We start from the raw sequence: 71,925 nt of genomic DNA on the forward strand, positions 1-71,925 counted from the left end.
TGCCCCCCCCCCCACAAAACCATGTTGGCACAGTCTTGGTTATATTGAGCTTTCTTAAAAAGTTCAAAGAGATTAAAACAAAAACAAAAACAAAAACTTTGCAAACATCACCACCTCCCCTCAGAAATTACTGTCTACTTCCCTTGGATCGAGTACAAACGGTCCTTAGTCTACGGCCTGGGACTCTATATAACACGGCCTTTTTCTACCTGCTGTGATTCTGTTTCCTCTAACTGCCGCTCAAAATGGAGATTCCAACTGTTTGTGTCTATGTGCCCATTCCCAGGGGGTGCAATGTTCATCCTGACCCCCAAGAATTTGCTGGCACTATTCCCACCCCCTGAATGCTACCCCCCCACACACACATACATGCACCCATTTCAGCATATCCAAGACTCCCAACCATTACAACCATCATCCCCTTTGTGGACCTTTTTGCCAAACACACCATAACGTTGGCACCTTGCCTCTACTCCTTTCTTCTGATACACATACCACAGTTCTGTTTATTTCTATCCTGGCCTCCCACCTGCACTGTGAGCCCTGCCTAGGGAAGATAAACCATTTTGCATCTTTCAGACCTAGAATGTGGCCCCATAAACCCTAGATAAGGAGGCAAAATTCAGACTCTGCCAGTTATTAACTGTGTGACTGGGGGAGATATATATATATATCTGAACTCCTGTGTTTCTATTTGTAATATATTTGTTACCTAATACCTATCACATATAGTTGTCATGATAATTTGAGTGACATAAAAAATACTAAAAATGCTCTAGAAACTATCAAGGGGTATCTACAAGTTGGTCGGGATTACGTGGTTGGCCAGCGATTCCTCTGCCGCTGTTGAAAGCAGGAATGATACAGTGGCATTAAGACCAGCAGCTCCCCAGAGATCGACACTGTGACTATCAGGAAAAGATCAGAAAAATATATATCCTTACATTGAATTTTCTAGAACCCATTCTTGGCCGATGGAATTGGATGATCCTCTCTACTTCACATATTCATTAATTCTACAGAGTTTATTGTTTTGTTATAAGTTGGGTCATTTTTCTCCACTGCTCATAACCCTAAGGTGGCTCCTCTTTTCACTCAAAGTAAAACCCTAAGTCCTTAAAAGGTCCAAAAATCCTTTCACTCTCTGCCAAGCACTCCTGCTCTCCTTCTAACCTTGTCTCCTGCTACCGTTTTCCCCTAGCTGACGCCAGCCACACTGGCCTGCTCCCTCTTCCTCAAAGACACCAGTCATGTGTGATGACAGCTCCCACCTTGTGCCCTTTGTCCTAGCTCTTTCTTCTGCCTGGAAGGCTCCTCTCCCAGAGATGTTTGGCAAACTCCCAAGTCTTCCCCCAAATCTCTCCTCTTCAGTGGGACCTACTCTGACCACTGTATTTTCTACTGCAATCTGTCCCCCCAACCTGGCTTTCCCATTACCCGGCTCTGTTCTTTCCGCGGTAGTACATGTAACATATCCTACAGTGCACTTAGCTCTTGTTTGTTGCTGTTTGATTGCAAGGACTCTTCGTTTTGTTGACTAATACATCCCTAGTGCCTAGGACAGAGTAGCCACTGAATAAATCTAGTTGCTAAATTTGTTGACATAAGTTCTTACTGTGTGCCAGGGAATACGATGACTCTGGTCCCTACACTTAGGAATTTATAGTTGAGCCACAACACTTATTTAGCAAATACTATGCCAAGCAAATACATGCTAGACAATCTTCTAGGCCCTGGGGATGTTACAGAAAATAAGACAATTGCCGGGCTCTCATATGGCAAATTCTTCTGAAATGATACCATGATGTTTGAAAAAACAGATACTAATATATGTAAAGCTCTTGGCCACCAAATTTAAAATTCTCGATTGTTATGTTAGTGTTCCCATCTTGCAGACAGACACCAAGGGCACCCTGCCTTACATATACTAAATCTCAACAAAGACATATCAAGACAAACCCTGGATTGTATAGCTCCCCAAAACTTAACTTCTACTTTCAATGTTGGGAGGTATTTTTGTTCAATAGTTTATATTATTTATTGTCCAAGGAGGTTTTTTGAGGGCTTATTGCTTTGAGTTGCTAAATACTAGATGATTCATTGAAGAAGATATGGCAGAAATTAATCTTGTCCAAAATATAAAAAGAGCAAAGGATTAGTCTTCCCAAACCCTAGTGATGATTCTGGTTTTTTGTCCTTGTCTTGCCACTGAACTAATCATATGACTGAGGCAGGCAGAGAGTGTACTGCTCCCATCTCCCAACAAAAGCAAGCCTGCTGAGAGTGGTAAGAGGCTTGGTTGGCTGAAAGCCTCCAGCTCTCACACCCTCAGGTCCACCATGGTATGCAAACCAAGGGCTACTGCCAGCCAGGCTCAGAGCATGGCCAACGTGCAAGAGCCATACTCCTGCCCAACTGGGATTCTTCCAATGGCACTTTGCTTTGCGGCTGCCCTCCACCCTGGCCGAAACTTTCTCATCCTTTCTCTGATGTCTCTTCCCACCAATCCCTCCTTCCCACGTTGCAGTTGGAGATTCTCCCACTTACCCTGTTCCCACTTTTCTTTATATTCCCTGCATAAATCTCTACGTGTCTAACTCTGCCTTTGCTTTTGCTTCCCAGAAAACTTGCAATAACACAAATGGTACCAGGAGTGACTCCAGAAAGCTGGCAATAAGATGGGGTTTTGAGACGGGATTATTCACCATGGCTGGCAAGGAGGATCATAATCCAAGTGGTTTGTGAGGCACAGCTAGTCCTTGGCATGAGATGATTGCTCAGTTGCTAAAAAAAAAAAAAGAAAAAAAAAAAAGTCACCACTGATGACCGGGGGGACATCTGGTGGAGTGGAATTGCCAATACAGTGGTTCAGGCATTTGAAAGTGAAGGGGGGGTACAATATATTTAAGGATAGTGGAGTTGGAGGATTCCCTGCAGAGTGGTAACGAGAAACTGAAAGCAGTTAGGTAGTTAAAGGCTAGTGGGAGAGCCAGAGGCCTCTTTGGTAACTCACAAAGGTGGTCCACGCCTTCCAATTAAGAGCTAGACATCTCTTGTGCAGGAAGACGCTGCAGACACCTCTCCCTGCAAGACAACACCCGCTCCCCTCTCCATACCCTACCCCCTGGGGCTGCCTCAGCTGCCCCTCTTGGGTGGCAGACCCGTAACTAGAGTTAAATCCCAGCATAACTGACCTGAGGACATGCGGGGCCTGATAACTGAGAAAAAAGAGTATGCCCCCAGAAGACATGCAAGAATTGGCCCGCGTATACTGTCAGGAGCAGAGGAGAAGCCAGGGAGTGGATTCTGAGGGTGCTTGACCAAGGGGTTGAAAGGTAAAAGTGAACAAGCAGGGAAACATTGACTTGGAGTCACTTTCTCAGGACATGGGATTTAACACCCTGGCAAGGACCCCGGGGAATGGGGCAAACACCATTGCCGTGTGGCTTTCCAAAGCCTGGAGAGCAAAGGTGTAATGCCTGAGTTTGCCACAGCAGATGGTGAAATAGGATGGAAAAAAAATAGATGGAAAATAAGATCAGAAGCAGTTCACATTCGTTGGAATGAACAACAATATTCATTTACAGTTCTGTACCAAGGCTATGTTAGCTCGCCCACCTCCTGTCTTAATTTAGTCCGAAGAGATCTGGACCATCTGGACAACCTGCAGAACATCACATTGATCCATCACGTCAATAAAATAAATCCATGGCTAGTATGCTAGAGACCTCGGTAAGGAACACGTGCTCCAGAAGGTAGAAGACAAACCGTATAAAGATTAAGGGTTGAGCCACTTCAGTAAAGCTTTCAGGAATCCTAAAAGCTAGGACTGAAAATGAGTTACACATTTTTAAGGTCAGGGATGTGTCAGGAAGTCCCCTCCACAGCAAAGACATATTGTTGTAACTTGCATTTCCTATTACAAAATAAAAGGTACAGTGCCTGGTGGGCTTCTTCTGGTTCTGGAGGCCACATATTCCACATGTAGGAATCCTGCTCTGGTACGTACCCCAGAGGACATGGAAGGGTGCCAGCTCTAAGTGGCGCCTGGGTCAGGAAAGAGTTGCACAGCATGTCCAGGCTGTAGTGAAAGCAGGTTTCCCACTTAGACCAAATCATCTGGCAGACCCTGTGGTGTGGAGGTGTTGATGATGAGAAAAAATGCCGTGCAGAGTTCATGGTGACCCAATTAGGAAGATCACATCACAGGACCTTGGGGTTCTGGCTCAAGATCATGCCATCTGCAATGGAGAATTACACACATCTCAAAAAAAGAGCTTCTGGCATGTTACTGAGCCCTAATGGAGATAAGAGACTTGACTATAGCATACCAATGAGCCTCCATCCAGATCTACCCATTAAGAGCCAGTTCTGTCTTGTCTGTCAATTCAAAAGCCAGATGGGCCCAGCAACATAAGATAGAAATGATATATCAGGAACTGAGCCCAAGTAAGACCAGAGGGCATGAGTTAGCTGAATGAACAGGGAGCACAGACCTCCATATCCCCCACATGATTGTATCAGCCCCCCTCCCTGAGCTCTCATCCATGGTCTGATAGTAGGGTGCCACATAAACAGCTGAAGGAGGAGGAGAAAGCCCAAGTGTAGTTTACAGATGAGTTGGCTCAGTTTGTGGGTGGAGACTGAAACTGGACAGCCTCATACAGGCTAAAAGACAGCAGAGAGGGCAAATCTTTTTAAAGGGTAGGCAGTGCACATGGTCATCCACTTTATGGGGAAAGAAAAGTGGCCGAAGATGGGAACATATAGAGATTCCTAATCATTGGCCAGTGGCCCAACCAGCTGGTCAGAGCCTGGAAGGAAAAGGACGATGAGAAATAAAAAGGTCCAGAGTAAAAGCATGTAGATGGACGGACATATGGGAATGGACACAGAATGTGTACATTTTACACATTAATACCCATCAAAAGGCATCCACCCTGAACACTGAACAACTAAGTTGACAAAATGACTCAGCCAGTTGACATTAGTTTTCAGCACGGGCTACCCCAGAACCGGCATGATGGGTACATGAATGGAGTGGCCATGATGTCAGAATTGGAGGCTACACATGGCCCCAACAGCATCACTTCCACTCACTAATGCCAACCCAACTACTGCTCCCTCTGAATGTAGAACCTGCCAGCAGCCGAACCAGTGGTAAGCCCCTGATATGACACTATTTCCCAAAGAGACCAACAGGCCACCTGGTGGTAAGTTGATGACATTGGGTTCCTTTCATTCCAGAATGGCCAGCAGATTCACCTCATAGGAACAGAGTCCTATTCCAAGTACGGGCTGGCCTTTCTGCCCATAGAGCTGCCAACATCGCTCTCTAAAAGCTTATGAAGTGCTTGATCCATAGGGACAGAACCCTACTTAACATAGCATGTGAACCGGGGATGCACTTCAAATCAAAAAAGACATGTGATCCACAAGTCATATTACACACTCTACCAGCCAGAGGCAGTCAGCCTGACAGAGTACTGCAACGGCCTTTTGAAGGCACAGCTGAAACACCACCATAAAGGCCATAATCTACAAACATGGGGAGCTGTCCTTCAGAATGCAGAAAAAAGGCAAATCCGAGATCTCTCCATGGTGCTGTAAGAAGAATACATGGGTCTGGGAACTAAAGGGTAGAAGCAAGAATGACCCTACTTACCATTGTTCTCAGTGAAAACTCTGGGGGAAATTGTGTTTTCTGCCCCCAAGACGTTGGGGCTCTGTGGAATTAGAGGCTCTTGTCCCCAGAGAGAATGCATTCTTGCCAGGGGACAGAGCCAGAGTTCCACTGAACCATGGATGCCATCTGGACATACCGAACTCCTTGTGTCCAGGACCAATAGTGAGAAGAGGAGTCACCATCTTGGCAGGGCTATTAATTCTGATCATTATTTGGAGGTAAGGCTGCTTTTACACAATGGGGCTGGAGGGATCAATATAGCCCAGGTGATCCACTTAGGTGCCTCTCAGTACTCCTCAGCCCCCACTATAACCGTAAATAGGCCTGTGTAGCAACCCTCACCTTAGAAAGAGGTCTCTGGGTCTCTGACTCCCTGAGTAAGGGCCAAGGCATGAGCAGGTACGCTACCAAGACCTGCCAAGTTAGTAGCTGAGGGCAAGCTAAAAACAATGGACAGTGTAGAGGAGATGATGAGTATCTGCTGCAGCCCCAAGGAGATTACACGTCATCCCTCGTCTGCCTCTTCTAGCTTTCCCCCCTCGGAGAAGAGAGCCATAGGAGTGATGGAGGAGCTAATCCCCTAACATGGATGGAGAAGCATGTCTGTGCTGTGCAAGGGGTAGACCCTGGCAGCCATGGGAGTGAACTGCTCTGATCTCCTTTCAAGAGAGAACCTGCTTTGAGAGGTGTGGCTAGCTGGCAGCCTACAAAGGCCACAACTTCAGGGTCTACCACAGCATCCACACTGAGGCCGTACTCTCCCTGGGTTGCCTAAACAATGACTGAGCACAGAGGGGTACTAGAGCTGGGCCATGACCACACATTTCCTTTTCCTCTGATGGGCAGTCTTTGCTCTGGAGCCCTTTGATGGCTCAGACTTGCTCAGAGCTCTACTACAGTCTGGCCATCGTCCCGCCACATCCTTGGCCCTTCCGTCTCTCCCTTGACACGCGTCAGATCAGCACTGTGGTCTGAGGCTCTTCTCACTCATTGCAGCTCCCTCTCTCCTCCTCCCTCGTAGGCTTTTCTGCCAATAAATTTCTTGGCCTCCTAATTCTCTCTTGGCATCTGCTTCCTGGAGTATTCAAACGGACACAATGGGTTTAGGCTAGTTGGTTAATTTTTTCTTTATCTCAAAAGGAGGAGGAAATTTGGGTAGGTAGAATTAGATCATCACTGTAATTCCTGACATAAACTTTCTATAGTTTTAAAAAGTTAAATGGCGGGAACAATTAGAAAATGTATAATTATCGAAATGCTTGGTTATCAAGACTTTATTGCTCATAAATCAAGAACTCAGAGGCTAAAACCAGTCACTACTTTCCAAAGAAAATACCTCTTATCAAGTCTATAAACAAAATTTAAACAAAAACTTAAAAACATGTTAATTGTTCTCATGCTAGCTAAAACCCGAAACTGGTACACGTTGCTTGAGGAGTTTTGTTTTATAAAACCATAGTGCATTGTAAGTGCTCTCTATATAAATGATACTTTGTGGGCTTTATGTGACATTAATTAACCTTGGTTTTTATTTCTCCATCACATGTGGACATGATCTTTCATTAAAAGTGGTACTTTATACTGCAATCGGATACACTTTCATTTTGGTCATGTTCTTTTTCTGCTGCCCCTAAGCATGGAACCGAAGAAAGTAAATTAGGGCCAAGATCGATTTTGTGTTTATGAGATAGGAACCAGGACATTATGAATGCACAATTAATGTTTAGACTCTATCAGTATACTTTGTAGCAAATATATGGTATTGAAAAACATAATCCACCCTTACTCAGAAGCAGTTCTTTTTTACTAAAAGAAAATGTGTTGGCAACTGCTCTGTTTCCATGGATTTGTGATTCTAATAGGCCCTGAAAATAAAACTCGATCTTTGCCAAAATCTCACTTATGGTTTATATCAATAACATGCCCTTTATCCCTGCCTATGCATTTGGGAAACAGAGAAACAACCCAATTAGCTAAAAATCCATTAATTAGAACTCTAAAGAACTGATTTTAGGAAAGGGGAGATGTGTGGGAGCTAACACCTAACACTTTATTTTTATGAAAAAGAGAAAAATTGCACAAAATCATGAGGAATTAAAAAAAAAAGCAAACATTTTCCAGAATACATTTGAAAGTGTATATTTCAAATTTAAACCATTTTCAATATATTGTAATATTAAATAACTAGTGGAAACCTCAAGCAGCAAGAAAGATAGTTATGTCCAAGACATTCTACCTACAGAAACAAGTGTATTATACATTTAATTCTTTAATTCTGGTGGCACAAAAAGAGGGACCAGAGGGTTATAGGGCTTAATCCTCCATTAACTAGAAAATCAAGTCAACAACTAGAAATCCATTCTTCAAACAAGTGGCTCTTAATTTTAGCTACATGGTAGCATGGGGAACTTTCCAAATCCTCAAAGCCCAGGTCAGACTAATTAAATCAGCATTACTGTTTTGTTTTGTTTTTTTACTCTACAGGTGATTCTGATGTGTGGCCAAGATTGAGATAGGCCACCTTGACTACTACAGTTATTGTAAGTTTTAAACCAGATTAGTTTAAATTGCAGATTAAATCCCTACTGTGGAATGGAGGCATATTTGCCAAGTGACCTTTAATTTTACTAGAGTACTGGAAAAATAATTAAATCCAAATGCCATGATTAACATTATATTTTATGGCCTTCTGATCCTGAAGGTGGCCATGTAACCCAGTTCCAGGCACTGAAATAGAAGGTAAATCCTGCTGGGTCTTTTCCTTTTGGAATAAAAGGACTGAGTCCTATTGGGTGGAAAAGTGAATTTCACCCCTTTCCCCATTCTCCTAGTCCTAAACTCTGATATAAATCCTGTAACTGAGTACATCTGGCCTCAGAAAGCAACAGTAAAATAAGTCAGAGATAAACAAATACTGTATGCTTTCACTTATATATGGAATCTAAAAAATCGAAACTCCACGAAAGAACAGATTGGTGGTTGCCAGGGTGAGGGGGACATGGGGGGACATAGGGGGATAGGTGAGGGTGATCAACAGGTACAGAGGGGGAGGAAAAGAAAATAAATAAAAGCAAAAAGTGTGAACATTAAAAGTCAACACACTGAGGATGGTGGAGCCCAGAAACTGTGAAAGAGCTTGGGTATTTGATGATATCATTGTGTCATTGAACTAGGCAACTAACTTTAGAATTTTTGTTGTGTGAAGAATTACTGCTTAAGCCACTAATAGCTGAAATTTCCATTACTTGCAGCCAAAAGCATTCCCAATGGATATAGCTTGGTTCTCTCTCTGTGTCTTTCTCTGTAAAGCTATACATCACTCAATATTTACTACTGGTTAATATCTTTACAGTTATTATTTTTGAGTCATGCAGCAACCCCAAAAGATAGGTGCTACTATTCCCATTTTATATATGCAGAAACCATAGTCCTACAGACCTTGGATTTTAAGCCAGATTTGATTCCAATGCCAATCCTCTTAATTACAGTGCTAAAGAACCTCTTAGACGTATAGAAGTCCAGGTGCTCTGATTAAGTTGTGTGCTCTATCATTTAGGAAAAGCATTTTATGCTTCTAGGAATACACATGTTCCTAATGCTCGACATTTAGGCCATTAGATATTTGAAGAATTAATGGGCTTAACCTGGTTAACTGCAAAATTACAAGATAAGCTTTTTTTTAATTGCTATTCTGCAAAACCAGGAGACACTTTCAACTCATTCCAAACAAAAACATTTCCAAGTCAATTCATTTTTTGGCAGCACAAAGGACTTGATAAATAGCATTCTTAATAATAATCTAGGACTTAGGTATGTGATTTTTTTCTCTCCCTCGTAAAAAAACAAATGAACAGTAGGGTTTTGATGTATATGTTTAAGATATTCACATGGATATGTCTGAGAGGATATGGGGTGCTGCTATCTGTGGCCTTAAAAAGAAAAACATACCTCCTTCTCCTTCTGCCCCTACGCCTGTTGTGCTAGCTCTGTCTCTCAAGTAAAGAAAATCTTAAAAAAAAAAAAAAAAAGGAAGGAAGAAAGAAAAAGAAAAGAAAGAAAGAAAAACGTATTCCTTCCAGGTATTGTGTGGTACGGTGTATCTCTGCTCTCGAGCATTTACTGGAGAACTAATGGATTAGGGAAAGCAGTTCAGAGGCAGCCTCGCTGAGTTTGGAGTCAGGCTCACCTGAGCAACTCTACTGTGTTTCCCTTTGTTTCCCTAAACCGGAGGGAGAAGACCTACTTCAACTGTTCCTATGGGACTTAAGTGAGCTGAAATGCAAACATACTTACACTATTAGGGCAAAAAATAAGTACTTAGTAAACGTCTATGTGCTGAATAAAGGGATGGCTGCCTGAGAAGTAATGATGGCCCCCGCTTCAGTCTAGTGAATTACCAGTCTAAAGCCTTAAGGGACGAGAAATGGCGTGGTCAGCAAGACAGCAGAATCTGTCGCTTGACACACTTGAGATCATGTCCCAAATCCTCTTTCCGTGTGGTCAAAAGACATGTTAGTCTTTTGTTAGCCCAGAACCTGTGAAAGTGACTTTATTTGGGAAAAGATCTTTGCCGATGTCCTTAAGTAAGGGCCTTCAGATGAGATCATCCTGTATTATCCCAGTGGGCCTTAGATCCAATGACAAGGATCATAACGAAGTTTGTCGTGTTAGTTTCTTCATCTGTAAAGGGGGGATAATATCCTAACTACTCTCATTAACTGGGGTGGAAAATGGGATAACTGCAGTCCGGAGAAACGAGCAGACATTAAAAATGACATTCACTGAGCGCCTACCATGATCATTCACTGTGGTAAGCGCTTTCTATGAATGGCTTAGCGATCTCTATTTTACTGATCTGGTAACCAACGCTCAGCGAAATACAGCATTTTGCCCAAAGCCACACAGCTAGCAAGAGGTTAAAAAAAAAAAAAAAAGGATTAAAATTCAAACCGACTTCCGAGATTTTATCCTTCACGCTAGACTGCCAGAGAGGATACAAAGGAACGCACTCTAACAAAGTCAGTTATTTTGGTATTAGCTCAGGCGCCAGCCGACATCACTTCAACAACCGACCACAGGGTGAGGAGCTGCCTTCTTTCCCCTAGCGCGGCAGCGACAGGGTTAATGACGTCACTCTCAGGGGCCGGTGATACGCGGTCGCCCGACGGATCCTTTCAAGGACCAAAACCCGCTCGTGGCGCCTATAGATGAGGTCATAGAAGCGGACCAATAGAAATGCCTTATTTCCGTTTTCGGGGCTAATTCCTATCCTTTAACCCCAGGTCCGCCGCGGAAGAAGGAAAAGGCGGGCCTGGGGGCGGAGCAAGTCGAGGAAGCGGAAGCGGCCCGGCGGAGCGTGGACGCGCGCCGGCCTCGGCCCCACGCCTGCCTGGACCGCACGTGTGTGGTAAGTGCGGCTGGCTGGGCGGCCGCCCTGAGGGGGTTAGCTCGCCCTCTCCCCGGCGCTGCAGGGGAAGGGTCTCTGAGCGGTCGGATAGAGTACAGGTGCTCACGCCTGTCACCTGCTGGACGGTCTTCTGTGGCCTCTCTCTTCTGGGAGTTTGGGGGTTGACGGGAGCTTGGAGACTCCTCTCGCTACTGCTTTGCCCTGACAGTGCTGGGTTCACCTGAACTACCTTCACTCTCTTAAAATCCCGGCCCGTGCTGCTTGCAGTTTGCTCTTCTGTGGTGTGTTTGGCAAACATCCATTCCGCCCTGTGCGTGCTGGGTGCCGAGTTGACAACCTGAGTGTACAGTTGCAAGTTATCGGCGCTGGGAAGGAAACGAATTGGGGGCTGGGATGAGGATAGGGGAATCTGAAGTGATCTTTAAGCTGAGCCCTGCAGCAGGATGAGAGGCAACTCTGAAATCCGGAAGCCCAGGGAAACTGCTTTCAGCAGAGGCAGTACCTTTGGCTAAGTCCCTGCGGTGGGAGTTGTAGAAAGCGGACCATTGTGAGCTAGGAGCAGCGATACAAGATGCAGGTAGGGGGGTAGGGCAGTTCCGTAGGACTTTAAGGCCGTGATGAGTGGTTGAGATTTTATTTCTATACAATGGGAAAAGATTTCCGTTTCTATTCTCATTTGTAGGAAACCTTGGAGACTTATTAAGTGAGGAAGGGACATGACAGACACAGGTACTCTTTAGGAATTGTATATAATTTCGATTATTACTGGGTGTACAGTTGGAAAGTGTTGATGGTTGGGATTAGGGTGGTGGTGGTGGAGATGCAAGTTGGAGAGTTAGAGGTATTTTTAAAGGGGATTCAAAGGAACTAATGGAAGGATTGGACATAGCAGACGAGGGAGAGGAAAACGTCAGGGGTAAATCTTGGGTTTCTCCCTGAGCAGTGGAGTGGATGATGTGCCTGCCGCTGGCCGAGAGGGGAAGAATAGGTTGGGGAGTAATAGATGAGGATGTTATTTAAAGGATTTCATTTTGGACTTACTGAGGGTAAAGTGCCTGTGAGACGCGTAAAGGGAGGTGTCAGGTAGGCAGTTAGAGACACAGGTCTGGAACCCAAGGGGAAGTTCCTAATGGGAAACAATTTGCGAGTCCTCAGCATAGAATGCTGTCGGATTGCATGAGATCACTTAGGGAGAAATGTGGACAGAGAGGGGAAGACTTGAGAAATGCCACTATTTAAAGGTTAGGCATTGAATGTTTATCTCTTTCAAAGTGCAGTGCTAAGCCTGCTGAGAGGGTGGGATCAGTCACCTGTCCTACGTCTGGGACATCTTTGCTGTTTCGTTCCACAAGGCAAAATTGGGCTCTCAGCTACGGTTTTGAACACTTTATATACAATTCAGTTATAACACTGAAGTATGTTGTGTTTTAATTTTGCTTGCTTCTATTCCACCGCTTTGAATTTCTTTTTCATATATTTTTTTCAACCTAATAGCTTTCTAGCACATAGTGTGTTTGGATGCAATATATTTCAGGTCCATGGTGTGAAGTTATAAGAAGGCCATCAGAGTGTTCCAAAAAAGATTAAGGAGAACCATTTGGGAAAGAAAGGAGGCATGTAGAGGAGAAATAATAAGAAATTGTCATTTAAGCTGGATTTGAAGAATGGGTAGGATTAATATTAATAGAATGGCTTTTAAGTTTGGATCCTGAAAAAGAACAATGAGGAAGTTTGGCTTCTGTGTGTTGTTTGTGATTACGGTATGTTAGGACTAAACTTTGAAAGGCTTTGAATGCCAGTGTGAGTTTGAAATGTTTCGTGGAGTCAGTGGGAAACTTTCGAAGGTGTTGGAACAGGGAGATGGCACAAAATTGGTGACTTTGTGGAAGATTAATCAGGCAGCAGCATGTGGTCACAGCAGATTAGATCCTCAGCAAAAAACAATCTGAGTAAGAGATACAGCCTGAATCAGGAAGAGACAGAAAGGGAAAAGAGGAGACAATTGTGAGAGCCACAGGAATGTGATGGTCGTATATGATGGTGCAGGGTTCCCAGGCAGATACATTTTGTTAAGTGAAAGAAGCAAGACCCAACAGGCCATATATAGTTTGATTTCATTTATATGACATGTTTGAAAAGAGGCAAAACTAGAGGGATGGAAAACAGATCAGTGATTGCCAAGAGAGCCAGGAGGGGGTAATTGCAAAAGACTCCACTGGGGACTTTTTGGTGTTAGGAAACCATTCTCTAAGGTACTGTGGTGGAGGGGACGTGACTGCATCTGTCAGAATCAACACTGTACACCAAAGAGTGGACTTGACTGCAGATGAAAAAAAAAGTCAGCCAGCATGTCTGGAAATGGAATGCGGACTGCGAAAAATAAATCTAACTTGTACAAACGTATAAAATAACTTCACTCAACAGGGTGGTGGGGGGAATTGACCTAAGTAATTTTGGAAAACAGTATTCTGAATTAATACTGTGAGGGAAAAGAAAAAAAGCTGTAAATAAACTGTACTATAGTTGGTAAGTTTGTTTCCCATAGCCATCCAGTTTAGCATTCTGAAGCTACCTGTGCACTAACAAATCAGTGGTGGATACTGGGAGGCAAGTTTCTCACTGTCAAGAGAAAAAAGTTACAAGTAAAGTAAGAGGGAAGACTAGAGTGAATTAGAGTTGGAGACATTAGGATGCACTTATTTCACAGAGAGAGAAATACAGGCTCCTGTGTCCACATAGGTTAGTATAGGGATGTGTATTACCAGCCCTTTCTGGTGGAAAGACCTAGAAGCAGTGACAACAAGCATACTTAGCACTCAGATCCTACCGTTTTCAATAAAGGGAACCAGGGTTCCCTGGAGAAATGGCTGATTTCAGGCCTGGTCAGGGAAAATAGAAGATGAACTTGGAACAAGTGCTAGGAAGTAAGGACATGGAAAACAGGATGGGGTCTTGTCACCAGACGCGGAAGCGACCTGGAAGACTTCACCACTGGCCAAAGCTGGAACAGTTTGAGCAACAAAGTCAGTATAGGATTAGGTTCTACCCCAAGTAGCAAAATATGTGTGAGACCATACTGATGTAAATAAGTGATTGAATAAATAAATAGAGAAGAAGGGACAAACTTTCCCTACAGAAGAATTAAAAATAGTAGAGGTAGACCTGAAGAGAGAAATAGAAAATCACCATGAAAACACCACAGTAATTGGTGCAGGTGGGATCCACTGGAGAACACTAAAAGCAGAGGGAGACAATTAGGATATTTGCATAATCTCAAAATGTATCACCCCAAATATTTATTAGTTGCTGTGGTGATTTTAACATACAGATTTTTAATAAAATTCTTAGGACTCCTCCCTCTAGGAAGTGGGGACAAATGGTAACTTCATGGTGGAAAAATCTGGCAAACATTACCTTAACCAAGAGATCAAGGTTGAGAGCACCAGTATGGGCACTTCACCTTTGTGATACTTTTCAAAAATATCCGTCACACCCATCTAATCATGAGAAAAATCTCAGGCAAACCCTAAATGAGTTTTCTGCCAAGTGCCCGACCAGTACTATTCAAAAGTGTCTCGGTCGTGAGAAAGAAGACCAAGAAACTGTCACTTGATGGCTAAACACAGTGTATCCTGGAACAGAAAAAGTACTGGCAAAATCCAAAGTTAATAGTATCATAGTATCGTACTAATGTTATCTGTCGGGGCGGGATTTTAACTCTACAGGAAGCTGACTGAGAAGTGTACTGGAGCTTTCTGTTTATCTTTCCAAACTCTTCTGTAAAACTAAAATTATTTCAAAATAAACAGTTAAAACTAGTGTACAGAGAAAATCCGTAAATGACTGCATTTTTAGACGAATACAAGCACAGAAGAACTAAGAAATGCTGGTGTGGTTATAATAAAGCAGCCAAGTGATACAATGACCTTACAGTTAGCAACCAGTGACTTAAGGAAAGGGAGTAATTCAGGGGCCGTCCAGGGTTAAGAATTACAATGGTAAAGCCCAAACTAAGCTGCACTTTCCAGAGAGTTCTTTGGAACCTTACTGGTCCCTTGAGATGTTTCAAGAAAAAGTGAGTAAGTATGCAGATCTTACGTACTTTACACACTTTAGCCTGAGCTTAGTGATCAATTAGCAAATGAGAAGAATCTGAAAACTTTTCTTAAAAAAAACTAGTTATTTTCATTCAGTTCACTATTTCTCAAATCCATGCCATCTTTGAACCCTTCTTTTTTCCTTAAACCCACTAATAATCTTGCAAAATTGGTTGTTCTTGGAAAATTTCCAATTCTTGGAAAATCTTGGAAAATTCTTGTTTTAGAAATATCCAGTATTGTGTAGGAACTTCTCAGGTCTGCTCTAGGGGATCAACTTTAGAACTTTAGAAATGAGTTGAATGTACAGCTTTGGAAGGTAGAGAAATCACCAGATGGCATTTTTCTTGATACACTCTCTGCTTTCAGGAGCCTTGGGTAATTAAGGGGTTATCTGTTGTATGCCCTGTGCATGGTGAGGTCTCTGTACCCAGAAGTGACCTGTTAGATTTCCTCTAAATGAAATATTAAATATTCCAACATAATCTTACTTTAGAGGTCACTGAAAGTGACTGGTCACCTCTAAAAAAAAAATAACAAAATAAACATTGGAAGTTTTTGTTTTAGCTACACTGGATTACATAGAGAATTTGTAGGCAATCTTTGATTTTCTTTCATTAACTTGAATATATATAAGCGCAGCCTGTTGTTTGTTTTGGACTTTTTAGGATGGAAACCAAGAAATCAAATGATGATATGGTCAGTCTCTCATCACAAAGTCATCCTAGGTTATAAGAAACAAACACTGACACTTGTATCATAGTTAACGTAAATAATGGTCTATCTTTACCCAGAACTATTGTTGAATTGTTGTCCCCAAATACATCACACACTAGCCAAGGTGTGTGTGTTCTTAGTTTTTGTGTTGGTATCTTGTTCATTTTCATTTTTAAAATCTTAGAAGCGCTGATTGCGTAGTTCCTGGATGCTTGGGCCCACGGTGGACCCAGGTGGTTTTGTCTTGCATCTGTGAAGCCCCAGGACAAGTGTGGCACTGGTGGATGCCACCTACTGGTTGAGAGCAACCCAGTGATCCTTTTGGGGTTTTGTTTTTGTCTTCCAGAACTGCTATGATGGAAGTTAAAGGGAAAAAAAAATTCACAGGAAAAGGTGCAAAGACGTCACAAGAAAAAAACAGATTTCATAAAAGCAATGGTAAGAGAACCGTACCAAACCATGCTTCCCATAGGTGGTGGCCCCTATAGTTGGAGAGGGAGTTGGTGGGATGAGGAGCCAGAACAGAGTCTGTTTTCATGAGTTAGGATTAGGAAAAAGCAGGAGTTACCGTGTCCGAGTTTGCGTGTTCCCCACGAAACTAAGACATTTAAGAAATTGCCAGGATAATCAGAGAATGCTATACTCACGGGAGATCCCCAGTCTTAGCTGGGAATGCCTTTTCTTTATTTATTCGTTTGCTGCAACATTTTATGTTCATGTTCAGTAAATTGTGCCTGATGAATGCCTACTACTGGTAAACCAAATACTTTCATCCTCAGTGTTTCTAATTGTGGAGTCTTTATTATTCCATCAGGTGTCACTGTTGCGGGGCAGAAAAGTTAGGGGACTCTGTAAATGCCTAAATGATTCTTAAGGCATCTTTGTTTTTTTTCTTGCAACAATCTTAGGGCTTAGCTGTTGCAGTTTTCATCTCATTTGTTAGCTACTTCATTTGCAAGCTTAGCTAGCTAACGATTTTTATCAAATAACTGTACTATAGGCTTTGAGGAAATTTTTCCAAAACTGGCAGTTCTGAAAAATTAATGTCTTTAATTTGATATGATATTTATTAAAATAATAATGACATCCTTAAAAATTTTTTAAATAAATTAACATCTTTAATTTTAATTTGATATGCGACCTAATACTGCATTTCTAAGTTTTAGGCATTCATTTTATTTTTAGATTCATTGTTATTGAATCATTGAAAATTATGTATGAAGACTTGAATGACAAGAAGTCATTAAAGTAGAATACAAGATAATACAAATAATATTTTATCTTATTAAGTAATGTTAACATGCTTAAAACAGAAACACACCTGACTGACAACAATGGTTATCCGTAGCATTACAGATAGTTTTTATTTTGCATTTCTCTAGTTTGTCAATTTTCTATAGTGAATCTGTATTATAATTTTATAAATCAGAAATTTATTTGAGAGAGAGAAAGAGAACGCCCAGGTGCAGGCAGTGAGGCAAGGAGGAGGGGGACGGAGGAAGAGGGAGAGAATCTTAAGCAGGCTCCACGCCCAGCATGGAGCTGGACCCAGGGCTCGATCTCATGACCCCAGGATCGTGACCCGAGCCATAATCACGAGTCAGACGCTCAACCGACTGAGCCACCGAGGTGCCCCTAGATCAGAAAATTTTTAAATTTTGTTTTGATCTTTTAAAATGCCGTTCTCCATATTTGAGAGTAGGACAAAGAACGTTTCACCAAAGAGTGTGTAATTTTGTGTAACAAATACAGCCCAATGGATAACAGAAATCTAGGCTCAGGATCACTGAACTCTGATAATTATTTACTATTGTCCCTAGATTCTGGTTCGTCAAAGACGTTTCCAAGGAAAGTTGGCAAGGAAGGTGGACCTAAAATCACATCTAAGAACTTTGAGAAATGTGCCACAAAACCTGGGAAAAAAGGTGTAAAGCAGTTCAAAAATAAGCAGCAAGGGGATAAAATACCAAAGAACAAATTCCAGCAGGCAAATAAATTCAACAGGAAGAGAAAATTCCAGGCGGATGGTAAAAGTGATGGTAAGCACTGATTCCTTCAGCATAGTCTTTGCAGAAGCCTTGCTCTGCCCGAACTATGCAGGAGGGAGAGTGGAGCTCTAGAAGTCTGGTGGAGACCTCCCGTTCCTCTTCCTTGACAGGCAGCATTTGGGGTGGGAGGAGGGTAACCCGAATCAGGTAAGCACCAGGAAGCACCTTGCCTGCTCAAAATTGTCTCCTGGTGCTTAGGGTACCTTACTACCTAGGCCCTTGCTGAATTATCTGAGCTGTGGAGTTCAGCTAAGCTGGAGCAGCTTCATATAGTAGAACCCCAAAAAAACATCCCTTTCTGTAGGCCAAATTTTACTGATTGATTGAATGATTCAGCAAACAAATATCTGAGTTTTCTGTGCACTTTGCCAGGAAATGGCAAAGAAAAATTGTAACAACCAGTAGGGGCACAGGCCCCAACTCAGCTAGAGTTCTTGGCATTGCATTTTAAACACACATGGTTCCCACATTAAGACCCGTTGTGATGTAGCTTTGGTTCCTTTTCTGTGGGAGCTAGGTTCCTGACATGTCAGAGTGGAGCTCTGATTTTATTGTCTCAAATTTTTATATCAGCAGCTGAGGGGAATTGGATACTAGAGATCCCCAAAGTTGTTATATATACTGCAGCCGAGCATGGCAGATGTCAGGGTGCCCAGAAGTTTGTGGAATTAAATGAGCTCTGGGTCAGCCTTTCTCTTCTGCTGTGCAGTGCATGAAGCCCTGATACAAACAGGAAATAGGCCCTCTGTTTCCTGCAGTCTGTGATTACCACCGGGGAACAGATAAGTAACGGGAATAGTTAAGTACATTGCAGTAAAGTGTATAGCCATTAAAAATTACGTTCTTGAGAAATAGTTTTGTGGAAGAATACTTATGTAGAATAATGTTTAAGCGAAGCAGTGAGATTCTGAATTTTTAAAGATTAATATAAAACATACATAGGGAAATGGCAGGAAGAAAATAAAATGTTACTAGTTATATGTGGGTTTTGAGATGATAGGGGAATTTTGTTTTTTGCATTTTCCAAGTTTTTTATAATGCGTGTATTTTCTAATCAGAGAGGGGGAGACATTTAGAAGGCACTAATTCTCCAAAGGGCTCCTTGCAGGACACTCAAATAATATCCATTTTATTAAGTTGTTCTTTGTTGGCCTCAATGGGTTTTTGGATTCATTTGGTGGGATACTTAGCTTTTGAAGACAAAAAAAAAAAAAATGCTAATAGAAAGATACTGGACTTAGAGAACATTACTCTGTAGAAAGCTGAGAAATTTTGACTGGGCGCTGTCGTGAGTAAGAGGCAGCAGAGCACCAAGTTTCAGAGTTGTTTCTGGGTTTCAGCCCTGGTTCCACCACTGAGGACTTGTGTGACCTTGGACAAGGAACAGAAGGAACTCCTTAGTGCCTGTGTCTCCCCGATATGAGAAGGAGCATATTAATAGGATTGTTGTGAGAATTAAATGATAGATAACAACACTCAACATACTGAAAATTTTAATACATTTTTCCCTGTTTTAGTTTGGACTAATTTTTGTTTACACTGAGAACTGATTTTGTTTACAGTAAGAACTGATTATACCTAAAGTCCAAGGACTGTGATGTTTTAGAGTAGAATTTTTATTTCAGTTTTCAGTTGCTTTTACAATCCTCTTGATTTTTTTTTCTTAATAGGTGTCCTGTTAAGAGTCAATATGTAGCTGTTGAATGAATGAATGAGTGGTTGTTTTCAACCAAACTTAAAATGTATAAACTGCTCAGAAAATGAAATTAAGTCTAAGTTTATAGGGAATGATATTTTTACAGTGAATATTGATCCTGATTAGCGTTGCCCTGTGTACCTAATTTGTACTGGTTTGTGACGTTCAGAATGTTAAGTGTAATTTATTTCTACAATGACTAAAATAATTTCTCTAATGACTAGAATCAGCAGCCAAGAAACCTAAATGGGATGATTTCAAAAAGAAGAAAAAAGAACTAAAGCAAAGCAGGCAACTAAGTGACAAAACCAACTACGACATTGTTGTTCGGGCGAAGCAGATTTGGGAGATCTTACGAAGGTAATGCTACCTAGTGGCATCATTATTAGTCCTCTGAGAGGATGGAGGAGCACCAGTGTACCTCCTAAATAGTGAGCTGTCCTACACTAACCTGCACCACCCTGGGGTTATTCAGGGAACACTCAGTACACTGCTAGACGCATCGGTATTGGACGTCTGCCCACGGCAGAAGTGTGTGGAATCATGAGATATGTTTATGAAAATGTATGAAAATTAAAATGGATTGGAAATCCTTCCTGAGTTCTGAGAAAATGAAAGACAATTTCTTATCGGCTCGCTTTTGAGATACTTAAGTATTTGGTATCTTGGACATGTTTTATTATTTTCTTTACTTCCGAGGTTCTGGCTGTGAAGATTCAAATTGATGCAAAAAATTACACCTTGTGAGATGAGTTCTTGTCTTTGAGAAAATTACTTTTCTCCGGCTGCTCTGGAATAGTAATTTTAATGTCAGAGGTTTGCTGCCTCTGAAGAGAAAAATCACACCTAACTGGGTGAACGTACACTGGTAGGGTTTTTAGTTTCTGCTGTTTAAAGTAATGTCTTTACTTAAGCTGTGTTTCCCCCTTTATTCTCATTTATAGAAAAGACTGTGACAAAGAAAAGAGAGTGAAATTGATGAGTGATTTGCAGAAGTTGATTCAAGGAAAAATTAAAACTGTAAGTAGGGTAGGATCATAGTTGCATGTATTAACAATTGAAATCAGCTCACTCTTAGGAAAGGCTAGGTGACCATCCGTGATCTGTGAAATTGTTTTAAATGTATTTGGCCACAAATTTCAAGTACCTTTTATAATACTGACTAAATAAAAAATTTAATAGCGGGGCCCTTACTGCTGGGAAATTATTAAAATATCAAGTATTTGGCTGTGTCATTTATCCCAAAATTTACTTAAAGTAAATCAGCGTTCTTTAAAGTTGCCTTGAGGAACTTATTAGTTCAATAGTATTTGTCAGAATGTCTTGCTCTGAACTCCATATGCTCTCATATGTTCTAAATTGATGACTTTTTGAATATATGTAAACAGATGATTACTTTGATTTCTTCATTGCTTTTACAAACATCATACAGAGATCTTTAAAATACAGATTTGGGAGTTCTAAACTAATTTTCATTGTTGCTGCTTAATTGTATTTTATAATAAACCTCTGTTGACAACTTGTGTATTTGGATAAATACTTAGTGACTATTCACTTGTAAGATAACAGACTTAGTAGTTTTGGGGACCCTAGAGGGGTAGTCTTTGCCAAACCATACATAGATCTAATCAGATGCTATTTTCCAGTTTGAAGGAATGTCTTTAAATAAGCAAGTTCCCAGCAACTGCTTTCTTCTTTACCTGGGAAGAAAGGTTTTTTTAGGCTAGAACTTCTCCTCAGCTCCAGCAGTAATCTGTTATCCTTGATTTATAAGTATTTTACACTCAACATCCTTTCCCAACTACCCTTAGGTTAATACTGCATGCCTTTGGTGTTAATGTGATGTTCAGATCCTCATTCTGCTGCTTAAAATATGTCTGCCTTTGGACAGTAACAACCTCTGCATCAGTAACTGTGTGCTAGGGGTTGTGCTAACCATTGCATACTTTGTCTCCTTTAACTTAATGTCTTCGTCCCTGATGGACGTTTGCTACATCTGGGACTCAGAAAAATTAAGTTTTGTCCCCAGGGTCACAGGGATAGAATGTTCCTCAACTTCTCATAAACTTGCTTTTCTCCTCTGCAAAATGGGCATAGCAACAGCACACTCTTAAGGTTGCTTTGAGGTCTAAATGAAGAAAATGTACTTGAAGCATCAATCCTGGTTATATAGTAAGTAATCAGTATGCACAAAACAGCCTTCTTGTTAAAAAAATTTGTTTTTAGTTTTATCAAAAATATCTCTACAAACCTCCCTTAAGGAAATTCTTCTGAAATGCATGACTTTGATGGAAGTCCACCTTCATCTTCTGACTTGTTGGAATTAAAATTTTTAGAGACAGAATGAGCAACAAATAATAAGCACTATTAAAGTAGACTGGTAATGCAAAAAAATAATTTTGTTTGACTATTTGTGGTTATTGCTGTAGAAAAGTGATCAGCAAGTCCTGCAACGAGGATCTGATTTATCCAGTAGTTGGGGTAGGGGGTGGAATTTTGAAATACAGCAACTTTTCTAGGAATAAAACATATATATTCAGGGATTATAGTGAAAATGTGAGAAACGGAGGGATTAGCTTATAATTGCCAATGTGTATATAGAAATATTTACTCATGTAGCAAGGCTTTTAGATCTGTCTTCTTCTTTTTTTTTTTTTAAGATTTTATTTATTTATTTGAGAGAGAGAGCACGAGAGGGAAGAGGGTCAGAGGGAGAAGCAGACTGCCCGCTGAGCAGGGAGCCCAGTGCGGGACTCGATCCCGGGACTCCAGGATCATGACCTGAGCCAAAGGCAGTCGCTTAACCAACTGAGCCACCCAGGCGCCCTAGATCTGTCTTCTATCTATATCTTTGGTTGCCAAGGCCAAACATTCCTAGATTGTTTACCTAAGCAAAAAAAAAAAGAAAAAAAAATCAGGGTAATAAAATTTTTGAATTGGAAAATTTCCATTAGGGAAAGTAACTTTCAGCGAAATGAGAAATACAGTGTGTATAATCATTAGACAGGTTTGGTTTGATATGGTTTGTTTTTAATTATGATGATAGGAATTGTGAAAATGGTTAAATCTGTCCCTTTCTCTGTGTCGCAAAACCAAAGAATACCATTTTGTACAGTTCAAGTATTTCTTCTCCTGAGCAACCTAGGTTTGATTTTATCCATGAAGACTCTACCTTTTTTCTAGCAAGGAATTCTGAAAGCAGCAGCAATAAAACATTAATGCTGTGATAGAAACATACACCGTCAAAGAGAATTAGTCTAAAGGCCCAAACTGGTCTTTCCTACAGATCGCATTTGCCCATGATTCCACTCGTGTGATCCAGTGTTACATTCAGTATGGTAACGAAGAGCAGCGAAAACAGGCTTTTGAAGAACTGCGAGGTATTTCTTATGTGGAAGATTATTTGTAATAAGTCACTGTTTTTTTCTCGAAGTACCCAAAACTGCCCTGGTAATTCTTGCTGAGGGAAAGCTGTGTGTTCTCTGCAGGACCTTTTTTGTTTTGTTTTTTCTTTGGGTGGGAGAAGTTAAGAGAGTTTTCTGTGTTCCCAGGATTGTGCATTTACGTAGTTCTTTGCTTCTGGAGGACTGAAATGAGATTAGCAAATCATTGTAATGTATTTTGTTTTTCAGATGATTTGGTCCAATTAAGTAAAGCTAAATATTCCAGAAATATTGTGAAGAAATTCCTCATGTATGGGTGAGTTGTTTTATTTATAAAATATATTGTCATTAGCTTTTTAAAGTTGGGGATACCAGTTGTGCCCTTGGTCTGGGATCATAATAACGGCCCTAGGCAGATGCTAGTAATGTTTCTGGGGCACATGATCTTAAAAGCAGTTATGGAGGTAATGTAAATGATGGCCTTACCTTCACCAGCTTCGTGAGTGTATCTTGACGCCCTGGAAGAAGAGATGACCAGTATTGAGAAGGTGGATGGCCGGGAGGGGGAAGGTGAGGGGAGTCAGCGGGGTCGGTGGGTTAGGAAATGTCAGGATAGGAAAATTTCCTAAATTAGCTGGAATTGCTACTTGTCCTGACTTCCTTTTTTGAGCGGAAGGTGCCAAAACGTGCTCACCAACAGTAGAAAAGTTCGGTTGACAAAATTTGCAAGGATTTCTGGCTGTAATCGTCAGCTGCTTGATTATGTTAGGATGTAACGTCAATACTGGTGACTACGTGCTGTTTGAATGGAGAATCCTAGATGTGTTGTATTTGTGTTTCCCTGCGTCTTCAACTTTTACTTTCTCCTGCCGAAGAGTTTAATATGGGGAAGGGACGCGGGTCACAGCTCCCCGTGCCTCTGAGGTCACTTGGTCCTCGCCTCAGCCGCATTCCTCTGTTCTGTGACCGAAGACGCTGCGTCGCAGAGAACTCCAGTAACTTGCTCAGGATCTCTCAGCTGCTAGGCAGAGTCAGGTCTCCGACGTCAGGAGCAGGCTGGCTGCCGCGGAAGCTGGCAAGCTGGAGGTGGAAAGACCACTCATCTCGGCTGGTCTTCTCACAGTGTTTCTTGGCCCACCGCCCCACATTTTGATGGGTGGGCTTCAGGGGAAGTTAACGTTTTGTTGCCGCCCGGCTTTCTTCGCCTTGTTACTGATCTTTTCCCACCGTCGCATTGGGTTTAGGAGTAAGCCACAGATTGCAGAGATAATAGGAAGTTTTAAAGGCCACGTGAAGAAGATGCTACGGCACGCGGAAGCGTCGGCCATCGTGGAGTACGCGTACAATGACAAAGCCATCCTGGAGCAGAGGAACATGCTGACGGAGGAGCTCTACGGGAACACATTTCAGCTCTACAAGGTGACATCCCAGGACGTTGTGCGAGCATTTTTATTTTCTCTGTGTGCTGTTCCTGACTTCCCAGTGCCCTGTTCACAGAAAATAGTTTTGCTTTGGCTGGCCCATTAAGAGACTGTCACCTACCCTTTATCCTCTTAGATTATTTTGTCTCTGGTGTGATGAGCAAGTGATCAGACTTTGATTTCTCTTACTCCCAGAGCACTGTCTCTAAATCCCCTTTAAATTAAACTACATTGTTATACTCCCTCCTGAGTGCTCTGTGCAATGCTTCAGGACATCCGTTTCTGATAGACTGAGGTAGACGACTCTTAATAGTTAGTAAAGCTTTGTACCCGGCCCCTAACCAGCTCTGGCTGAAGTGCCTCGGGCTCCCCATTGCTGCCTTCTGTGTGTCTCCATGGTGTGGACCATCTTTCTCTAGGTTGTGTCCAGGGAGGAGAGGGAGTAGAGAGAACCAGTCTTGGATATAGTACAGGGATTGAATCAGAAAAAGGCCAGGAAGGGGCTAGGAGAGTTAAAGGGGCGTAAACGCACACATCTGTCTTCAGGGCTATGGGTTATTTCCTGGCTTGCTTCCCCTGGTCAGGTTCAGCCCCTGGGTTGAACTGAGTGCTTTATTGCTTTTGTAACTATCACAGTAGGAATATCCACCTAATTACAAAGCGCATGGTGGCAAGAATTTGTGAGCTGACTACTTGATCTTGATTAGGCATGTGCACCTGTCGACTGGTTGAGTTGGGGTTGTTCGGGCTGGCCCTTTAGATACATTGATGGGTGAGATAGAGTGAGAATCAGATAATCAGGTTACTCCATGAGTGTATCTACAGCAGGGCCTTCATCATATAACTATGGGAAATTTGAAATTTATATTAAGTTTATTTGAAATAATTATAATTGATTTCCTTTGCTCTGAAGTTGAAGAAACTTGATTAAATTTAGAGGGGTTTGGTTTTCTCGTTGCAGTCAGCAGATCACCCAACCCTGGACAAAGTATTAGAGGCACATCCAGAAAAGCTAGAGCTTATCATGGATGAGATGAAGCAGATTCTGACTCCAATGGCCCAAAAGTAAGAAAGCTGTTTTTGTCTTTTCTTAGCATTTGAAAGAAGAAAATGTTACATAACCCTTGCATAGAAAAGGTAGATAGTTTCCCAAATAGATTGTGTTATTTAAATTGGATCGTAAAGCTTAGATGCTCAGGCATGTGGCCTTCTTAGCATTTGTACCATAGCGGAGTGGTTAAGACGTGGCCATGGGGACCCAAGCTGCCCAGGTGTGAGTCCTGGTGCCCCCCTCACTTACTATGTGCTGTTGGGCAATGTAACCTCTGTATGCCTCAGTTTCCACATCTATAAGATTGGGATAATAGTAGTACATGTTTCATGGAGGTTTATGAAGATTAAATGGGTTCATGTTTCCAAAACACTCAGAAACAGTGCTTTGCCCATAAAGGCAACCTGTGTCTGCTGGCTACTCAGGTACTCGGTGTCAGCCTGACGTCTTTGGTGCCTCGATCATCAGCCTTCACTGTACATCTGCATTCCACAAGCATCATGCTGGGAAGCTTGGATCAGTTAGGGGTTGTTGCAGTTGCTGATGCTGGTTCATTCCGTTCATGTTTTAATTGTGCTAAAATCATTTTACGAAGCTAAGCATTGTGAAGGGTGCCTGACAGGAAGAAAATAAGCCATAAAAAAAAAATCGGTGCACATACGGATTTCTAATCACGTGTCCATTGTTGGGTAAACGCATAGATGTCCTTACTGAAGATGGTGGAGTGTATTTGGAATGATGACAAATCTTGGCTGACTAGATATTAAAAATTTGTATTCTGGTTTTGATTGTAGAGACTACTAAAAGATTTTTGTAGTCTGGAAGTTTGTTTTTTTTTTTCTTAATTCTTACTATATTGCTGAAAGATGTATTCTTTCTTACGACAGGTTACATTTGCTAAGACCATTTCACTTGCTCTGATTATTTTAGGACAGCTGAGGCTGCCTCTGTCTCTCTTACTGTATGTAGTGCTAGATCTGACATAGTCTCTTTTCCCTTTTCTGTCTTTTCAGGGAGGCTGTGATTAAGCACTCATTGGTACACAAAGTATTCTTGGACTTTTTCACCTATGCACCCCCAAAGCTAAGATCAGTAAGTTGTTGCTTTTGGTTTTTAAACCAAACATTAGAGGAAGAGTCATGTTAGAATGTAAAACGCTGCTTTGATGTACCTTGTCTTTTGGAAATTTTAAAGAGTTGTTTCCTTATTTATTTATTTGAAAGAGAGGGAGGGGCAGAGGGAGGGAACCCTAAGCAAGCTCCACGCCCAGCATGGAGCCCAATGTGGGGCTCGATTTCATGACCTGAGCTGAGATCGAGAGTCAGACACTTGGCCGACTGAGCCACCCTGGTGCCCCTATTTCCTTATTTAGAGAAGATGAGGCACTAAACGTCCTTTGAACAAGCCTACTAATTCCATTTAGATATTTGCCAGAAGACAGTGGAATTGACCATAGTTTTATCAATCTTACTGGATTTTTATATTTTGATTATAAACCAGACACTATCCTCCAGCTGACCATACTGAAAATTAACTCACCAATAGATGTTCAGCATTCAGGTAGTTTGAAATTCACCTGTGCTGATAAAAAAAAAAAAAAGTCAACGTTAAAAGGTCAGGGGAGGACACTTACATGAAACTAAGTGGACCATGGAAACCAGACCTTACAGGCTAGCAGGATAAGGAGCGGACAGTGAAGGTAGTTTGTACCGCCCTTCAAGTCAGGGATGGGGATACAAATGCGAACTCACCATTTAGTCCCCTGAACTTGCTTGCCTCATCAAACTGAACTCATTGCCCATTTGTCCTCATTTCAATAGTAAGAGATAACTCATAAGAATGACCCTAACTTCTTTTTAACAAGTATGCCAGATTAAACATTCATAGGAATTTTGACCCTCTCAGAATTGACACAGAGAAAAGACTTTTCCAAGAGTAGCTGTTTACCTAAGCTTGTGGTCCAGTGAACATAGCAGCTGCTTTTGGGGATTTCTGTCTCTTTTCTGCAGAGCACAGTTTCTGACTGGTCTGGATATATTAAGGCAGGACTACATTTGGAGAAGTGAGAATATGAGCACTTGGATATAGTCAGTGATGGAAAATATTTTTTTTAGTGTTGCGTGTATTAATAACACAAAAATCATTGGGAACTTAGTGTGAATATACAGTAATGAGACAAATCTTTCCTGGCCCTGGGGGCATTTCACTCTCCAACTGGGTAGCTTTGAATACGTTTGTAAGCTTACATAGGTAAGCTGAGAGCTGTGTTTTTGAGACTCATCCTGGGAAAGGATTGAACAATAGTTAAGGACAAAATCGCTTGTTCCTTACTGATGGAAATAGGTACCCATCTTTCTCTTTTGTGGTCAGAGACTTTGTGTTTATTTTATTGATTTAATATAAATTTTTAAATCAGGAACGGACTAAAGTGGGGCCCTGCAGCTTTTAGCTGTCAGAACTCATTTACATCTATAGGCTAGACCTCCCAGATATAATTAAGAAATTATGTACATTGACAATGAAGAAGAAAGTTTATAAATAAGCTAAACTACCTTGTAAAAAATTACTGACTGGGTTTTTACTAAAGGGGTCATTGATAAATGAGGACCTAGTCTAATAGACTAATTTCTTTTAGGGAAATGTTATTTAAGTGTTTTTATGGTGAATTATTAAAATGATTTCTAGAAGTAATCCAGTGATGAACTGAAAAAGAAACTTTTTCAGCCAAAATTAGTGTTTGGTTCTCTGCTCATTATATACACGATTCTCTTATGGAAGAAGATTTTATTTATTTTATCTGGTTTTACTGTTAAAAACTCCCTTCTTAACCACAGCCACTTCCTAGATCTCTTTTTCTTGAAAAATCTTTTGGAATATACTACACACACATACACTTTTTTGCATAGATATTGGTAAGACTCAGCTATCTTAATAGAAATTGCTACCACTACTTGCTGCTCTTGATGGGGGAAAAAAAACGTTCAGACCGAAGTTGTTTCTGCATGCTTCTCTACAAAATGAAAAATTCAGTTGTTTACTGCCTGTACTCTCCTTCATCGTCCGTGCATCACTGCCCCTCAGTGGACAGATTTTAAGAAGGCAGGAAGAAAGAATAAAATAAAGTGCGGTGGTATTTGTTCCGCAGGAGACGATCGAAGCCATCCGCGAAGCCGTGATCTACCTGGCGCACACGCATGACGGCGCTAGAGTGGCCATGCGCTGCCTGTGGCACGGCACCCCCAAGGTGAGCGGTCCCTTGGGGCCGAGGCGCCTTCCCTCAGACTTGCCCCTGCCTGCCTGTGGGCTTTGCCCTGGTGTGTAGGAACAGCGTTATCTTCGCAGAGCTGTGCCTCCTTGGGGCCTCCCAGGAACTGGATTTTCTTAGGTCTGGGGTTTCTTTGCTAGAGTTTTCATTAATGTACAAAAAGCTTGAGTTGTCTTTATGTGGGAAGGGACCCGGTCGAGCAAGTAAACGCAATGTTTATGCCAGGCTTACATTTATAGAAGTTTGGGTACCTGTCGGGTTCTTTGATTCCTCATCTACTGATCTTCATGGGGGCGGGAGAGGCAAGGTGCTAATGAGCAGCTACACCTTTGCTCATGTGGGTGTTCATTACTTTGAGGGGAAAGGTAAAGATCATGTTCAATACAAAAGTTTCACAGAGATGCTCCTCATTTCCTTGATCGGTATAATGTTGCCTTTAAAAGAGTTGCACTCTGCCCACTTTTTAAGTGAATACAAATTTAATTTCCGTTCAGCGAGTATCGAATACCGTCTCTGCTGCACTCTTAGGCATCTCAAGTCAGTTCAGACACTGAGAGAGTTCTGTCCATTCTCACTGTTTTAAAAGAAGGTAGTTTTTGCTAGATTTGCCTTACAGCTAATTTATGGTTCCTTTTTTATGTCTCAGTGAGTTGTCATGAACAGCTCTGAGGTTGTAATAGTTCTGAAACGACTTAAAACATATTGCCATTTTTTTTTGTTCTGGCTCATAACTGTTTTCACTAGTGAAGAGTATGCCAGACTGGTGGGAATTTTAGTATTCTATAAAATTTTTGACTCTATAATTATTAAGTTGTCACTAGAAGTTATAACAAAAGTTAATTTTCCTTTTTAAAGGACAGGAAAGTGATTGTGAAAACAATGAAGACTTATATTGAAAAGGTGGCGAATGTAAGTATAATAAAACCACAATTTGTTATGTTTTTGTTTGATTTTGGCTTTTCTTCTAGTTTTTTTTTTTTTTTAAGATTTTTATTTATTTATTTGACAGAGAGAGAGATAGCGAGAGAGGGAACACAAGCAGGGGGAGTGGGAGAGGGAGAAGCAGGCTTCCTGCGGAGCAGGGAGCCCGATGCAGGGCTCGATCCCAGGACCCTGGGATCATGACCTGAGCCGAAGGCAGACACTTAACGACTGAGCCACCCAGGTGTCCCTCTTTTAGTTAATTTTAATAATAAAATGAAATCATGTCTATTATAGAATATTTGAAAACTGCAGAAAATTGCCAAGAAGAAAATTGTTCATTGTTTTATTACCGTCTTTACGCATATGCCTGTATTTTAATGATATTAAATTTACACTAAGATTTCCCCTTTTTTTCATTTAACATCTGACTGTGACAGTTTTCCATTTCTAGTAGATATTTTTTGAAGTCCTGATATTTACTTCTTCAGTGAATTTGTCCAATTATGTTATTAAACATGGAAATTACTGCCTAGAATAAATTTGTAAGTTTTATAGTTCTTTGGGATCCTTTGGAGATGCTGTAACAGCTCTCCAGATGAAATTATAGAGGATACGAAAAGATTTTTCTAAGGAATTAATTGCCTCAAAAAAATAGTATCTCTGTGTATTTAAATACTAAACAGTTTTCCAGGAATGTATGTAGTAGTGAACGTTTTTTCATTTTTGGGTTACTTTATATGTTTAAGCTTCTAATTTACTGGGGAACTAAAATTGGTGATAACTATTTCCTACGAAAAATCCCATGAGAACTGCTAACATCTGGTGAATACTTGATTTAGTCAATGCTGCTTCAAACACAGATAAGCTGCTGCTTGGTGACCATATACGTACCTGTCATCTTCTGTAGGGCTGGAGACTAGAGAGAGCATGTAAGGCCATGTGGAAGGCAGCTCACTTGTCTGTAACAAAATTAAAGAAGAGATTCTCTAGGGAGTTGTTTCCAGAGTATGACAAGATTTTATTATTCATTATTCACCATTAAGTAAATCTTCGGTATAACATTTTAATTTGAGTATTTTAAATTAGAAATGAATAAAAATAGAATGTTAATAGAAAATTCTAAAAAGTATTACTAGTAGAAGATATCATTAAATAATAAAATTAGATTGTTCTAATTTTACAGTTTAGTTGTATAAACAGTTTTGTTTTTGTTTTTGGTTTTTTTGTCTTTGAGAACCTAATCCCAGCAGGGCATTATGATGGTAATGAGAAATTAACAGTGCAGTGCCTTTTGCATCTCAAGGAGTTGTCTCTAAAGAGGGGAGATAAACTAATAATACCCATGGATTTGATTTATGGTTATTTAGAAGTGTTTACATTTCCAAATATTGGGGATTCCTGACATACTCTATTATTTCGATCCTTTTAAATTTTTAAAGACTAATTTTGTGGCACAACATATGGTCTTTCGCAGTATCTTGAGAAGAACTTATTTTGTGGAATCGGTGTGTGTGGTACTCTGCAAATGTCAATTAAATCAAGGTAGTTAATAGTGTTGTTCATACCATCAGTGTTTTTACTGATGTATCTTAGCTAGGTCTATCAGTTGCTGAAAAGTGTATTAAAAGCTCCAACTGAAATTGTGGAATTGTCTTTTTCTCACTTAAATTCAGTTCCAGTTCTCCTGTATTCATCCAGAGATATTTTGTGTTTGGGCATGTTTCTGCATGTGGAACTTCAAAAAGTCAGAGACCAGTGGTTCTGTACTCTATGCACATTGTTCTCTACTTCGTTTCCTTCACTCAGTCCACCTCAGGGGTCATTTTATTTCAAGATACATACATCTTATCTACCTCATTCTTTTTGATGACTAGATAATGTTTTATTATATGAGTTACATAATTCACTTAAGCCAGTCCCTGCTGTTGGGCACTTGGGTAGTTTCTAGTTTTTTGTTATTTCAGATAGTACTCAAGAACTCCTTTGTGCATTTCTGAAAGCACGTCTGTAAGATAAAGCCCTAGAAATGGAATTGTTAGATCAGAAAATACATGCACTTTAAATTTTTATAAATGTCGTCAGTTGCTCTTCGAAGAAGTTGAGCCACTGTACATTCTCACCAACGACAAAGAAGTGCGCCTGCTTTTTCCCAGACTTTTGCCAAATTAGTATGTTAGCAGAGGTTTTCACTTTTGCCTAGATGATAGGTGGAAAATGGTATTTCATTGCTTTATTGTCCTTAATCAGTATTATTTCATATGCTTAAAGCCACTTGTCCCTTTTTTTCTGTGAACTGACTCTTCCTGTTCTTTGTCCATTTTTAGTAGAGCGTTGGTCTTTATGTGGTAAAGATGTTAGACCTTTGTTGTTATTTTTCTCCAGTTTGTTTCTAACTGAAACATTATTACCTGCCATGTTCTTTAGACCTGGCTCTGAATGAGTGTTACCAGAAGTCAGATACCCTTCTCAAAGTAAAAGATTGCTATCATTATCTAGGATACAAAAAGAATATGCCACAAGCTCTGAAAACACTTTTTTTCTTTTTTGTCATAAAGTAGAAGTTCTTAAACTTTAGAAAAATGTCAGCATCACAGAAGTAATTCTGTTATTTCAAGAGATGACCATTGTGAAAGTCACAATGTATATATTTTTTAAAATTTTTTATTATTTATTTATTTATTTATTTGAGAGAGAGAGAGAGAGCATGAGATGGGGGAGGGTCAGAGGGAGAAGCAGACTCCTGCCGAGCAGGGAGCCCGATGCCCGATGCGGGACTCGATCCCGGGACTCCAGGCAGTCGCTTAACCAACTGAGCCACCCAGGCGCCCCCACAATGTATATTTTTTGATCTTGTGCTGCTATACTTTTTTTAAAAGCGGTTACTTTTATCTGATTCTCATAGTCAGTTCTAAGTATATTCTTCTGGTTTATTATTTCAGTATTTCTGTTCTGATTATATAGGATTATTTTGAAGAAATTAGTATACAAAAGAAAATGAAAAATCATTTATAATCCTTTAACTCAGAGGTGACTATCACATTACAGTGTTTTTCCTTCCATGATTTCCTTGGTACACATACTATGTATATTTTGTACTGTATGTGTGATTCTATCTGAGTTTATATGCTTTCTTTTTCATGATTAAAGTTCTGTATGTATACATATATACATAGTTTTACATTGTTGGGTTTTTTTTTTTTTTCACTTATGCTTGAATTTTTTAGTGTAATTTTCAAGTAGTTATTTATTAACAGGATACCTGTTTTTGAGAGGTGTTATATCCGGGTCAGTTAAAAAGAAAAATGAGCCTCGGCTATTTGATATTGAAGAATGTGCTTTTGTTTTTCTTTGTTTTTTTTAAATCAACTTAGAATATAATTAAGTAGGTCCTGATAAGAGAGGAAGTTCCTTTGAATGGCTTTTTTATCTGTCTTGTTTGTGTTATGGTAGACAGTTGTCAGGTTGATAACCTTTGTAAAGTGCCTCCATGGGGGGAATAAAAGGGAGAAGCAGTATATTTTTCTAACCTTCCCTGGCTTCCATTTCTTACAGGGCCAGTACTCCCATTTGGTCTTACTGGCAGCATTTGATTGTATCGATGATACTAAGCTTGTGAAGCAGATAATCATATCAGTAAGTAATTCTGATGGTCTTGCCTATACGTTAAATTGATATGTTGTTTGCAACTATGTCAGTTTGATTTTACACCGGTATGTGTAAAGACGGTGAAGTGTGCTTTCTACTGGTATTTTGTTATTTTTTTTTTTAGTTGTCTCAGTTCTGTTTTGGGGCATTTGCTTTTCTCCTGTATAAACCACAATCTTGTAACTTGATACTAATGATTAATATTTAATTTGGCAAAAGACTGCTTACATTAGGATCACATGGCTTTTTGACCACCACATGATGTGCTAAATAAAAAATGAGCAATACGGTGTTGAGGTGTGATCAGAAATTCATTGCCATCGTAATTCTGCAGTTATTCAGGGACTCAACAGGCAGAGGATGTCCTTTCTCTCCTTGTGCCTTTGGAGAAACTACTTCTGCCCAGTTACCTAGTTTATCATTGCATCGGGGCTGGTCGGAGCTGGAGAAGAAAAACTGATAAAACTCACTCAGTTGTGAAACTCCTTAGAGCTTTTATGAAAGCTTTTTCAGAGTCCTTTTAAAAATTCTTACCAAAATTAACAGACCAGCTTTCTTTTTTCATTTCAGCAATTCCTTCTAGCGTGGTACAGTGACCACAGAGTGGTAATAATTAAATGCAGTTCATTTAACCCTGAGTTGGCCCTCAGAAAAACTGTTGTCCTTTGGGTAAAAGCACTTCGGAGTAAGAACTGCATTTTTCAGTGCTTGCCTCTTTTTCTGACTTCTGAATATGTAATCCTTTCTCCCTTTCCTCTCTTTCTGGTGTGCAAGTGGCGTGGGCTTTGTGATAGAGGTTGCAGGGGTGGGGATAAGCAGTTGCAACATTGGTAGCAGTGACCAAAGTTAGAAACATTCTTAAAACCGTATGATCTGTACAGACCTGGATTATTCATCTAGGCGTTATGCAGACCTTTGTTGGATAAACACAGATGGGGCCCTTGGGGGAGATCTTAGTGACAAAAGCTACTTTCCCACCAGTGATCAGGGAGAAGCCATGTGGATGTTCAGAAAGAGACTTTACCTGTTGGCACGTGGGGGTGCTGTGGCCTCTCTCTGCAGCCTTTCTAGAAGAGCAGAGCTGGTGTAGTGGGAAAACGGGCTGGCGAGGGTTAGGTGCCAGCCGTGGGTCCCAGTGTGTGTGAATTTCTCATGCCCTTGCTGTCATGTTCCAACTTTCCCCTTGACTGTTTTAAGATTGCGATGACTTTCTTTGGGATAGGATTGTGGGAAGAAACGAGTTGGCAAGACTTTCATGTCACAGACAGAGTATTTTGGCATGTTCCTTGTGACTTTATTACCCTTTTGACTCCAATCAATAATGGTTGTTTTTCATTCTGGTGACAGAGATGTGAGGCCATAAATTGGCAAAATGAATAAAGTTGTTTCATGAAAATGGAAACGGGCTGGGCTATTGAAAGTTTGCTTTTGTTTAATATTTTCACGACAACTAAAATTTGCATAAGTGTTCCCAATGGATTTCCAGAGAAACCAGACTTCCTTCAGAATTTACCACCATTGTCTGCTAGATTAATTTTTTCTAAACATTCATCCCACTTGAAGTTGCTCTTGAAACAGTTTTAATTCCTTGTGCTTATCGGTTTGATTCCCACAACTACTTGAGCTACATTCCTAATGACTTTCTCATACTTAGGGCAGCTTTCCCTGAGAATGGCCTGATGTGCTGAACTCTTGCTTCTAACTGACAAAACGCTCAGCAGGTTCTGTGTATCATTAAACTATATAGCTGGTGATAAAATCCAGGAACGCTAATTGCTGTTGCGTCTTTCCCACCACCACAAAACCTGTTGCAGTATTCAGTGCTTTTTAAGAATACCCAAGAAAGCATAGCGTTGCTAATAAGCACTCTGTTCAGGGTAACCAGGCTTCCTGAAATGTCAGGTCGAAATCACAGCCGGGTCAGCCGAGCCCTCATCTTTTCCCACCCAGTTGCCTTTCCAGAATAAACATGCTTGTAAAATTTGATCCATTTACCCCTGGAATTGTTGGTATGATGCAGCTGCTTTGATAGCAGCGTTCCTCTGAAAAGGAGAGAAGTGCACTGACAAGTTGTTGTTTGAAAAGGAATAAGTATTGCTGCGTGTTTTAAAATTTATTATCTTTTAAATATACAGGGAGGTACTAAGAATAATACAGCAAACACCCAGCCTCCCACCATCTGACAAAGAAGTAAAACTTGACAAACACACTTTAAGTTCAAGCCTTCTGTGTGCCTGTCCCTGATTGGCTGTCCGCCCCCGCCCATACCCACTGTGATGAGTTTTGTTATGTATTGTTTGCATACAGTTCCTCATCCTTTCTCTATATGTAGATGAATATGGTACTGTTTTGCATGTTTACAAATTCTATGTAAGCGATGTATGTTTTCTTCTGCGACTTGCTTTTTTCTTTTGGCATTATGTCTGTGAGATTCATTGGGCTTGGCACGTCTTTTTTTTTTTTTTTTTTTCATAAAAGGCCAGGTTGTAATTATTTTAAGCTTTGTGAGCCATTATATGATCTCTGTCGCCTATTCTTGGGTTTTTAGTTTAGTTTTGTTTATTTTTAGCGACGTTTAAAATACAAAAAAACATTCTTACCTCATAGGATGTGTGAAAACAAGCTGCAGGTTGGATTTGACCCATGGGCCATGGTTTGCCCACCCGATTCTAAATCACCGACTTTCAGTGCCAAATAGTATTCTATGAGTATACCGTAAATTATTTTTCCCTCTTTCTGTTGATAGAGACTTAGATTGTTTACAGTTTTTAAAACATTGAAATTTTCATTATTTTTTGCTATTCAAATTTTATTTTTTCTAAGGCATTTACTTAGCACAATCGATGGGTTGCCAGATACACTGCACATATGTTTATATAGAGTCACATGCTATATTTCCCACCCAGCCACTACAAAACCTGTTGCATTATGCAGTGCTTTTAAAAATAGCCAAGATGGCTTAGTGTTGCTAAGCATTCGGCTTAGAGTAACTGGGTTTCCTGAAATGTCAGGTTGAAGTCATAGCCTAATAAACACTCTTCTTTCTCTCTTTCAAGAAGAAGCACCAGTTCAGTTTCTTATCTGGTCTCCCCATCCTTGCAGCTCCTATAGTTAGTCTCTGCCATCCGTTCATTTAGCAGTTGATGGTGATGTGGCCCGGGCTCCGGGCAGGTAAACGAGGAGGCGGGCCAGGTGTGGGGGGTGGGCTGTGGGGAAAGGAGAGGCCAGAGCTACCTGTCCAGGGTGGTAGCTGCCAGCTTCTGGGAATCTGAGCTCCACAGTGATAGATTCTCCTGGTTTTGTTTTTGTTTACTTTTCATTGTGGTAAAATACACATAATAAAAAATTTACCATCTTATCCTTCCCCCCCCTTTTTTTGCACACTTTTTTTTATTGAAGTAAGGTTGGCATACACTATTTTATTAGTTCCAGGTGTACAGCATAGTGATTGGACAATTACATACATTACTCTGTGCTCACCATGGTGAATGTAGTCACCATGGGTCACCATACAAGGCTATTACAATATTGCCGACTCAGTTCCCTGTGCTGGACTCTACAGCCCTGTGACTTACTCATTTTGTAACAACAAGTAAACAAACATCAGAAATACACTCATAAATACAGAGAACAGACTGATGGTTACCAGGGCAGGGGGGTGGGGAGGTGGAATGGACGACATTGGTGAAGGGGATGGAGAGAGAAACTCCCAGCATTTTGAAGTTCAGTAGTCAAGCGTATGCGCGTTGTTGTGGAGCCAATCTCCAGAACTTTTTCATCTTGCAAAACTGAAATGACACTCATTAAACTCTATCTTCCAGTTGTGTGCTTACAGTCAAAGAGGTGTACTTCTGGACGGAATCACCATAGGTTTAAAAGAAGCACTTAAGGGGCTGCAGTCCTTGCCTGGCGATCTTCCTTTTATACTTCTCCGTTCTTTACCTCCCATTGGTATTCTCTTTTTATTACATTTCTCTTGCCTCTTCCAGTAGATTTTGGCTCTTGTAGGTTACGGCCAGCTTGCATCTCTTGCCAGTCCCGCACGCACCACCCCAGGCTCTGTTCTCGGTATCGTGCGCTGCTTTCTGCATGCCCTCCTTCCACCAAAAGTTCAAGACGTGCGCTCTGACCCTGCTTCCAGGGTACACCCTTTATCGTGACCCTTACTTTTCCTTTTTAAAAGAGGGTTGGCAAAACAAGAATGCCTGTGATTCTCATAAGGGTCCAACACAAGTTGGACAGTCAGAACTGGGCAAACATGTCTTCAGAGGGAGGGGTTTCATTCTTCCACCGCAGTCTGCTCCCATCCACACGCCTGCTCTAGAGTGAAGCACACCAAGAAGTTACAACAAACGGGCCTTGGGATTTTCTCTATGTTAATTCTTGTAAGAGGGATAGCTGAGTCGAAAACCTTTAAACTTGAACCTTCGTTGTTGGGGGTTCTCTCTCTCGAGGATGCCAAAATCATGACCCCAGCAGCTTTACTTAATTTCACAGTTAAAGATCCTGTAAATTGAGAGGTGTGTTTTTAACATGGACATAAATTACTTTATAGCACTTTTCAGTTTGCAGTGTGAATTTTCTCATTTGCTCCTGCTAACAACCCACAAGTGAGGAAGGTGTATCATTTCCTTCTACAGATGAGGGAGTTGATAGGCAGAGAGGTTAGCTGATTTGCCAAAGGCTACGCAGCTTGAGCCCAAAGATCGAATCCAGCACACGGTCACCTGTGCCATAGCTACCCCTTACCTATTTCTACATGTTACTGTACTCATTAGTGTTTTGCGGGGATCATCTAGAAATTTCTCTCCTTCTCTGTAATCCGCGTTAAAGAGAAATGCATCAGTACTCCGTAACGTAGCCATGCTCATTCTATTTTATTTTTTCCAAGATGAATGTTTTTGACGGTAGGAAAGCTGGATGAGAGTGAGATGGGGAGAATTAAATGACATCACATTTTTTTAAGGTGGGGCGGGGCAGAGGGAGGGAGGAGAGAGAATCCCAAGCAGGCTCCACACCCAGCGCAGAGCTCCACGGGGAGCCCCACACGCAGCTGGATCCCACGCCCCTGAGATCATGACCCGAGTCGAAAGCAAAACTCGGCTTCACCAACTGAGCCACCCAGGCGCCCCTAATGATACCACATTTTTTTAAGTAAAGGTTTTTTTAGTTTCATATGATTGTCAGTTTATAAACATTGCACTCGTTTAAAAACCTTAAATTTAGAACATAAGTTTAGATTCTGAATTTCCTAATGACTGACTGAAAGGAAGGAAAAGTTCAGTCAAGTTGGGGACTAGTCCTACGTAGTATCTGTGCTTGGGTTTTGTGTGTATTTTGGAAGCCCTAGCTTCTTGTGTTGAGGTGAAGCCCTTTCTGTCCAAACCGTGTGCGTTGTACTAGCCCTTAAGTGCCGCCTCTGCGGATGAAGTACGTTGAGGATTACGTTGCTGGCTTCATGTCTCCCCTTTTCCTCTTCACACCAAAGGAAAAAACTTTTAATTAGAAATAAATCAGCAGCCACTTGTAGCTCTTTACTGCATACTCCCCTGGGGTTTGGTTTTGTTGGTTTTGTTTTGGTTTTTGATTTTTTGGGTTTTTTTGTTTTTCAAAAAAGCAATTGCTCTAAAGATATTATACCCCAGGGTGGTTTTCTTAAGGACAGCAACTTGGCGGGGGCGGGTTAATGATCGTAGGAATTGACCTAAGCTATGTATCAACAAATTAAAGCATCTGTCTTTTATGAGTTGGTTAAACCTTAAATTGGAAGACCACACTAAAGGTAACCTATATCTGTGGTACCAAATGCTTCATTATAAAAAATACGTATCCTGAGCCCACTTTGGGACATGTTATACCTTGAGATTACAAAAGAGCTCCCTCCCTCATGATAAGATATGAACATTTTTTTCTCTCTTCCTTTTCTTACTGAAATTTTAAGTTCTTTTTTTCCTGGATGGTTGAAATTCATACACATTTCGAGATGGTTAGATCTTTTGCACCTCTTCTCTACAAACCTTTACGTTGTATGAGGAGATCTTCATATGTGACCTTAAACATCTTCAAAAAATAAGAGTACAGTGGGGTTTAAAACCATGGAAACCCATGGTCTTGGGTCAGCCATGTCCTGGATGAGTGACCTTTACACATCTACTACAAGTCACTTATCTAAACCTTGGGCTTCTTATTAGTAAAATGAAGGTAACTATAATCCCTCTGTCATGGTGTTGCGAAAAGTATTTAGGATAATGGGTATACTGCTCTTCACATTGGATCTGGTTCCTCTAAGTGCCTAACAAGTGCTAGCTGCTATTATTAATTTTAGGAAGCGCAGTATACTTTTGTGCAGACAATGAGGGAAGGTTGGGATTTTAAAAAGAGAACTGTGGTGTGTGGATTCTGGAGTTGCATTGCCAACCTTGGGGCCACAAATTTTGTACTATTGGGATCTCCTCGATGACCAACTTCATTTTAACTTGGTTCCTTGCATTAAGTTATTAATCTCATTATAATCAATGGTTACTTAAGAAAATAGCACATCTGAGTATATTATCTCACGGAGAATTCCCTTCCATGGAGTCAGGGGACCAAGATGAGTGAGAGCCCCGCCACTGACACGCTGTGTCCCCTAGCAGGTCACTTCTCCCCTTCATGGGTCCCTCATCTGTAAACCTGAGGACTTGCACGGAATTCTTTCTGTGGCCCCAGCCTGTTGTGCCAGATCTGTGCTGCGCAAACACCTATGGCTGTGAATATCTATTAGGCTTGTTGCAAGGATTAGGAATTTTAGAGGGGAAAACACGATTTTTTTTTTCTGTTGCAGATTCTCTATTAAGAATAAAGGATTTTTTTTTTTTTTTAAGAATAAAGGAATTTTTAAACCGTGACTTTGAGAACATCAGCGCATTTACACAGGAGCTTAGCTGGGGTGGGGATGACATTGCCTTTGTCAGTTCAATTCAGACAACTAGAAAAGGAGATTATTGTTCTTGGGAAGTTGATTGGAAATGTCATAGAGCGTAATTATTTGTAACTGCTCCGTGGACTCTTTCTGCATTGATCCCCGTCCCCCTAGTTTTGTTTTCAATGCAATACTTAAACAGCCTTCATTTGCCATGAATAAGCAACTAATGTTAAAAGCCTTTATTCACTTGTTCGATGTAACAGAGTTCCTTTATCTCTCTCCACATACATCTCAGTGGGGAAATTCTAATAAGAATGTTCTTCATCGATGCAGATTCTACATGTAAAGCAGCTGCAAATTAACTATATCTGCTCGGTGACCCCAGCAAGCCGTGTCCCTAGTAAAAGTGTCCTGAGAACTATTGGTCGTAGTGAAAGAAGAGAACGCCTGTAAAGATTTTCTAAGTCCTTGAGCTCGGTCAGTTATATAAACGGCTTGTTCAGCAATGCTGGTCACAGTCCAGAATCGGTTCTGAGCATCAGTCTTTGTGCTTTAAGGACAAGATTTCAAAATTAGCCCCACATTTTCTATTAAGTGCATAGGAGAAAGTAGTTAGGCATGGATCCTTCTGTACCCTGCAGATTTCAAGTGTACATCATTTTAAGCACATAGGTTCATTTTTTGTTTCTTTAATTTTCCAGGAAATTATTAGTTCTTTGCCTAACATAGTAAATGACAAATATGGAAGGAAGGTCCTGTTGTATTTACTGAGCCCCCGAGATCCTGCACATACGGTGCGAGAAATCATTGAGGTTCTACAGAAAGGAGACGGCAATGCACACAGGTGAGAAGAGTTGGGTCACCAGAGCCCTTTGTTCCCCTGCTCTGCTTGCTTCTTAGTTTCGAGTAGCTGACGTTTCCAGAAATATGCTCATGCATGCATACCTCTGTCGTGCTGCTTCTCTGCTTAAAACTCAGAAGGTGAACCCTGTTTTTAAGCCTGTCATTTTGACAGATTCTTAAAGCTTTTATCTGGAAAAGAAATAAAAGTATCATGCCAAAAGAGTACCTCTGAGTGCCTGGCACGTAGTAGATGCTCAGTGTATGTGGTTTGGCTTGGTTTTGCTATTTATTTGTTCAGTTTAAGCTATAGCAATTTTTTTGAGGTTTGTTGTTTTGTTTTTTTAACTCAGGTATAGTTAACATACAGTGTTATATTAGCTTCAGGTGTACCATGTAGTGATTGAACAGTTCTGTACATTACTCTGTGCTCGTCATGTTAAGTGTGCTTTTTAATCCACTTCACCTATTTTACCCCCCCCCCCCATGGTAACACTTCGTTTGTTCTCTAGAGTTGAGAGTCTGGTTTTCGGATTGTCTCTTTTTTTTTCCATGTTCATTTGGTTTCTTAAATTCTACATGCGAACGAAATCATATGGTGTTTATCTTTCTCTGACGACTTATTTTCACTAAGCATTCTACCCTGTAGAGCCATCCATGTTGTTGCAGATGGCAAGCTCTCAATCTTTTTTTTTTTATGGCTGAATGATATTCCATTATATGTATACTACCTCTTCTTTATCCATTCATCAATCAGTGGACACTTGTGTGCTGCCTTCGTAATTTGGCTGTCGTAAATAATGCTGCACTAAACATAAGGGTGCATGTATCTTTTCAAATTAGTGTTTTCATATTCTTTGGGTAAATACCTAGTAATGGGATTACGGGGTCATAAGGTACTTCTATTTGTAATTTTTTGAGGAATGTCCCTACTGTTTCCCTACAGTGGCTGCCCCAGTTTGCATTCCCACCAACAGTGCACAAGAGTTCCTTTTTCTCCACATCCTCACCAAAACTTGTTTCTCGTGTCATTGATCTTGACAGATATGAGGTAGTATCTCGTTGTGATTTTGATTTGCTCTTTCCTGATGATGAGTGATATTGAGCATCTTTTCATTTGTTGGCCATCCGGATGGCTTCTTTGGAGAAATGTCTATTCATATCTTCTGTCCATTTTTATTGTTTTTCTGGTGTTGAGTTGTGTAAGTTCTTTATATATTTTGAATACTAACCCATTATCAGATATGTCACTTGCAAATATCTTCTCTCACTCCGTAGGTTGTCTTAGTTTTATTGATTATTTCCTTTGCTGTGCAGAGCTTTTTTATTTTTAGTTTATTCTAGCTTTCCTTTCTCTTGCCTCAAGAGGCGTATCTAGAAAAAAGTTGCTACGGCCGATGTCAGAGAAATTACTGCCTATGTTTTGTTCTTGGATTTTTGTGATTTCGGGTCTTACGTTTAGGTCCTTAATCTGTTTTGAGTTTATTTTTGTGTATGGTGTAAGAAAGTGGTCCAGCTTCATTCTTTTGCATGCAGCTGTCCCGTTTTCCCAACACCTTTGTTGAAGAGACTGTTCTTTTCCCATTGCATATTCTTGCCTCACAATCCTTTGTTGAAGATTAATTGACCCTATAATTGTGGGTTTATTTCTGGGCTCTCTATTCTTTTTCATCGATCTATGTGTCTGTTTTTGTGTCAGTATCTTACTGTTTTGATTACTACAGCTTTGTAGTGTATCTTTAAATCTGGGATTGCGATACCTCCAGTTGTATTCTTTTTCAAGATTGCTTTGGCTATTCAGGGTCTTTTGTAGTTTCATACAAATTTTAGGATTATTTGTTCAAGTTAGGGGAAAAATGCTGTTGGTATTTTGATAGGGATTGCATTACATCTGTAGATTGCTTTGGGTAGTATGGACATTTTAACAATATTTGTTCTTCCAGTTCATGAGCACAGACTATCTTTCCATTTGTGTCACCTTCAATTTCTTTCATCAGTGTTTTATAATTTTCAGAGTACAGGTCTTTCATCTCCTTGTTTAAGTTTATTCCTATGTATTTTCTTCTTGTTGGTGCAATTGTAAATGGAATTGTTCTCTTAATCTTTCTATTACTTCATTATTAGTGTATAGAAATGCAACAGACTTCTGTATATTGATTTTGTATCCTGCAACCTTACTGAATTCATCTATCAGGTCTAGTAGTTTTTTGGTGGAGTCTTTAAGGTTTACTCGATATAGCATCATGTCATCTGCAAATAGTGAACGTTTTTCTTCTTCCTTATTTGGATTCCTTTTATTTCTTTATGTTGTCTCAGTGCAGTGGCTAGCACTTCCAGTACTCTGTTGAATAAAAGTAGTGAGAGTGGACATCCTTGTCTTGTTCCTGATCTTAGGGTAAAGCTCTCAGTTTTTCATCATTGAAGATGATGTTAGCCGTGGGTTTTTAATATATGGGCTTTATTATGTTGAGGTATGTTCCCTCTAAACCTACTTTGTTGAGGGTTTCTATCATGAATGGATGTTGTACTTTGTCAGATGCTTTTTCTGCATTTATTGAAAGGATCATATGGTTTTTATCCTTTCTCTTGTTTCTGTGATGTATCATGTTGATTGATTTGTGAATATTGAACCACCCTTGCATCCCAAAAATAATTCCCACTAGATTGTGGAGGATGATTTTCTTTTAATGTGTTAATGGATTTGGTTTGCTAATATGTTATTGAGGATTTTTGCATCTGTGTTTATCAGAGGGATTGGCCTGTGATTTTCTTTTTTGTAGTTGCCTTTATCTGGTTTGGTGTCAGGGTAATTCTGGCCTTACAGAATGAATTTAGAAGCTTTCCTTCTATTTTTTGGAATAGTTTGAAAAGAATAGGTATTAACTCTTCATTAAATGTTTAGTAGAAATTCACCAGTGAAGCCATCTGGTCCTGGACTTTTGTGTGTTGGAAATTTTTTGATTACTCTTTCAGTTTCATTGCTGGTAGTCAGCCTGTTCAAATTTTCTATTTCTTCCGGTTTTAGTTTTGGGAGGTTATATGTTTCTGGGAATTTATCCATTTCTTATAGGTTGTCCAGTTTGTGGGCATTTAATTTTTCATAAGATCCTCTTGTAATCCTCTGTATTTCTGTAGTGTGGGTTGTTATTTCTCCTCTTTAATTTCCGATTTTTATTATTTGAGCCCTCTCTTTTTTTGATGAGTGGCTAACAGTTTACTAATTTGTTCATCTTTTCAAAGAATCAGTTCCTGGTCTCATTGATTTTTTTTTTTTTTTTTTTTTTTTTAGTTTCTATTTTGTTTATTTCTGTTCAGATTTTAGTATTTGCTCCCTTCTACTGGTTTGGGTTTTCTTTGTTCTTTTTTCTAGCTCTCTTAGGTGTAAGGTTAGATTGTCTTTTTGAGATGTTTCTTGCTTCTTGAGGCAGGTCAGTATTGCTTATATTTACCTCTTAGCACCGCTTTTGCTACATCCCAAAGATTGGGGATTGTTGTGTCTTCATTTTCATTTGTCTCCTAGCATTTTTTGATTTCTTCTTTGACCTCTTGGTTGACCTATTCATTGTTTAGTATCATGTTATTTAATCTCCATGTATTCGTGTTCTTTCCAGATTTTTTCTTGTGGTTGATTCCCCTACTATTCTTGTATTACTTTCGATTACTTCCTTTATGTCTGTTATTAACCGCTTTATGTATTTGGGTGCTCCCACATTGGGTGCATAGATATTTACAATTGTTATGTCTTCTTGTTGGATTGTCCCCTTAATAATTATTTAGTATCCTCATTTGTCTCTTGTTGCAGTCTTTGTTTTAAAGTCCATTTTGTTGGATATAAGCATTTCTACCCCAGCTATCTTTTTACTTCCATTTCCGTGATGAATGTTTTTCCGTCCCTTCACTTGCATTGTGCATGTCTTTAAGTCTGAAGTGAGTCTTGTAGGCCATGTTTAGATGGGTCTTTTTTTGTACATCTGTCAACCTGTGTCTTTTGATTGGAGTGTTTAGTCCATATACATTCAAAGTACGTTTTGATGGATATGTACTTAATGCCTTTTGTTACTTGTTTTATGGTTTTTGTAGTTCTCGGTTCCTTTTCTTACTCTTTTCTTTCACAGTTTGTTAGCTTTGTTTAGTGATATACTTGGATTCCTTTTTCTTTATTCTGTTCATATCTATTACTGGTTTTTGAATTGTGGTTATCATTAGGTTTATATATGACATCTTATGCATATAGCAGTCTGTGTTAAGTTGATGGTCACTTAAGTTGGAACCCATTCTAGAAGCGCTAAATTTGATAGGTTTCCCCTCCCCCCTCTCATTTTAGGTGTGTGGTGTTATACTTTACATCCTTTTATTTTGTGACTCCCATGACTGATTTTTATAGATTTACTTAATTTTCCTGCTTTTATGCTTCCTACTTTTCTTAATTCTGCTTATGGTCTTTCCTTTCCACTTAGAGTCCACTTTAACATTTCTTGTAGGCCTGGTTTAGTGGTGCTGAATTTCTTTAACTTCTGTTTGTCTGGGAAACTCTTTATCTCTCCTTCTATCCTGAATGATAACCTTGTTGAGTAGAGCATTCTTGGTTGTAGCTTTTTTTCTTTGAGCACTTTGAATATATCATGCCACTCTCTTCTGGCCTGTAAAGTTTCTACTGAAAAATCCACTGATAGCCTTAGGGATTTCCCTTGTATATAAATGTTTTCTTTTCTCTTGCTGCTTTTAAAAGTCTCTCTTTATCACTACTTTTTGTCGTTTGAATTATTACTTGTCTTGGTGTGGATCTCCTTGGTTTGATTTTGCTGGGGGCTATCTGTACCTCCTGGATTTGGGTATTTTCTTTCTTTCCTAGATTTGGGAAATTTTAAGCTGTTATTTCTTCAAGTAAGTCTTCTGCCCCTTTTCTCTCTCTTCTTTTTCAGGGATCCCTATAATGTGAATATTATTACACTTGATGATATCATTGAATTCCTGTAAATCTATTTTCATTTTTTATTGTTTTTTTCTCCTGTTTCTCTCTCCTATTTCTCTCCTATTGATTGCTTTCCATCATCCTGTCCTCCAGGTCACTGATCTGTTCTGCTTCCTGTAGTCCACTATTTATTCCATCTAGTTGTTTTTTTTTTTTTTTTAATTTCAGTTACTATATTCTTCATGTCTGATTGTCTTTTTATTTTCTGTCTTTTTGTTGAGGGTCTCACTGAGGTCCTCCACTCTTTTCTCAAGTCCAGTGAGTATCTTTCTGACCATTACTATAAATTCTCTATCAGCGTATTAATTATCTTTGTTTCATTTATGTCTCTTGCTGATTTTGGTCCTGTTCTTTCATTTGAGACATATTCCTCTGTCTCCTCATTTTGTCTAACTTCTCTGTGTCTGTTTCTGTGTGTTAGGAAAGTCAGCTATGTCTCCTGCTCTTGAAGGTAGTGTCCTTATGAAGAAGAGGTCCTGTAGTTTCCGGCAGTGCCGTGTCCCCTGTTCACCAGAACCTGGCACTCAGGGGTGTCTAGTATGTGTGTTGTGTGCACCCTACTATTGAGGCTGAGCCACTTTTTCCTTCATTCCAATTATGTGCAGTGGCTCTCTTTCCCTGTTGTGGGCAGGGACTGTGTTGTTCGTGGGCCGGGAAGGGGAGGGGGGCGCCTTGGACTTGATTTGTCAGACCAGGAGTTTGCCAGAGATGCAGTAGCACCGAACTGCAGTGTTGTCCCCTAAGAAGCTTTCGTTGGTGGGCGGGGCCTGCAGTCAGACCAGATATCTGCCTCTAGACACTGCTGGAGCTGCATTGGACTGGTGTGCGTGTGGTTGACACTCACTCTCCCCAGGACAGGAGTTGCTTTGGAGTGGTGCTGGCCCCTGTCAGCTTGCAGAGCTGCTTTGGATGGTCTCTGGCCAGGGGTATTGGAGGGAGGTCTGCAAGAGAATGCCGTGTGGAGCATGTGGTGTTAGCAAGGTTTGCAGTGGTCTACTGTGGGAGGGGCCCTGGAGCAGAGGCCTAGTTGGAGGGGGTGTGTCCGCACAAGTGCTCAGGGCTGGGGCACGCTATTAGCAAATTGCGTGGAGAGTGTTGTCCTGGCACTGGTTCCCGCAGGTGTTCATGTATCTTGGCTGGGGGACAGGGAAGGGGAATGACCCACTCTTCTTTGTTCCTGGAGAAGTCTCCCAAAGATCCCTGCCCCTCCATCACAGGCTGTGAGATTAGTAAACAGACTTCCCTCCCGCATATCCCAGATGCTTTTCAAACTGCTGGCTTCTACGCTGTGTCTCCACAGGGCTGTTTGTTGTGCTGTCTCCTTAAGGCAGGGACTCCCATTTCCTCTCACCCTCCCAGTTCCCCCAAGCCAAGCACGCTGATGTTTTAAAGTTCCAGGTGTTAAGCCCCACTGATTGTAAGAACTCATGAAACTATGCCCTGCTGAATTTCAAAGCCAGATGTTATGGGGATTTGTCTTCCCCAAACAGGTACCCAGTGCATGGGATACCTGACATGAGGGCCTGTTTCCCTCCCTTTTCCACACCCACTGCACCCCTCCCTCCTATAGACAGTCCTGGAGGTCTTCACCCTTCCTATCCTCTTTGTTATGGCCTCTTTTCTACATTGAGCTATGGAGAGTCTGTTCTGCCAATCCTGTGGTCGTTCTCTGGGTTATTCACATTGATGTGGGTGTTACCTAGTTGTATCCATGGGAGGAGGTGAGCCTAGGGTCTTCTTACTCCACCATCCTCCCCGGAAGTTGATTTCACTTTTAAGCTACTGGTATCACATAATGAAGTATTCTAGAGAGTAGAGTCCATAGAGTGGTCTAATCCTGTCTTATAATTTGTTGTTGCTGTTGTTGGGGTTTTTGATTGGTTTGGGCTGGTTTGGTATTATGTAAGTGCTTGTTCTGTGCCAGGCACTGTTCAGATGCGGGGGACACGAAGATGAAAGAGCGGTATCCCACCGTTAAATTGCTTATTACCTGCATACACAATAGAGACAGACAATTACGATAAGGTTGACACAGACTGTTTTAAGCCCTTAGAGGTTTTTGTGGTAATAAGATCGTTGTATTTCCTTTGCCGTTCATCTTACCTTAACGCCTCATTCCCCATTTCCGACAGTAAGAAGGATACAGTGGTCCGCCGACGAGAGCTCTTAGAGGCCATCTCTCCTGCTTTGTTAAGCTACCTGCAAGGACACGCCCAGGAACTGGTGCTGGATAAGTCTGCGTGTGTGTTGGTATCCGACATTCTGGGAGCCGCCATCGGAGACGTTCAGCCTGCCATGAATGCCATTGCTGGCTTGGCAGCGGCAGCGCTCCAGCCAGGTGGCAAGGATGGAGAGGTAATGTGCTACTGCAAGGCAGGTGGGAAGCCCCAGTCACTGAGAACATTGCTGTAAAGAGAATTTGAATGCTCATTGTCTCAACTCATCCCATACTGACAGCACATCTGATCATTGTGAATTCAAAATACAGTGCCGTTGCAGCACCCTCTTTTCTCAGAATCTTCCTGTGACTTCATATTACCTACACAGGAGGAGAAACAGAATCTTCTTAATGTGGCTCTCTGTTGTCCACAGTTGGCCCCAGACTGCCTTTCTAGCATCTTTCTGTGCTCTTGATTCTATTTTGAATTTGCTTTGGATTTTGGCACCTCTCTGCATTTGCACATGTTTCTTCCCTCAGCCTAGATGCTACCTGTGTCTCCATTTTGCTGTGCTGTCACTGTAGAAGGCCTCACTCAGCCTGCAAGGTGCCTGGAATCCTTCTCACGGAAGTCTTCCCCAGTTCCTTCTCATTAAAATGTCTGCTCTTTCTGATAGCTCCTGCCTTGTTATTTGGTCCTTGAGTAGTTCTGTCTTACATCTGAAGTTCATGGATTCACGTACCTGATTTGTGTGAGGCAGTGGTCGGCACCGTTACCCCACACCAAGCTTACTGTTTTGTTGAGCACAATATTTAAATGAACATGTACACAGATAATTACGTAAGTTAGGATCGAGATGAGCACTGTGAGGGAAACTGTGGGTTCTGTGGGACTGTATGAGAATGGGAGCCAGCCTGTCTGTAGGAAGGCTTCCCTGAGGCAGTGAAAGCTACGCCAAAACCAGAGAGTTGTGGCTCAGTAAAGAAAGGGAGAAAGAAGATTGTAGGCAGAGGGAAGAGCACGTGCAGCAGTCCGAAGGAAGAAGGGGACTGGCACAGTTGAGAACAGAAGGCTTAGGTGTTCAGGGTAGGAGATCAGCTGGCAGAGGGAAGAGAGGAGCAGAAGGCAGACCGGGCAGGGCCTTTGTCCTGCACTAGGTCGTAAGCTTGGCGAGCAGACACATGTGCGGAGCCTGCTGTGTCCTGATGTGGCCCACATCCCTTAGAGAAGCCCTGGACATGCCCTCGTAGAGCAGAGCAGATTATCAAGCTGGGAAGATGTATGTATAATGAGTTTTCTTCCTAGGAGACTGAGCGTTGTCCCCCATGCTCCATAAGGAGAGATCCTAAGTATGTGGGACCAGCTGATATTTAAACATCATTCAGTACCAGCTTTCCGTGTTTCTCTGCTGTAACGTTTTGTCCCACAGATTTATTTGTACCTAAGAACTGCTCTTGCAACCTGAATGGTGGTTAGCGTGATCTTGAGACAGGCACCGTGCTGGTGCCATTCAGCTGGGGGCTCCTGAAGCTGAGCCACAGTGCTTTTTAGTGGCTCCCTTGAACATCCGAGTGTCAGTCTGGGGATTAGACTAAATCGCTGGTCCCTTCGGGTATTCGTGGTCATTCTCTGTAAAGACCTCCTCAGCATTGCGGAACTTTCCACGTGGCCATGTCCTCACCTCTGCGAGGTAGAGAACAGATGGTAGGCCAGGGCGTGGCTAAAGACGGCTTTGTATGTTTTCCTTCCAGCTTCACGTTGCAGAGCATCCCGCAGGACATCTAGTTCTGAAGTGGTTAATAGAACAAGATGAGAAGATGAAGGAAAGTGGAAGAGAAGGTAGGCTGTAAAACTTGAACTTCTCCCATATCGTCTGTGGAATTTCCTAATCCCCGGCAGCCCTGAACTTGATGCCCGCCATTTATGTTCAGATGAAATTTGTTGAGTGTTTAGAAATGGTGTCTATGGACAAGATATGATTTAGTGCTTGCAGACAAGCTTTAGTAAATACTGGAAATTTATGTCCTGGAGTCCTTTCATTTCCTGTCTCTTCCCTACCCTCCCTCACTGCCTCTCCTCCCTTGCTACGTCAGACTTCTGACCTGGAGTGACCAGAGTCCTAAAATGCCATTCCGTTCCATGGGGGGGTGGTAGCTGGGGCGGGGGGACATTTGTGAGTGTCACTACCCCAGTTGAAAAGCAGGATATCTATCTCTAGTTTGGAGGAAGGGATAAGCAAAAGAAAATTGTCCTCATCAGAATTTTGAACTGATGCCTGTTGGCATTGAAATACATGTGACCACAGAGCAAGCCAGTCCTTGGCCTTTGTGGTCTTTCACAACCCTCCCAGCTGCTCTGTAGAAGCTCAGCTTTCAAGAGAAGGACAGCATCTTTTAATCGAATTGAAAAGTTGCATACCATTCCTTTCTCAGCCCCGTCTTTGAGCAGACCTCCTGTTACTAAATTCGAGCTCCATGCAGCATTTTAGCCACTAAGGAGATCTCCCCCCACTGAGTTCGAGCAGTTTGTGCTTTCTGTCATCGTGTCTGAAAAAAGGGACAGATCATGAATTTATGTCTTGAGGCAAGTTGCAGTTCTAATGGCTAGTGAGGCAATCGGTACAGTCAAGATGTCGCTTCTCACTTTGCCTTTAAGAATAGAGACTCGGGGCTGTTTTTCACCACAAACTTGTGAAAGACAAAGCTTCTTGTAACAAATTTTGAAGAAAAAATAACGTATAGAATCCTCTTTTTCATTGTTAAGAAGCTGGTGCACAGTTGAGCTGAGTTCGTATTTAAAGAATTGTCTGGCTTGCTTTTAAAATCCAAAGAATGTTCTAGTGATAGTTTTCCTTAATTCAGTTAAACTGACAGCTCTAAAACACACCTGTATGGCCCTCACGTGCGTATCAGATTCATGCAGCACCAAACCACTGTGGCTGCCTTCATTATCTCTTGCTGTGTAACCAGCCACCTCAGAGCTTGGTAGTTCTCGAACAACATCAGATCAGAGTTTGGTGGAGCTTGGTTTTGCTCCGCTCACAGTCCTTTGGGGCTGCTCTGCTTGGGGTTGGCGTGTCCATTTGGACGATGGCTGGCAGTGGCTCAGTCCGGCAGCCTTGGTCCCACTCCCGGGGCTGCTCAGGCTTCTTCACAACATGGTGGTTGGGTTTTAAGAGAAGAAAGCAGGTGCGCAGTGCTTTAATGATTTAGCCTCAGAAGTTATTGAATGTAACTCTTTCCACACTCTCTCGGTTAAGTCAGTCACAAAGGCCCACCAGAATTCAAAGGAAGACATTGATTCTACCTCTGGCTGCGCGGGGGGCGGGGGGGGCAGCATTCTAGAAATATTGTTGTACTCACCTTTTGAAAACACTGTCTGCCTCACTAGCTGATTACGGTCCTTCCTTAACGTGTGCTGTGAAATGCTAAAATGCCATAGGCCTCTTGGCTTTTAAAGGGTCCTCACATTTGGGTCTCTTTGGATGAATTACACATGCTACCTACCCAAGGTGCTTGCCTTCGATATAGGTTTCCCACACTTCCATCTGCACCAGATCCTAGCTTTCAGAGTTTCTCCATTGTCCAAAATTAGTTACACTTAGATGGCACAGTGAATTGAAGGTGATATACCAAGAATTTGGGAATCTGATAATAACATATGAAATAATAAAAGGTAAATAATATTTTTGATGGGTGAATGTCCAGCTTTGTGGAGAGAAATTACCAGGTGTTAGCCGGAACACCACCTGACCGCTAGTGTTATTCATGGCACCTTCCAAGTGAGCATTTTTCACAAGGGAGACCTTGATTCCATCCAAACATGCTACTTAACTGTCAAACATTGACTCCCTGCATACCTTTCAGGTCAGAGTTAAATCATTAAAGAGTACAAAGAGATGTAAACACAAGCAAGTGAGCATTTTATAAGAATTCATTGTTTGTCTTGAGTAATTACTGCTAAACACAGTTTAAGACTCGGACCAGAGTTGAAAGAAATGGCTGTATTAAAAAGACATTAAATAAATTGGAGCTGGAACTTTTAGTGTTAAGGGAGGTTGAGTGAGAACTTTTTATGCACTTGTTTATTAAAATATGTTTGCAGACTTAAGGGCTCTAGGAATGGAGATGGGGAGTTTAAATCTTGTATGGTGTTCACTGAGTTTCAGCATATTTTTCAGGTTGTTTTGCAAAAACACTTGTTGAGCACGTTGGTATGAAGAACCTGAAGTCCTGGGCTAATGTAAACCGTGGTGCCATTATTCTTTCTAGGTATGTATGATGTGCGCCTTTCTACGCAGGGCCCCCCTCCTGAATGCCTGTTCACGCAGAAGGTGCTTCCTTCTCCTTCTTCCTCGGTTCCGATCTTTGTTCCTAATCGTTCACAGTCACTCAGGGTCTAGACAAGTGTACCAAATAGAGAGAACCAGGCCTAACTTTTCCAGTCAGTCCTTACTCATCTGCCCTCTTCTGGATTCAAGGATTGTAAAGTTGTGACATTCACAAGGTCTCATTTGGTTGTTTTACCCCATTTATTAAATGGTTTCAACCGAAATATAATTGTATTCTCTCTCTCTCTCTGTCTCCCTCCCACTCTCAGGAAAGCTCTTTACATCTGACTAATTTATAGAGATCCCTTTCACTGCCTCCTTTTCCCCCCAGATTATGGAGCCCTCCAACACCCGCTTATTATAAATTATATAATTCATAGGCCTTGCCAAGCATATGTGTTCTGGCGCTTTATTTTTGCCATTATTAATTACTTATCTCAAAAAAAGAGATCTGTACCAACTGGTTCACCTAATGCACTTAACATTTGTTTGGCTTAAAATAAACATTATGAAATAATAAGCCATTAGTTCAGCTAATATCACAATTCCTAACTTGGTCCTCCTTCCTGTAAGCCTATTGCAACCCATTTCCACCATCCTGAGAGACAGATGCAGAAGAGACCACATCACTTTTTGTTTTGTTTTGTTTTTTTTCTCTTCAAAATGTTTTATTCTTATTCCCACCTTTTGATCTCCTTTACACCTATCCACACCTTCCCCCGGACCCTCCCCCAAACACACATACTTCCTGCCTCTGGCAACTACCAGTCTCTTCTCTATATTTATGAGCTTGGTTGGTTTTGGTTTTTTGGGGTTTTTTTGTTTTGTTTTCTTCTGTTTTGTTTTTCATTAGATTCCACATATAAGAGGGGCACCTGGGTGGCTCATTTGGTTAAGCACCTGCCTTCAGCTCAGATCGTGATCCTGGGGCCCTGGGATCGAGCCCCATGTTGGGCTCCCTGCTCCGCGGGGAGTCTGTCTCTTTCCCTCTGTCCCTCCCCCCACTCATGTTCTGTGTCTCTCTCAAATAAATAATATTTTTAAAAAAAGATTCCACATATAAAGAGAGATCATACAATATTTGTGTTATTTGATGGTCTCACCACGTTTATGGTTTTGACCAAAATTGTAACTGCGTTCTTTTTAATGGATTAGCCTTGTCCCTATGAAAACTGTGACAGAGTTGCTTTTTAAATCATGACTGACTTTACATACAATTTTCTTTTGTGATTTCCACGTATTCTTAAAAGGATTCTAGAGGCATTTGCTAGTGAAGTCTGCAAGCTAATTGTTTATTTCTAATTAAAATGGTAGAAAAATGATGATTTGTGAATCACGGCATGCGCTCTGCTTGTTTATTATTCTCCAGACAGAGTTATGTAGAGTTTATAATTCACAGGTCATTGAAACTTCAACTTTGTGTTCTATTTCTGGATGCGAAACCCTTCTATTGACAACATCCATTTAAAATAGATTTGTTTATGAAGCAATCACTGTTGATTTTTTTTTCCCCTGCTGTGTTACCGAGGTTTGGAAAAAGAGATACCAATCTTAAATTTGAATTTCCCACAGTGTTTCACGTACAACAAGCCATGCAATTTAATCTACATTGTTTGTAAATGTTACAAGTCTTTATTCAGTATATAATTTGACTTGGAACACATAGACTCACAGATACACTCGGGCATTCATTTCTTTGGGTAGATCAGGATCTCCAAATATGTGGGTGGTGCAGATCATTTTGTTCATTTCTCATTGAAATTAGCTAATTTTCCAGTTGATGTTGAATAGTCAGAATCCTTTAGCTGAAACATGGATGTATTTAATGTGAAGTTTTTTACCAGGCATTTAGAGTGATAACATGTACTACTGACATATCCTTTCATTAACACTCAATTAACTAAAAATTTCAGCCATGCCATGCAATTAATTTGTAGAGCTTGCTCATTGATCATAGCTCCGTTTGGGTGGATTTCAAACATCAGAAGGCTATTGCAGGTTTATTATGGAACACTACTTAGAGGTGGACTGCTAGTATTTGAGGTTCTGAAGGGAAGTTGAACTACGGATGACTTAATACTTGATTAATACAATAATCAGTGTTATGTGGTTTTAGAATACTGTCACGTGCTTGACTTGTTTGGTAAAATTCTCTGCTTATTTATATTTTACTTCAAACTCATGCAGTGTTTTTCCCCTGTAAATCTTTTTTACAATAAGTGAAAAGGCATCCTGGGTAAAAAAAAAAAAAAAAAAAAAGAGTTTCAGCCTTGTAGGCAGTCTGAAAAATGACTCAGGGAAACAGAATTCTCTAGCATTTAGAGCATCATGGGCTCTAGGCTCACTGCCTGGGTTCTAGTCCCAGCTCACTGTGTGGTCTTGGGCAAATTATTCAGCTGTTCTGAAACTTAGTTTTTTTGGTTAGAAAACCGGATTTGGGATCATCACAAGTCGTTGTGCAAACTGCATGAGATGGTGGATATACCGTGCTTAGCATTACGTCCAGTGCGTGTGTCCAACAAATACTAACCTTTATTACTGCTGTGCATTATGTCACTATGTGCTTAGCCAGTACAGAAAATAAAAACTGCCTGGTGAGTCACAAACCTGTTAAAAGGGACTTGTAACAACGTTCTCGGCTTTGCAGGTGGCAGGCTGTACTTGTTGCTTGTCTCCCACAAACAGCAGGATGCTGCCTGGTGCTGCTAACTCACCCTCCTCTCTGTGCACGTGATGGAAGGTCTTAGGACCAGGGACTTTGGGAAATGCCATGTGATTTGGTTCTAGGATGCGTTTCAGAGGTTAGCATTAAAATGTGGTCGTGAAGAGGGGGGAAACCAGGAGACTCAGCCCTGGCATTCTACAGTCAGGCCCCTGTGTCCCAGCCCCTGTTTAAAGAGAAAGGGACCTTCCTGTTACCAGCCTGCAGGACTCCACTGGACTCCATTCACTTGTGGAGATAGCGCTTTCTAGCAAGGTTTCAGAAAGCGGAGCTGAATTGTTTATTTGTTTTAATGGCTCACGTTTATTGAGTGCTTACTAAGGGTCAGGCTCTGTGTGGGTGCTTTAGGTATGAGATCATTTGAGCCTCAAAAACGCTCTGAGATAGAAGGTGGGTTGTGTTGCTGATCCCATTCATAGGCAGGAAACAGTCTTAGAGAATTCAAATAGCATGCTCCTGCTTGTACAATTACTGAGTGGCAGAGGTAGATTTCACATCCAGGCCATTAGGCTCCAAGGTAAAGCTGCTTACCCCTTCCCATGTTTTAGCTACAGAGTTGAGGAGGCTGACTCTTCCCTGCTTCCCTGGCGGGCCCTCCGCCTTCCCTTTGCACCCCTCCGCTCCCGCTCGTTTGGTCACATGGCACTTCTTGGCCATCTGCTCTGCACGTGTGCTGCCACGAAATCAAGGAATAAAACCCAAGGTTTCTGTTCTTGAGTTCATCTGGGTGGGGAAGGGAAGATAGAATACATGCAGGAAATACTTCTAAGACAGGGTGTTAATCACAGTGAATGTTGGACCAATCCTGTACAGAGCGGAGTTGCTCCTACATGGGAGCAACTCCCCCAGCAAGATTAGAAAAGGTTTCCTGTTGATGTGGTTTCAGAACGTAGGCTACCAGCCCCTATCATTCAGCTGGAGAATTCAAAAGATGTACTACTTATAATTACAAGACTTGGCTCACAAATCAGTGAATTGTTTATACCTTGTGTGGTGATAGTAATTGCATATGATTAGGGGGTTTTTATGAAACATGATTTTTTTGTTTATTAATCTTTGTCTTCTCTCTTTAGCCTTCTCCAGAGTTCCGATCAAGAAGTTGCACACAAAGTCAAGGCTGGACTGAAAGGCCTCATTCCAGCACTGGAAAAAAACAAAAACACCAGCAAAGGAATAGAAATGCTACTTGAAAAACTGGCCGCATAGTGGACCCAGTTAAGAACAAGAGAGAATCATTTTTCCTGTCCTCTTTCCCAGTGTGGAGAGGTCGGGCTCAGGTCCACCTCCCTGGGAATCTGGGTGCTCTGTATAGGTTTCTTTTTTGTATAAGAGGTCTATTTATAAAACAATTTCTAAAAATGGTCTTTTTTTTTTTTTTTTTTTAATCCCAGCCAAGTCTTCTATCATACTGAGTAGTGAGCAGATCAGATGTGAGGCGGTAATGTAAGAGTTTAACCGTCCTAGACAGTGGGACCAACCAAATACATACCACGTAGGAGCCTGAGCTGATTCAAGAGAGACGACGTCTTCAGAAGCAGTAGTCTGAGAAGGCTTCATGGAGGAGGTGGGGCTTGGGGACCTTGAAGGAAGGCAGGGCTTAGCAAGAAGGAGCCCAGGGTAGTCTGTGGTGGGGCAGAGGTGAAAGTGAATATTTTGCTTGGGGGAACTTCCGGTAACCTTGGGGCCTTGAGGGCTACAGAGAGGGGGGTACCCTGCAGCCAGAGCAGCCGCCTTCCCCGCTGCCTTAGGGATTGGGTTCCGGGTTAGATTTTGTTTGAAAGGCTCTGGGTAAGGAAAGGCTCCTAGGGGGACATACGCTACAGAAATGAGGGCATCACCGTGGTAGCGGTGTTAAGATGAAGGTCACTGGGAGAATCTCCCTATCTCTGGAGCGGGGCCTTCCAAGGAGATAACCCCCTGTGATAACACTTTCTCCCTTGAGACTTTGCCTGAAATAGTTGAAGCCTTTACAGGGTCTTTAGAAGAAAGGAGATGCACATTTGTTAACAGTGCTGCAGAAGTTTAAGTGTGAGGAGGATGTTTGAATTTTCAAACTGTGCTTGGTGGTCAGCAGTCCAGTGTGGAAGGGTTGGGAGACTCCTCGGGGCCCCTGTAGCCCCCACCTGCTTGGAATCTAAGCCTAGGGACTTTCTCTAGCCTGTGGGACAGGACGCCCGTCTGCCCCTGCTCTCCACCTGCTGGGGAACTGTGCCTTGTTGAACCAGACTGCGCGGCCCAAGTCCACCCCCCACATACAAGATGCTGGCATCCCTCCCTCCCCCCTCTTCTGCGGGGAACGTGGAACCTACCCAGGGAACAGAAGAGCTGATACCTGCAACTGGCCTTTGGCTTGGAGCCTCAGGCTGGAGGTGGGTTGGGGTGAGGTGAATGGGGGAAAGGCCACATCAGAGCTTGCTTTTGTTTGACGAATAGATTGTGAGTGTGCCATAAAAAGGGCGTGTTCAGAAAGCGGAGAAAAAGCCCTACTATTTATTCCATCTAGGAGACTAAACAAAGTACCATACATCATTTTAAAATTGGAGCAGAACCAAAGCAGCAGCCCTTCCTCCGCACCCCTGCTTTGCCCCACCCACCCAGAAGTAAGGACTTCCAGTTCTTTTCAGCTCTGCTTAGTTTGTAAATGCAGATGTGGGTTTTTGTTGGTTTTTTTTGTTTGTTTGTTTGATCTGTTAGTTGTAGGCATTTTCTTTTGACTTCTGTTATAGGAAAATATAGATTAAGACTTTTCACTGCCCTGGGGGCCACCTGGGTGGCTCAGTCGGTTAAGCATCTGCCTTCGGCTCAGGTCATGATCTCAGGGTCCTGGGATCGAGCTCCGGAGCCCCACATCGGGCTCCTTGCTCAGCAGGAGGTCTGCTTTTCACTCTCCCCCCTGCCCCTCCCTCCCACTCCTGCTCTCAGTCTCTCTCCAATAAATAAATATCTTTAAGTCGTTGGTGGATTTTAAGGAGCCTGGCCAGTGAACCTTGGAAGTGGTGTTCCTGGGAAAGGTTTCTTAGACCACAGACCCCCCAGGAAGAGTCCCTCTCCTGCCCACCAACCTTAGATGTGCTGACGATGCTTCGAGCTGGTGCAGGCTTGCGGCCGTGGTAGAAGAGAGCGTGCTGATTGACGGCCGAGCCAAAGGTGGGAAGTCGAGCTGCGGATAAATCAACACCTGGAGTTGTCCTGCTGGACGTGCGGTTAGGTGAGACAGTAAGCCCATTTATCAGGCCGTTTTGAATTGGATCTTGAGAAACTTGCAGCCGAAAGTGTGCTGACCTGACTATCTCTGAATCTTAATTTACACACTAACACATTGAGTCAACTGGCATTCCTGTTTTTCCCTTAAACAACCCTCCTGGAGCCAGCTGGCTTTCTGGATGTCCTGAGGAACTGCGGTACAACCACCACCATCATCCTGGGCCTTCCCTCCATTTCTCCTATGGAAAGCCCATTTCCAGGATCCCATACATTTCTCTTTCTTATTTAACACTCTCTTGAATGAGGCACAATCTGTAATAACCTCCCATGAAAGAATGCAGATAAAATTTTAAAGTCCACATGTCTTCATTCACACCCTTTCACACCTAGGTACCTAGTTTAGCTGGATATAGAATTCTGGTTTGAAATTAATTTTGCCTCAGAATTTTAAGGACATTGGTCAATATTTTCTTTGATGTAGAGTTGCTATGGAAGCCGAACGCCATCCTTATTCTCAGTTTTTTTGATATGTGGACTTTTGCAGGGGGCAGGGCTTCTGGGGGAGGTTAGCACTGTTTCTGATCCCCAGCTGCCTTATCTTGCAGGAAACTGTGCGTTGGTATATGACACATGTCTGTTTTCCATGCTTCATGCTGGGCGCTTGGCAACGTTGTAGAAGACTTAGGCTCTTCCATTCTGGGAGTTGCATTATTCCCCTGACTTTTTTTTTTTTTTTCCTGTTTCATTCTTATTTGGAAGTCCTGTTAACTGTGATTTTGAGTGCTTGGTTTGATCCTCTAATTTTTACTTCTTGGGCTTTGGCTTTTTGCTTTGCCCAGAAATGAGTGACATATTTCCTCTGCTTCCTCCACCAGCCCTTCCACGGAAGTGTCCCTTTTTTGTGCCTTGGATGTGCTTATGTTTCGGGATGTTGTCTTTTATGTTTATTTTACTTCATTGTGTTTTACTTTGCTTTGTCTCTCGAGACTGTTATCTGCTCTTTGTTTATCTTGGTCTCTGTCCTATGTTTGAGGCTTTCCTAGAGAGATCTTTGGCTCTCCCTCTATATTTCAGACACTGGCAACTGATGAGAAAGGGGCAGGTGTTTACCTCTTCTCTCCTGCAGAGGGTTCACTGCACAGGTGTGGAAGCTGCTGTTTCACCAAAGCCCTCCAGATGTCAGGATCTGTTGGCCTTTCATCTGGGGCCTTTCAGTGCCTCTGGAGAGAGTCCACCCGGCAGCCAGTATTCTGGCTGCTCAGCACTCAGGGCGCAGATTTGAGTTAACCCAGCGACTTACAGTAAGGAGAGCGCCTCTCCCTCATGCTCTCTCGTTCCTGGGCCCCGAACCTGGAATAATTGAACCCGTGCAAGTCCAGAAAATACACTGTCGGCCTTCTGCCAAGATACAGAGTGGTAGTAAACCAGTTTGGGGCAGTCCCCGTTTTCCACCCCAGGCATCTCCGCAGTACTTAGAACCTCACACTGCCAGCATTTTGTATCTATCGTAGTGAGAATTCGCTTGCTCCCCACATGCACTTGGCATTCACCTTTCTCTGCCCTGCCTCTTTCTTCACTGCTTTCTGTTTTTCCAGATTATTTGTTGCTAGTGCTCACTCACCGATAGCTTTTCTCCTCTTTACTCTGTTCTTGTGAGTTTGGACCATTTTTATTCTTAGCAGAAATCTACAAATGGTTTTAATCAAACCTAAAGCATCCGGGCTCGCGGAAGGGTTTATTTTCCACAGAGAGAGCTTGATTTGAGAATGTCTTTAATTTCCAAATAGAGCTTTTTGCAGTTCTCAGATTGCACCAACCCCATACTTTTCCCTGGAATCAGACGTTGCCTACAGGGAAGGAAGAACCTTGTTTTCCTTTTAAGCCTGGGGTGCTGTGCGTTTGCATAATGGAATAAGGACTCTTGCAGGAAATGGCTTCCTGCATGCTCGCTCTCAGAGGATTGGCTCTTACATGAGATGGCACTTGTCTTACTATTTTCAAAGAAGTTTTGAAAAGATTACATCTTACAAGTCTTGGAAAGATGAGGATGTTTGTGTATTTTTAGAATAAGAGAGCACAAATTCTCAAAAACAGCAGTTAATACTGAGCCACTATCCATAAACATTCTATACCCAAACTAATGAACTAAACAAATGCAAAAATCTGCTGCTTGAGCTCTTTTCTCACTTGTGACCTTGCTTAACCCAAGGAAACTAAGTTTATAATAATCTGTACCTGGTACAGGCTGACTTCTCCTTTGAGTTTGTGTGTTAGATTTCTAACCCCCCTCCCCCAAGTGCCTCAGAATGTACCGTATTTGAAGACAGACCTATAAAAGGGTAAGTCAGGTAGAATGCAGTCCTAGGGGTGAACCCCAATCCAGTATAACTGGTGTCCTTACAAGAAGATGACGCAACCCACATAAAGAGAAGACCACGTGAAGATGGAGAAGATGGTGTCTACCAGCCGAGGAAGGAATCTGGACAGAACCCAGCTTGCTGACCCCTTGATCTTGGACCTCTGGCCTCCAGTCCCGGGAGGAGATGAAGTTGTGTGGTTGAAGGTACCCAGTCTGTGGTATTCGTTATGGCCACCAACGAATCCATCTTTTCTCACCTCAGTTGAAAACCACCACCACCAAAGTGACCCAAATTCCCTAACCTTTTCCCCGGTGAGTTCTTAAAGCTTTTAAATGACCATTCTTACCCAAGAGATAGAGTTTGCTATCTGGATCCCACGACCCCCACGACTTCTCTGAGCAGGAACTAGATAGCCGCTCTGCTCTGCATTCCAAAATGTGCAAACAGACCCTGATTGCTGTGTGCCTGTTTGTACCCCAAGCAGTGCCTCGGAAGACACGCTGCTGCTTCCACTCCCATCCCTATAAAGGAATAGTGTTTGGAATCTTTTACCAAAATGTTTTATCCAATTTTTAAACATGGATTCATGCCCCCTGCTGAATCTACGTGGACAAAGCTGCAAAAATGGGGTACTGAGAAATTTTGGTCCGTGCTCTTGTTCTGAGGGGAATTAATTATGTCTTGAGGGAGAATAATTAGTGCTGAGTTGTGCCCCCTGGGTGATGACCACTTGAATGGAAGGTGATAGGAATTTGGTAAGGTTATGAGAATCATCTGACAGTGTGCTCTTGATGACTATAATCAAGCATAATGAATAATTCAGGTATTTTAAATGATTTCCAGATGCTTGAAAACAGACTTGACTCTTAGATAGAAATCCTGCATTTGGAACGTGTATTTTTACCGATACACCTACCAGTACAGCCATGACTCGCTGTGACGTTCAACAGTGTGCGGTGGTGGGAAGAACGACCAGGCTTCTTCAAGACGGGTGTGTGACAGCAAGAAAGCCACGTGGGGGAAAAAGACAAGTCAGGTTTTCTTTTTCTTGCCAAATCAACAGTTGTGCTCCATCCTTATTGCTTAATACCTAAGTCTAGTTCCAAATACCGAACTGTTGGAATCCACCGTGTCTCCTTGTGTTAATAACTTGGTAGACTTATGTTTTTGTCTGGCACCCCTGGGGTTCCCCTCCCACTTTCACGGGCCTGCCTCTACCAGGTGCACATGACCCAGGTCTCCCAAATCACCACTGTTCCCTTGGCCACGATGATTAGTTAATGGGTACCGATACTCTCATAAAGTAGCATCTAGTTAGCTTCTGGGGCGGGGGTAACACCAGCACCTTGAGCATCCTGGGCCTTTGCCAGAGAAGCTGTGGAATCTGCTGACCCCACCCCTGGGACCTCAAGCTCCTTCGTCTCTCACCTGGTGCTGCCCCGCTTGGATCTTACTCTGTTTCTTCACTTCTAGCAATGCACATTTTGATCACAGTTGAACAAATCCGAAAGGATGCATCTTACAGTTGATGGCTTCTTAGTCTGGTCATTTTTAACGGCAGCTTGCTTCCTCTGTGATACATAAAATAATGGTGGGTCTGAGCGTCAGGGCCTAGTCCACATGGTAAAATACAGTGTTCCATATTTTCCTCTCTACGTAAGCCTGCTTCCCTTTTCCTTTTTTTTTTTAAGATTTATTAAGAGAGCGAGCACGAGCGGTGGGGAGGGGCAGAGGGAGGAGCTGAGCAGGGAGCCCGATTTGGGGCTCGATCCCAGGACCTTGGGATCATGACCTGAGCCGAAGGCAGACACTTAACCCACTGAGTCACCCAGGTGTTCCCTGCTTTGGTTTTCTGTAGTAGCTTTTCACTTCCTTCCAAACTTTTGTTGATTGCCAGACTCCTAGAGGTGAACAGGGTTAGGATGAGGTGTCTTCTGCTCTGTGTTTGCATGCAAAGTACACGCCTTTTGAAAATGAAAATCCAGTAAAATGAGAGGCAGGGGCACCAGCCCAGAACCACGGTGCGACTTGAAGCCTGGCTCTCTTCACTGGGCATCCTTGGAAAAGATCCATAGCCAGTACGCTTCAGTTTCTTCATTTACAAAAAGATAATGCACGTCATGTGTCACTGTGAGGATTAAATGAGCTTATATATGTGGGCTTTTTTTTTTGCTTTGAAACATTTTAAAAATTTTAAATTGACATGTAGCTTTGTATAAGTTTAAGGTGTAAACATGTCAGTTGACAGATTTATATGTAGCAATGTGAATGCCATTGTAGCATTAGCTAACACCTCACTATTGTTTGTGGCGAGAAATATCTAGTCTCAGTAAGTTTGATGTTTATAGTACAGTACTGTTGCCCATATCACATACCATATTTTAGTTCATTGCAGCATTATTTGCAATAGCCTAGAAACCAACTAAATGTCCACCAATATATAAAGAAGATAGGGTGTATATATGTATACATATGTACACGTACACACATTGGAATATATTTCAGCCACCAGAAAGAAGAAAATCCTGCTGTTTGCAACAACGTGAATGGATCTTGAAGGCCTTAGTGCCAAATGAGATGTCAGACAGCAAAGAAATACTGTATGCTGTCACGTGAGATCAGCCAAAGCCACCCTTGTGAAAACACGAGTAGAATGTGGTTAGGAAGGGCTGGGAGGATGGGGAAACAAGATGGATGTTGTTTAAACACACGAACTTGAAGCTGGTAAAGGACTTACATGTGGTCAAGGACCGACAGCTGGGCCCGACACAGCTGGGGCTCACTCAGGGCCAGGCTTCCCCATGGGCAGGTAGGACCATGGCGCTTGGGGATTGCTGGGAAAGTCCCTGTGAGGACTCTGGGAGTCATGACTTGGAAATCAAAGTTCCCATCTTTGACATGTTCAACATCGAGCCCTTCAGCAACCTTTGAGCCAAAATGCAGAATAACACTTGTACTTTTGAGTTATATATTGGCTAAGAAATCATACAGAAACTTCCCCAAGAATTCATTACCATGTTTAGGTTCATATTTTATAATTTAAAACAGCGATGTACAGTAGGAAGGTAGTCTAAGGTGGGGCACCTGGGGGGCTCAGCTGGTTAAGTGTCTGCCTTTGGCTTGGCTGCTGGTCCCAGCGTGCTGGAATAGGAGCCCTGTGTCAGGCTCCCTGCCCAGCAAGGGAGTCTGCATCTCCCTCTGCCCCTCCCCCTGCTCACGCTCTCGCACTCTCTCTCAAATAAATAAAAACTTTAATAAAAAGAAAAAGGAAAATAGTCAAAAGTGTAAGCCATAGTTCCATTTACAGCTAGTGCCTGGGGTAAGAGGGTTTGCAGGGCTCTCAGTCCTCTCTTCTGCCCACACGTTAGGCAGAGGGTGAGAAAGCAGCTCAAATCAGCTTTTAAAATGCAAATAACCCTGGTAGGAACCGCAGCTTTAGCTGTTGCCAGTGACCAACACCTTAGAGTCTTATCAGCCTGCTCCAGGAGGAGGCTGGGAGCTAGACAGGCTGGAAAGGGAGTTTGCTTGGGGAAGGAGTAATTTGAGGTCACTTAGCAGGGCCACTAGGCCTGGGTAGAGCAGAGGCGTGGGGGATTTCAACTTGTCTAGTAGTCTTGGCATCCAGAGATGGAGTCAGCACCAGGAGACAGCGTGGCTGACTCCAGGGGCTTGTGCAGAGCACCTGGGCCCTGTATGGGTTCTGCCATTTGAGAGCAGGTGATCTTGGTCCTCGGGGTCTCATCTGTAACACTGGCCACCTGCCTCCTGTTACCTCAATTTACAAAGACTATTTAAAACGAGATTCTCCACAAGTGTGCGGGGATGTGGAGGGTAGTACCACCGAGAGACGTGCTTGGGGTTTGGTCTCAGAAGATCCGGCTTTGAGGCTGTGTCCCGGCTCTGACCAAGAACATGGGTAAGTCACAATCCTTATGAACCGTTGTTTGCTTGCCTGTAAGAATAAAGATACCTGATTGGAAGCATGTGAGATTATGCATGTTGGAGGTGTGTGGAAGCCTGTAGGTGTTTAGGATTCCCCGATGAGATATTCCTTGCCAGAGTTCGGTGACCAGGTCACAGGGTTGCAGTATTTAGAGCCAAAACCTACATTAAGTGAAATTACCAAAAGCCGAGAAATAGAGCAACAAGATTTGCCACATTTAAAGACCTACTAGAGCATTATCTACAAAACCACAGGAGTCTTTGATTTTTTTAGGGAAATGTAACTTTGACATACTCTTGTATTAATTAGAGCTCAGATTCTGGAAAGGTGGGTCATAAAAAGTGGAAATCAACATGCTGCAAACAGTTTCTGTCCAAAGTGAAGACAACCCAAGAGATTGGTCTTATTGCCATTAGTGTTGATCTAACTTTTCGATCTTCTGGTCGTTCATTGAATGTATATGTGTGTGTATTTGTATTAGAGGAGGAAAAATTTTTCCTCTATCGTTCTGAGTTCTTCTAAGCTACCTTCTAAGCTGGAGCTCTTATAGCAAAAGACAGATTAACAGAAAAGCACACAAGTTTATTTAAGTTCTACATGACATGGGAGCCTTCATAAGGAAATGAAGACCCAAAGAAGCAGTTAAACCTGAGCATTTCTTTTATCATAGTCATCATTTTATTGAAATCTTCCAAAAACTATGAATTTGGTATTACTCTCTTATTTTATGGATGGAAAGTGTCACTGACAGCGTGATATTGCTTACACAAAGCGTGTGGAACATAAGGAATGGCATGGAGGACCATAGGATGAGAGAGGGAAGCCTGAGCATGTTTATGCTAGGCTTGACGAGGAGTGGAGAGTCATGGGAAAATAGAACAAAAGGGAGAGTTTAGTAAACTGGGGGAAAAGCAAGGTCTGCTCCGTCAGATTTCTCTTGGTGGTCCCTCCCCTTCAGAGATAAGGGTGCTCCTTTTCCTTCAGGTGTAGGAGGGTGCCGCTCACCTGAGGGTCTTGGGATCAGCTTCAGGGGAAGGTCACAAAGTCCTCGTGCACCTGCAGTTTCTCAGATTCCTTCAGCTTTCACATTTGCTTTGTATGTCCTGAGCCCTATCAACATATATAGCTTTACCACCTTGCTTTTTTTTTTTCCTCCTTGATGAGTTCTATCAACCTTCGATGCATTACATATTTGTAGGAGAATCGGGTTTTTACTGTTCGGAAAATACTTTTGACATTACAAACTAGCCTCTCTTTTCTGTATGGCACTTTAGATGTAATTATCTCGTATTTTGTAAGCTTTTAGTACCACAACCCCTAGGAGATTTATTCATTCTTTCTCAAAGGTATCAGCCAGTTGATGCTCCTTTCCAAATAGGAGAGGCGAACTACAGGTTCCCCTACCCGCCCCCCCACCCCCGCTCTCTGAAAGTAAGGAAGTCCTGCGAAAACTTTTGGAAGCTGAAATAGGGTAACACAGAGAAAGCCATGATCCTTAATTTACATGGAAATTTTTTTGAGTGTTCCCAGATCCCAAAAAATAACCTCTCTCAGGCTTTTCTGCTATCGTAGGCCCTATCTTGCTAATGGATGCACAGACTAGATCAAGATAAAGCACACACTCCCGGACACAGTATAAAGCGAGGGCGGCCTGCCCCTCTGGGAGGCTCTGGCTCCTGCAGCCGGGGTCGGCAGGGGCCACTCTCCCTGCTCAGGTGCCCAGTGCTTCCATAGAGGCTCAGTCAGTGCCACACAGGCACTCAACACTTGGAGTATTTCACCTTGCCTTCCCCCACCCCCCCAAAAGTGGAAATCCCTTTTGTGTTTCACTCAGTGAGCAAAAGCAGGTACCGATGTAGGTCCTTCGGGAAAATGAAGTTGCGTAACGTGAACTTGAGAAAAGCAGGAGATACCTGCATTTCCGCGCACCATTTTGTTGTATGTGGCAGTAAACACGACTCTTCTGTGGAACACTGTTAGATGCAGATGGCATGAGAAGTGTAATTTGTTTCAAAGCTTCAGGGATTCACCATAGTGATTACAGGAGACTTAAGATTTCTTACCAGCTTGAGAGTTGTAAGGGAGGTGGGATAATTGAGAAAAGCAGGGCCTGACAAGAGAACTTCCCCTTTCTGATGAGAAGACCTGAGTCGGGCAGTCCGACCCACACAGAACTCACTTCAGAAGCATGTGGACCAAGAGAATCTGTGCTAGAAAAAGCAGCCACATGATGGGAAAGTTAACTGTGAGAACCAAGGTGGGCAAAAACTACAGCAATGCTTCAATGGGAACAAGCTACTTCAAATGAAAGGTCTCTCTAGAGAAGTTTCTTAGGTTTCTCAAAGTTCTGCCCAGACCGGAAGCGCAGTCAGCAAGACTTGAAATCCCAGCAAATGAAGAGGGTAAGTGTGCAGCTGTATTTGTCTATCAGCAATAAAAAAGACAAAAGAAAATCTCTATGGTACCTACTTGCAAGATGTCCTTGAATCTGGTCTTTTTTTTCTTGGTATTATGATAGCTTCTATCTATGGTCAGTTCATTAAATACAGTTCATGTTCCTTTGACCCCAGGGGTTCCTGCTTTTTCCCCCTCCCACTGGTAAAACTGCCCACTGGTGCGATTCCCTGCCTCTTGCCTTCCCCTGGGTGTGGGGAAGGACCAGTATTTCGGGGGAAGCAGCCTCTAGGAGCTCCAGCAGAAGGACCTGGCCCTCCTCCACCAGGACCGCACAGGGAGGGGGGTATTCTCAGTCACCATAGATGCAGGCAACCCCTTTGATTCTATAGTACAATAAATACTGCATTTGGGATAAGCTGTGAGAGGGCTCACTACACAATTTTTTGAGGGCTGGCTTAAGGATCAAAGGATTATTATGGTAGAATGAAAAGATCTGTGGACAGGTATGAATTCTAGTACCCAACTTGCCAGCAACCAGATGTGTGACCTAGGCTGCGCCATTGAAACTTTCTGGATCTTGGCTCTTTGCTCAGGAAGAAGAGGGGCTCCAAATAGATGTTTTCCAAAGGGATCCTTGAAGACCCAGGGTGTGCTGAGATGCCTTGGGAGCTGGAATGGGGTGGGAGGTAGGGGCAGAGCAGATCAGGTTCTGGGCCAACTGCCTGGACCCCAACAGGGGCAACCCCACTTATATCTGTTTAATGTGTTCAAATTTGAAGCAAGATTTCCTTTGGTAACAGGGTTTAGCTGTTACAAATAAAACAATGTGGGCCACCTGGTTGGCTCAGTTGGTTACGTATCCAGCTCTTGATTTGGGCTCAGGTCATGATCTTGGTGTGCTAGGATTGAGCCCCCAGTTGGGCTCTGCACTCAGTGGGGAGTCTGTTTGAAGATTTCCCCCCCCAACTCCCCACCCCCACACTCAGGTGCTCTCCCTTGCATTCGCTTGGGTACTCTCTCTCCCTAAAATAATCTTAAAGAAAAAAAAAAAAATAGAACGACGAGGTAGGAAACCACTGGTGAATGTCCCCTCCAATGGCTCTTCTAAATGAAGTGCCTGCTTGCCACCCTGCGGCTCTGTCCTCTGTGCCCCTTGCGGTCAGCCAGCAGCGCCGGGAGGGAGGCGTCAGGCTGGAAGCAGATTTCCTGTGAAGCCAGTGGGGCTTAAGTATCAGAGTCCCTTGATCGTTGGGCATTCTGAAGCTTGCTACCTAACTTTGTATTCAAAATCTTCAGGGGAGATTTTACAAGCTTCAGGCCCCACAAACCCTGGATCCTCCTTCACATAAGGCCTGAGCTGCTTAATGTGCACATGTCACTGCGGACCTCTCCTACTGGACTAAAAATGCCGTCTTCAGAAGAACAAAGCCACCGTTTGCAGTGGGGTGAGGGTTGCTTTGCAAGCTCAACCTCATTAAACATTGGCAAGACCAATGCTATGTTATGCCTGCTAATGAGGGATGGATGTGAAATGACAGTTACGACTCCGCTTTCATCTCCTCCACCAACACTTATCAGAGCGGCACAGCTCTGAGGCTAAGAACATGTGCTCCGCAGCTAGGCTGCCTCGGTTGGAATTCTCCACCACCTCCTAGTTACGCGATGTCAGGACACGTGAGCCCACCTCTGCAAGCCCCAGCTCCTGCATCAACAAAAGACTAATGATTCCTTGTGGAACTGCAGTGCCTGGACCTATAGAAAGCCCTCCTAAGTTTTGGTTTTCCTTGTTATCATTGGTGAGTGATTAAGGCAGAAGCAGCTAGTTTCCTCAATCCTTCAGAAACACAGCCCCAATTTTTAGGTAGATGGTCTGTGCCCAATTCAAAGACAGTATTTCCACCTTTCATCACAGAAAAGTTTTTTTTTTTGTTTTTTTTTTTTTGCCAGTGAGAGAGAGTCCTGTTAAACGTGCGTACCCTTCTTTGGTCTTTTCCCCATCCTACTCTTTTGAGCTCGGATGTGATGGCTGGAAGTCCAGCTATGTTGACTCATGCAGACAAGGTTCTTACCCTTGGGATGGAGGAACGTTGAGCAGAGGGGAGCGTGGGTCCCTGACAACTTCATGGAGTCGCTAATTTAGCCTTGGACTGGCAACTCTCAAATTGTTGTATCAAGGCAGGGTTCTCAAGTCACCTGTACGACTTGTTAAGAGAGATTTCTGGGCCTCACTCCCAGAATTTCCGATTCAGTAGCTATGCTTTGGCACCTAAGAGTCTTCATTTTTAACAAATTTCCAGATGATGTGGAACCTGCTAGTCCCAGGACCATGTTTGGAAAGCCAGGGTTTTATGTGTTAGGGAAATAAACCCTTCGTTGTTTAAACCACTCCTATTTTGGAGTATTCTATTAAAGAGGTGTCTAACATATTATTCAACTTAAGTAACTCTCCTTGCTCTGCTAAGTTATAAAGAACAGCAAGCTGATTAAAATGCTACTCAAAGTGAAGCAGAGAGATGGGGTGAATTGCAAGTTGAATTTTTAGCTTCTGCACCATTCTTTCGTCAAACGAGTACTGAGAACCTAGTACGCACTAGGTATATACCAAAACAACTTGAAGACCTGGACCATGATTTAAAAACAGTTACCTCCTCTCTGATACTCCTGTGGAATTCAGTTGAGTCTGATTCATTTTAACCAGTGTCTGCAAGAGAGTGATGAGCTAAGCCAGTGATGTCCCGTCACTCAATTAGTCTGGAAATGGGGAGACAGACAAGGCACAGGGCTGGGGGGGTCCTGAGCCACTGCCAGATGCAGTGGTAATCAACCTCACCTGCACATTGGAATCACCCAAGGAGCTTAAAATTCCTGCTGCCTGGGCCCTCTCTCCCTGGGTTCTGATTTAATGGGTCTGTGGTGGAGCCTGGGTACCTGGATCATTGAAAAGCTCCCTTGGTGGTTCTAATGTTGAAAATCACTGATCTAAACCAATTCAGAAAGATGAGGAGACTGCTCCCAAGTGACATAGAGGGTCAGAAGCAGGTCTCCTGCTATCCAGTGAAGGGCTTTTCAGATGCTTGGCTGGCCCTCAGAACCTGCCCACGGCTGGGTACACCGCCAGGTTAATTCTCCCTCACCCTTAATTGTCAATGACGTAGGACATGTGGTGCTGTAAGCACACATCTGCTCCCAGCTCAGTGACAGAGCTTACTGCAGCTCATCAGTTTCCCTAACAAGATTTTCCTTGGTGACAGCAAAACAAATCATTTTAATTAGCATTAGATAATGAATTTAAATGGCATTGAAGTAATTCCAAAATCTCCCTTAACTGCCCTAAATAACATCATGCAGGAGGTACTCTAGTGGGAGTTATTGTTGAGAAATTGCTGTGCTAAGGGCACAGCTGAAAGGTTTCCTTGCCTGGGATTATTCTGCCTGGTTTTATTTTGTTTCACACAGTCCAGTTAGCACCAGATGCTGGGCGAGCTGCAAGGATTCAGATGTTGTTTGGTGTCCTTGCCCTGTATCAGGTGCACACATCTCTTCGTCCGCTTGTCCTTGTGATGTGGCTGTGACCCTCGGCTTGGAGCATGCCGCTCACAAGGAGCGCATTCTCAATCTCCTGAGAAGCCACCTCCACTCAGAAAGTCCTTCCTTATGCTCAGCTGAGACGGTACCCCTGTCACTTGTCCCCTAGAACCTAGTACTCTCTGGGAATTCATTCCTTGCCCCTCAGTGCCAGGGCCACAGGGCAACAGCTCTGGGTGTCCCAAGGGGTTTGAATAGATGTTGTGTTTGGGATGAATACTGCTGCTGTTAGCCTCTGACTGGTAGGACTGGGAAAAGAACACACTGTCCTCAGGGTCCTGAAAGAGCTGTCAGTGAATTGCCCCTCCCCTTCAATTTCTGTGAAATGGGCAGTGGATAGATTTGATTTCACATTTTTCTGAAAGAAAAAGGGAAAAAACAACCTTGCCAAACCTGAAGTCATCAGACCTTCAGTATGCCTATCTTGTGACTATAGTGTTAGTGTCTCCCCAGTCCTATTTTGATTTAGAAAGAGGGGCTCTGCCTTCTTGCTCTAACTGGCCAGGCTCCACTGTAGACCATCTGTTCCATCACTAGACCTTAGCTGCTTTATGGTTAACATGAGATTACAGGAGCTGCAGACTCCTAGGTGACAGTCGTCTTGCATCTTTTAGATGTAAATTTCATAAAGTGAGATAATAAAAGACCATTACCTAATAGCTTTTCTATGGGCAAAGGTCAAAGTATTAATTGTGTTTTGTGTCTACTTTGAAACAGTATTTTTGGAGTTAAAAGACTGGAGGTACTGTAGTCACATCCCGTGTTTCTCTAAGTTGTGATTGCTCTGACACCAACCGGTGTTCAACTTTGATGCTAATCACCCAGAGTTAGAGTTGGGCTCCATGGGCTTAAGGGCATGGTCCCCAACAAGAGTGCCCATCTTCAGATGCCAGGCACACTTGGGGAGTCTGGAGACCACTGCGTTTCTAACAACTGGCTACAAATTCAGAGGTTCTCACAGCACCCTCAGGTTTGATAGTTCACAGGAGTGACGCAAAAAACTCAGGAAAGCACTGTGCTCATGACAACGGTTTTATTAAAAAGGATAGGCATTAGGACTAGCCAAATGAAGAGATGCATAGGAAAAGGCTTGAGAGGGCCTGAATGCAGTGCTTCCTTGCCCTCTCCCAGTGAAATCAGGGCACACCGTCTTCTTTATACATCCGCGT

At 42.2% G+C, this 71,925-nt stretch overlaps 1 protein-coding gene across 1 annotated transcript; it reads left to right on the plus strand.

The window, feature by feature from the left end:
• Positions 1 to 11,007: 11,007 nt before the first annotated feature.
• On the plus strand, positions 11,008 to 56,626 carry PUM3 (pumilio RNA binding family member 3). The gene is made up of 18 exons (XM_028117403.2): positions 11,008 to 11,093; positions 16,254 to 16,345; positions 17,728 to 17,946; positions 19,876 to 20,011; positions 20,596 to 20,671; positions 22,938 to 23,031; positions 23,284 to 23,350; positions 24,279 to 24,453; positions 25,417 to 25,520; positions 26,520 to 26,598; positions 28,652 to 28,750; positions 29,627 to 29,680; positions 33,248 to 33,328; positions 40,946 to 41,088; positions 48,189 to 48,411; positions 49,967 to 50,054; positions 52,396 to 52,486; positions 56,341 to 56,626. Exons 2-18 carry the CDS (start codon positions 16,261 to 16,263, stop codon positions 56,471 to 56,473), a joined length of 1,947 nt encoding a protein of 648 aa, XP_027973204.1. The 5' UTR covers positions 11,008 to 11,093; positions 16,254 to 16,260; the 3' UTR covers positions 56,474 to 56,626.
• Positions 56,627 to 71,925: the final 15,299 nt, after the last annotated feature.

Source organism: Eumetopias jubatus, unplaced genomic scaffold (assembly GCF_037043125.1).
Source record: "Eumetopias jubatus isolate StellerSeaLion01/CBP00866 unplaced genomic scaffold, mEumJub1_p1.0 scaffold_15, whole genome shotgun sequence".
NCBI lineage: Eukaryota > Metazoa > Chordata > Mammalia > Carnivora > Otariidae > Eumetopias > Eumetopias jubatus.

What these genes read in the sequence shown, in the direction of transcription:
- PUM3 (XM_028117403.2), top strand. Translation starts at nt 16,261, where the DNA reads ATGATGGAAGTTAAAGGGAAAAAAAAATTCACAGGAAAAGGTGCAAAG. An exon ending in ATTTGGGAGATCTTACGAAG is followed by an intron (nt 20,012 to 20,595) that starts GTAATGCTACCT and finishes TCTCATTTATAG; the next exon opens with AAAAGACTGTGACAAAGAAA. An exon ending in GGCTTTTGAAGAACTGCGAG is followed by an intron (nt 23,032 to 23,283) that starts GTATTTCTTATG and finishes TTTGTTTTTCAG; the next exon opens with ATGATTTGGTCCAATTAAGT.